We start from the raw sequence: 72,089 nt of genomic DNA on the forward strand, positions 1-72,089 counted from the left end.
TGTGCACTACAAAACAATCCCGTGTATAATGCAAACATTTTTGCCTTTCTCATATAAAGAAGGGCTATGCAATCACTGTAAAAATCGACTTTTTAACCGAGGCCCGGAGGGCCGAGTGTCATACACCATTCGATTCAGTTCGTCGAGATCGACAAATGTCTGTGTGTGTATGTGTGTGTGTGTGTATGTGTGTGTGTATGTGTGTGTCATTTAAACTCACACAATTTTCTCAGAGATGGCTGAACCGATTTTCGCAAACTTAGTTTCATCTGAAAGGTATAACGCTCCCATAAGCTGCTATTGAATTTTCAGTTGATCCGACTTCCGGTTCCGGAGTTACGGGTTGAAGAGTGCGGTCACACAGCAAATTCCCATATAAACTGGTACCACCATGATGTTCAAATGATGTAAAACATATTAAAATTGATGTAACATTACTCTAGTTTGCGGGTCTGGATCACTAATGATCAATCAAAGTAGCTTTGACCACATTGGCCACCTATGACGGTTCATGACGCCCCCGGGGAACCCGCCAAGTTCCTAAGCTAATATCACACCCATTCCCCAACGAATTCTCTACCGATTTTTACAAACTTGATTTCAAATGAAAGATACAGTAATGACATTGACTGCTGCTGAATTTCATATGGCTCTGACTCTGATATTAAACTTCCGGAGTTACAGGGGTGTTAGTAAGGATACACTGGAATTTCCCATATAAATCGGTACAATCGTAATACCTCAGAGGCTAAAAACTATTGAAATGGTCACCAAATAACTTCTAATCGCAGATCTAGATCACTGATTGCCAATCAAACATTCTTTGAATATATTATCCACTATCGACGATTCCAGAAGTCCGGAATTCCGGGCATATTCCGCAATTAAAGTCAAATCGGTTCTACGGTGATGACTGAACCGATTTTCTCAAACCAAGTCTCAAATGGAAGGCAAAATATGCAGTTGAGTATTGCGTCGCCGCCCCCCCCCCCGTCTTGCCCTTACACCTCCCTCCTTCATCACTCCCCTCCCCTTGGACCACCCTCACGCCCGCATTTCCTTCATCCATCCCGTATACCGAAATAAGATTAACGATTTCTGACGCATCCTCCACTCCCACTCTACTAACCCCCCATTCCCTACACTTTTAAACCCATTCCACCAACCTTTCCAAATTATAATCACATGAAGATAACATTGAACTCATGCTTATTAAGCTAATTAAATATTATTCTTTTGCCTTCCTCATATAGAAAGGTTATGCAATTGCTTCAAAAACCGATTTTCTAACCGAGGCCCGGAGGGCCGAGTCTCATATAACATTCGAATCAGTTCGCCGACATCGCAAAATATCTGTGTGTATGTATGTGTGTATGTATATGTGTAAGTATGTATGTATGTATGTATGTATGTATGTATGTATGTATGTATGTATGTATGTATGTATGTATGTATGTATGTATGTATGTATGTATGTATGTATGTTTTTTTTTTTTTTTTTTTTTACAATGGAGAAGACCTTTATGTCCTAGCCCAGTACACATGCTAACGGTAGGGTCCAATCTACCACACGGGGTGCACTGGGGGCGTGTCGGACTCGAATGGTGACCAGCCATTAATACCGACTAAACTCCATTGGGCTCCGCCATCATTCCTCCCAGGAACTACCTCTCGGTATTACTTCTGGGGGGATGGCTGTACTCAATGTACTCATTCACTCTCACTCGCGCGATCATACATCCTGTATGAGGCTTACTTGGGTGCTCTCTCAATCACACTTTGATTCACTCTCAAACACTCCCACATGAGGCTGACTTTTGTGCTCACCTTTTACGTTCCATGCGAGGCTGACTTGTGTGCTCACCTTACTCATTCCTTGCTAGGCTTACTTTTGTGCTCGCCCTACCCATACATGTGAGGCTGACTTGGGTGCTCACCCTATCACCTGATTCACTCTCAATCGTGCCACTCTATTGTACCTTTGTCACTCCCTCTGGCATCCCATGTGGGACATTTTTCTTAGGCCCCACTTCTGACATACCATGCGAGGCTGACTTTTGTGCTCACCTTTTTCATTCCTTGCTTGCTACCAACCTGTGAGGCTGACTTTTATGCTCACCCTTAACATGCAGTGTGAGACTGACTTGGATGCTCACCCTTTCACTCCTCTGCCACGCCATGAGGCATCGATAGCTTAGTTCCAACATACTACGCTACGACCCTCCCGTCTTGGCATGAGGCAGTCCACTTATACGCCTATACACTCACTCTTCTGTCTTGCTTCGGGGTGGCTGGGTTTACCCCTTACGCGGTTGCCATTCGCTGCGCCAACCTACCTCGGCATGAACAGACCATTCACTCTCTTATTTTGCGCTTGGCCTTTTTCGCTCCAACTAACCAATCACTAGTTAGCCGTGCCCGCCGTCTGTTGCTCGGTTCGCCAGATTACCTGTAGCCTACTGGCAATCTGGATGGTAGCAGCCGAGACTGCGTTCCACTTCTCCACCGTTTGACACATCCGCTGAATAAGGGTATCCGGGGTTGTGTCCCAGCCACAGACGTCAAGCATTGCTCTTCTTTCGACGTCGAACCGATGACATACGAACAGTATGTGTTCGGCAGTTTCGTCTACACCTGGGCAGTCCGGGCAGACTGGGACCTCCGCGTGTCCGAACCTGTGGAGGTACTGACGGAAACAGCCATGGCCTGACAGGAATTGTGTCAGGTGGAAGTGAACTTCCCCATGGGGTCTTCCCACCCAGCTCGATATGCTAGGTATCAGCCGGTGGGTCCACCTACCTTTCGAGGAGTTGTCCCACTCACGCTGCCATCTGGCGACCGAGGTCACCCTGGTGCGCTCGCGGGCTCCCCTATTTCCACGTAGCTCAAAGCACTCCTCATCTTCCCGAATGACCAGCCCGACTGGCATCATGCTCGCTATCACGCAGGATGCATCGTGTGATACCGTGCGGTAGGCAGATATCACTCTGAGGCACATCACGCGGTAGGTGCTCTCCAGTTTCTGTAGGTAACTGGTTACCCTCAGTGCTCTTGACCATGACGGGCCGCCGTACCTGAGGATAGATACGGCAACGCCTGCCAGTAACCTACGTCTACTGGCGCACACCTTTGAGCTGTTGGACATCATTCTCGATAGTGCCGCAACAGCAGTCGACGCTCTCTTGCACGTATAGTCGACATGGCTGCCGAAGGTCAGCTTGTCGTCTATAATGACTCCGAGAGACTTCAGACTTCGCTGTGAAGTGATCGCGACTTCTCCCACATGGATAACTGCATGTTGTGCCGACTTGCGGTTGTTGACGATAACTACCTCCGTCTTATGATGAGCGAGCTCCAGGCCTCTCGCGCTCATCCATTCCTCCACCGTCCTAATCGCGTGTTCTGCGGTTAGTTCTACCTCAGGAATTGACTCCCCGTAGACCTCCAAGGTTACGTCGTCGGCAAAGCCGACGATCTTGACCCCAGGAGGGAACTTCAGTCTCAGAACCCCGTCATACATGAGGTTCCATAGCACCGGGCCTAGGATCGAGCCCTGCGGGACTCCGGCGGTAATCGGAACCCTTTTCTGACCGGCATCGGTCTCGTATAGCAGTACGCGGTTTTGGAAGTAACTTTCCAGGATCCGGTACAGACCCACCGGTAGGCTAAGCCGGTGTAACGAGAGCGCGATGGCATCCCAGCTTGCGCTGTTGAATGCATTCTTCACGTCAAGTGTCACTAACGCACAGTATCGAATACCTCGCCTTTTTCGTTGGATCGCTATCTCGGCAGTATTTATCACTGAGTTGAGAGCGTCCACTGTGGACTTACCCTTCCGAAAGCCAAACTGGTTGCTTGACAGACCGTCCGTACCTTCCGCGTACGGGGTGAGCCTGTTGAGGATGATCCTCTCAAGCAGTTTGCCAGTCGTGTCTATCAGACAGATTGGTCTGTACGCCGATGGGTCGCCTGGCGGCTTCCCGGGCTTCGGCAACAGCACCAGTTTCTGCCTTTTCCATCTATCGGGGAAACGGCACTCGTCAAGGCATCTCTGCATAGCTAGCCTGAACATGTTCGGGTTCGCTATGATCGCTGCCTTGAGAGCGTTGTTCGGGACTCCATCCGGCCCTGGAGCTTTGTTCATTGCTAGGGATTTAGCCACTGCGAGTAGTTCTTCGTTCGTCACTGGAGCCACCATTTCGACCGTGCCCGCACTGTCTCGTAGTGCAGGTGGCCAGGGGCTTGTGGCTCGAGACGGGAAGAGTACTTCGATAATCGTTGCCAACCGGTCCGGAGACCGTTCAGGGGGTGAGGAGCCCCCTTTGGTCTTGGCCATCACAATCCGGTAGGCGTCACCCCACGGATTCGCGTTGGCACTCTCACACAGGTTGTCGAAACACGCTCTCTTGCTGCTTTTAATAGCCTTGTTAAGGGCTAATTTCGCAGCTCGAAACGCTTCACGGCTCTTTGCATCCTACGTCTAGCTCTGAGACAGGCTGACCGTAGAGCTGCAATCTCGGCACTCCACCAGTATACCGGGCATCTACCGTTTCTTGGCAGTGTTTTTCTCGGCATAGTGGCGTCGCACGCGCGTGATAGAACAGCTACCAGCGCATCCCCGCTTAGACTGTCGGTGTTGGCCTCCAGTCCCAGGGCCGCGGTGAAAGCTTCGCTGTCGAAGTGATTGGACTTCCACCCGCGTACCTGACAGGGATCTCCCGCCCTCGGATGCTGCACACCATAGTTGATCTTAAAGCGGATTGCTAAATGATCGCTATGGGTGTAGCCTTCGTCTACCCTCCATTCCATGCCTGGAGCCAGACTCGGGCTGGCAAAGGTCAAATCAATCCACGCCTCCACTCCGTTTCTACGGAATGTACTAGCGGAGCCATCATTAGCTAGCACAGTATCGAGTTTCGCAAACGCTTCCATTAGCGCTTGACCCCTGCTATTTGTACAGCGGCTGCCCCACTCCACTGCCCAAGCGTTGAAGTCTCCCGCTATTACTACCGGTTTCCGGCCCACGAGGTCCGACGAGAGCCTGTCGATCATCTGGTAGAACTGTTCTATTGGCCACCTTGGTGGGGCGTAGCAGCTGCAATAGAACACACCATTGATCTTGGCAATCGCCACACCCTCGGCGGAGGGGTGTATTACCTCTTGAACCGGGAACCTTCCCGTTGTACAGATTGCCACCATTCCAGACCCGTCCGACACCCAATTGCCGTTGCCGGCAGGGATGCTGTACGGGTCTGATAAGAGGGCGACATCTGTCCTCGACTCCGAGACCGACTGCCACAGCAGCTGTTGGGCTGCTGCACAATGGTTAAGATTTAGCTGTGTGACTCTCACGGCTTCTTCTTATTTAACTCGCCGAAGGGACACGAAGGTCCGCCCATAGCATGTTTATGGGCTTGCTTCTTAGAGGTGCAGATAAGGCACTTATATGCCTTAGTGCACCCCCACTCTTTATGCCCCTCCTCGCCGCATCGACGACATAGCTTACTCCTGTCTAAGCCTTTGCATTCATAAGCTTTATGGCCGGATTCTAGGCACCGATAGCACCTGTCCACTGAAGGCGGCTGGGGTATACTAATAGGGCATACCGACCAGCCGATCTTCAGCTTCCCTTTCTCGGTTACCTTTTTGGCATCCGCATTCAGTAGCCTGAGGTAGGCTACTTGGGTGCCAGAGGGTCCGTCCCTCAATCGCACAGAGGCCCGCTCGATTGTGACGCCGCATTGCTCCTTGACGGCTGCGACGACGTCTTCTGCGGTCGTGAACTCGTCCAAGTGCTTGCACTGGAGAGTTGATTCCGCACCTAGCGACCTGATTTGGGCGCCCTCGCCAAGGACCTCTTGAGCCAAGGCCTTATATATTGCACTTGATTGTGCGCCTCGCTTCAGCACCAGGAGCATCTCTCCCGTGTTGGTGCGTCTTACGCTACGCACATCCTGCCCAAGGGCCGAGAGGCTTTCGGCCGCCTTCATCGATTTAAGGACATCGGCGTATTTGTCCTTGTCGGTTTTTAACCACAAGGCTTCGCCTCTGTCCTTGGCCTTCCTCGCAGGCCGCGGTACCTCCGGTTTCGGTGCCGGCTTCTTCTTGGTAACCAGCGTCCAGGGGTTTGAGCCCCCCTGCCCCGGTCGTGTCGGGTTGCTGGTACCATCGCTCTCTACAGCGAGGTCACTCTCGCCCTCGCTTACCTCACCCAGGCGGCGTTTGACCTTGACGGTTGCACGCCGAGTGGTGTCGGTTTTGGCACCCTCTCCTGGCGACTTCCTAGGGCGCTTCGCATTCGATGCCGTCTTGCGATTGCCCTTTCCCTTTCCCTTCGAGGGGAACTCGGTCGCCGCTCCGATCGACGTGGCTGCTCCATAGAAGGTAAAGGCCACTGTCTGTGAACCTCTATTAACCTTCTCTCTTTCCTCCCTATTGGAGGCCACTGTCTGGGTTTCTCTGTCGGGCCTCTCCCGACATTCCACCCTCTCAACATATGCCTGCTGTTCCTGTCTTGCGACACGAACAGCTTTCCGGAGCTCCAGAAGGCTCAACTTCAACTCCTTGGCTATGTTCTGCTTTGCGCTAGCGAAGTCGATTATAGCATCGAGTTGCTTCGCTACTTTGCGCATCGCAGCTATTGGCCCCTCCGATGCATTGGTAGGGGTATTGCCTACCGCTGCTGGGGGGTCACTGGTGCTTTCGAGTACAGCACTCATCGTTCCACTACTCTCCCCACGGGGGGGAGACCTCGCCAAACCACCTCTTGCGAAGGGGTTTGGCACCTCCGTCTGTTTATTTTTATTATTTTTATTTTGCTCCATGAAAATTCCCACGAGTAGCGCGAGAAATATATGTCCGCCACGCCAGAGCTCCGCATTAGCGTGGTAAGGGACGCTTACTGTGGGGGTTGCCCAGGTACCCCACAGGCTCCGTTAACGATCGAGCATCTTTTTCACCCCCTCGATCACTCATCCCTCGGCACGGGTCGCTTCACGCCTTGGAATTGGGGTTATGCCCTACCTTGCTTTACGTGGTGATCTCGGCCCGGATCATCACAACCATCCTCCTTTACCAGGGCTTTGGACCTGTAGCTCTGGATCTCAATAGTTCCATGTACGTATGTTATTACAGACATGCTACTATTGGGATCCGTCATTCGCTAGCGGAGTTATGTATGTATGTATGTATGTATGTATGTATGTATGTATGTATGTATGTATGTATGTATGTATGTATGTATGTATGTATCTATGTATGTATGTATGTATGTATGTATGTATGTATGTATGTATGTATGTATGTATGTATGAATGTATGTATGTATGTATGTATGTATGTATGTATGTATGTATGTATGTATGTATGTATGTATGTATGTATGTATGTATGTATGTATGTATGTATGTATGTATGTATGTATGTATGTATGTATGTATGTATGTATGTATGTATGTATGTATGTATGTATGTATGTATGTATGTATGTATGTATGTATGTATGTATGTATGTATGTATGTATGTATGTATGTATGTATGTATGTATGTATGTATGTATGTTTTTTTTTTTTTTTTTTTTTTTGAGAGCAGTAAAAAAATTTTCAGAAAAACCCTGAGTGAGGAAAAATGTACAAAAACCCCATTGTCAGGGAACGGGTTTGGGCTGCCATCACCCGACCCGCTAAAAACCACTGCTCTTGCCCAGAACCTGATTCCTCCCCGGCACTACCTTACGGCATTACTTCGGGGAGGGGTTTTTATGTGCATAGCACGCACTCTAATTCAACTACTTCCTAGTTCGTTTCTTCCGTAGGGTGACAGCCCCACTCCTCTACACACCACCAATTCTCTACCATCCACACAGACTGGCAAGCTCTGCATGGCAGTCGGAAAGCTGGCTGTGAGTCGAGGCTTAGTACTCCTCCCCTACGAGTACAGTCTGAGCGGCAAACTTCTGACTGTCTCACCGAGCCCTGCGGCTCGCTTGTGCCGGTTAGCACCGCAACTCCCTTCTCGCACCATTCAACGCCGTTTACTCTTTGAGCACCAGACTTGTTCGCGAACTACTCGGTCTAGTCCCCGACGATGGACCTAGCCTACTCCGACGGAGAATTCCCCGGCGAGAGAAGTTCTCCCGAAACCGAGCCAACCAACCAGATGTCGAGGTCAGTTCGGCGATTCCGGTGGAGCAGAGCGTCCGGTTCGCTGATGCCCCGACGACCTGCGACTGGTGGTATTTCGTCGCGGTCTACTCAGTCTAGTCCCCGGCGGTGGATCTAGCTTACGCCGACGGAGAGTTCCCCGGCGAAGGAGGCTCCCCCGGTACCGATTCTTCTTTTGTTTTAGCACCACAATTTCATGAGCTCTTTGGCTTCCTCTCGTTCCGTTTCGCCCGATCTACTCGATCTAGTCCCCGGCGGTGGATCTAGCCTACTCAACGGGCCATACAGTAGTGTATGTATGTATGTATGTATGTATGTATGTATGTATGTATATATGTATGTATGTATGTATGTATGAATGTATGTATGTATGTATGTATGTATGTATGTATGTATGTATGTATGTATGTATGTATGTATGTATGTATGTATGTATGTATGTATGTATGTATGTATGTATGTATGTATGTATGTATGTATGTATGTATGTATGTATGTATGTATGTATGTATGTATGTATGTATGTATGTATGTATGTATGTATGTATGTATGCATGTATGTATGTATGTATGTATGTATGTATATATGTATGTATGTATGTATGTATGTATGTATGTATGTATGTATGTATGTATGTATGTATGTATGTATGTATGTATGTATGTATGTATGTATGTATGTATGTATGTATGTATGTATGTATGTATGTATGTATGTATGTATGTATGTATGTATGTATGTATGCATGTATGTATGTATGTATGCATGTATTTATGTATGTATGTATGTATGTATGTATGTATGTATGTATGTATGTATGTATGTATGTATGTATGTATGTATGTATGTATGTATGTATGTATGTATGTATGTATGTATGTATGTATGTATGTATGTATGTATGTATGTTTTTTTTTTTTTTTGAGAGCAGTACAAAAATTTTCAGAAAAACCCTGAGTGAGGAAAAATGTACAAAAACCCCATTGTCAGGGAACGGGTTTGGGCTGCCATCACCCGACCCGCTAAAAACCACTGCTCTTGCCCAGAACCTGATTCCTCCTCGGCACTACCTTACGGCATTACTTCGGGGGGGGGGGGGTTTATGTGCATAGCACGCACTCTAATTCAACTACTTACTAGTTCGCTTCTTCCGTAGGGTGACAGCCCCACTCCTCTACACACCACCAATTCTCTACCATCCACACAGACTGGCAAGCTCTGCATGGCAGTCGGAAAGCTGGCTGTGAGTCGAGGCTTAGTACTCCTCCCCTACGAGTACAGTCTGAGCGGCAAACTTCTGACTGTCTAATTCACCGAGCCCTGCGGCTCGCTTGTGCCGGTTAGCACCGCAACTCCCTTCTCGCACCATTCAACGCCGTTTACTCTTTGAGCACCAGACTTGTTCGCGAACTACTCGGTCTAGTCCCCGACGATGGACCAAGCCTACTCCGACGGAGAATTCCCCGGCGAGAAGAGTTCTCCCGAAACCGAGCCAACCAACCAGATGTCGAGGTCAGTTCGGCGATTCCGGTGGAGCAGAGCGTCCGGTTCGCTGGTGCCCCGACGACCTGCGACTGGTGGTATTTCGTCGCGGTCTACTCAGTCTAGTCCCCGGCGGTGGATCTAGCTTACGCCGACGGAGAGTTCCCCGGCGAAGGAGGCTCCCCCGGTACCGATTCTTCTTTTGTTTTAGCACCACAATTTCATGAGCTCTTTGGCTTCCTCTCGTTCCGTTTCGCCCGATCTACTCGATCTAGTCCCCGGCGGTGGATCTAGCCTACTCAACGGGCCATACAGTAGGTGCTGAGGTCTATCCGGCGATTCCGGTTGGAGCGTAACTTCCGGTTCACCGGCGCCCCAACGACCCACTGCTAGCTCTGCGACGCGGTCTACTCGGTCCAATCCCCGGCGGTGGATATAGCCTACTCACGAGCTACCCGGAAGGATGTCGAGGTCGGTTCAGCGATTCCGGTGAAGCTTGACGTCCGGTTCCCAGGCGCCCCGACGACCCAACTCGGTGCTACATCACGCACTACTCAACTGGTCCCCGGCGGTGGACCTAGTGTACACAGTTGGAGAGTTCCCCGGCGGCGGAATTTCTCTCGAAACCCGATTTGCGGTTTCTTGTTGGTCTCTACGCCACTTCCTCTGCAACTCGGAGAGTATGCTCGAGACCACTCTGTTGACAGCGTCCCAGGTATGTTCGTCACGGCACATCTCTTCGACGATATTGTCCGCTGTCATACCAGGTATACCCCTACGAACTTCTTCGAATCTAGGGCATTCGAAGACCACGTGTTCCGGTGTCTCCTGCACGGTCGCACAACCCGGGCAAAGGGGTGACGAAGCATGTCCAAACCGATGCAAGTACTTCCGGAAGCATCCGTGCCCGGACAAAAACTGCGTCAAATGGAAGTTCACCTCTCCATGCTTCCTATGTACCCAGACCGATACATTTGGGATGAGTCGGTGGGTCCACCTTCCTTTCTCCGCGTTGTCCCACTCCTGTTGCCATTTAGCCAACGAGTCCGCTCGAACCTGTCTCCTAGCGTTACGTGCATTTCTCCGCTGATAGCATTCCACGTCCTCCGCCAGGGTAATGCAGATGGGGATCATCCCGGCGATAACGCATACTGCCTCCGACGATATTGTTCTGTAGGCACTCGCGACTCGTACGGCCATCAGTCGGAATGTCCTGTTTAGCTTTTCACGGTTCCGCTTGGTTTTCAGCGCAGCACTCCAGGCAGGAACCCCATATCGGAGTATCGATGACGAAACAGTAGATAGCAGACGTCTCGTGCTGCTTCTCGGACCGCCGACGTTTGGCATGATTCTCGCTATTGCGTTCGTTGCCTTCGCCGACTTTTCACAGGCGTAATCAACGTGGTTGTTGAAGCTCAACCGGTCGTCGATTATAACTCCCAATTGCTTCAATGCACGTTTCGATGCAATCACGTGCCCTCCGACGTCGATCTGCATCCGTTGGATCGATCTGCAGTTACTGACCAACAACACCTCCGTCTTGTGGTGAGCTATTTGCAGCTTGACCCCGTTCATCCAGCTCTCGATCGCGTCTATTGTCTCCGTCACCGACACCTCCACTTCTTCAAGTGTCTCACCCATCACCGTTAGTGACACGTCGTCCGCGAAACCTACGATTTTCACTTTCCTAGGCATCTGCAGCGTTAACACCCCATCGTACATCCCGTTCCAAAGGGTTGGACCGAGAATGGAGCCCTGAGGAACGCCCGCTGTGACACGCAATGACTTCTGTCCTTCGCTCGTCTCGTACAGTAGCACTCTGCTTTGAAAGTAGCTCTTCAGGATCTGGCACAGATAGTCGGGAACCCTCATTCTATGCAGCGATGCAGCGATGGCTTCCCAGCTGGCACTGTTGAACGCGTTCTTCACATCTATCGTGACCACAGCGCAGTATCGATCTCCTCTTCGCTTCTGTTTAGATGACTTCTCGGCACTCTCGAGCACTATCCGAATTGCATCCACTGTCGATGCTCCTTTGCGGAGACCAAACTGCATCTTGGACAGTCCGCGCTCACCTTCCGTGAATTTCGTCAACCTGTTAAGAATGATCCTTTCCAGGAGTTTTCCGAGTGTATCCAGCAGGCATATGGGTCTGTACGAGGTCGGGTCGCCAGGTGGCTTCCCTGGCTTCGGCAGCAACACCAGCTTCTGGACCTTCCACATTTCGGGGAAGTTGCCTTCGTTTAGGCACTTCTGCATCACTATCCTGAACATGTCCGGATATGCCAGGATCGCAGCTTTCAGTACCACGTTTGGTATTCCATCCGGACCAGGGGCTTTCTTTGGTTTTAGGCGCTTCGATGCTTCTACTAGCTCGTCGTTAGTCACTCGCCGATCCATGTTTGTTCCTTCTTCCTCGCCGTGCGGTGACGGTGGCCATATAGTTGGATCGTGCTTCGGGAAAAGACCCTCGACGATTATCTTCAGCTTGCTCGGACACATTTCGGCTGGCGTCGTCGGACCCTTCATTTTCGCCATCACGACTCGGTATGCGTCACCCCAGGGATTGGCGTCTACTTCTCGGCATAGCTCCTTGTGGCACTCTGACTTGCTAAGTCTGATCTCCCGTTTTAGAGCGGCCCTAGCTTCCCGAAACGATGCCTTATGCTCTTCTCTATCTGGTTCCGACCTTGCTCTTTGGGCCCGCCTTCTGGCTCTGAGACAAGCAGCGCGTAACGTACTAAGCGTCTCGTTCCACCAGTAAGCTGGACGCCGTTTGTTGCGTGGTTCCAGTTTTCGCGGCATTGTGGCGTCACAAGCCGCCACAATCCTTCTTGTTAGGTCAGCCGCATCCACGTTCTCGGTCCCGCCGTTCGGCCGAAGTGCCTCAACAAAGAGGTCTTTGTTGAAGGCTTTCGTCTTCCACTTTCGTTCGCCGGTCACCCTTCTCTGTACTGCCGCGGGGTTCCGTTGGCCGATACGGTAGCGAATCTCCTGGTGGTCACTATGCGTATACGTTTCGCATACTCTCCAATCCATGTTCGCCGTCAATGAGGGACTACAGAATGTGACGTCTATGATGGACTCCCTCCCGTCTCTCCGAAATGTACTAACAGAGCCTTCATTGCACAATCGTACGTCTAACTTCGCTAGAGCTTCCTGCAGGATACACCCTCTTGTGTTGGTTACTCTGCTGCCCCATTCCACAGCCCAGGCGTTGAAGCCACCACCAATGACTACCGGCTTCCGATCGATCAACTGCTCCGTTAACTGCTCCAGCATTAGGCTGAACTGCTCTACTGTCCACCTTGGGGGAGCGTAACAGCTACATACGAAGATGCCGTTGATTTTGGCTATCCCGAAACCCTCATAGGAACGTTCTACCACTTCTTGGATAGGGAATCTTCCCATTACTTGTATCGCTGCGGTTCCTGATCTATCCGCCACCCAGTTACCGTTATTAGGGGGGACTTGATAAGGCTCTGCGATCAAAGCGACATCGCACATAGTTTCTGTCGTAGACTGCCACAACAGTTGCTGTGCGGTATCACAGTGATTCAGGTTTATCTGGGTTATCTCTATCACCGTTGGCCTGCAGTCGCCTTCTTGTACGCTGGGCATTTAAAGCCACCCGTCTGATGGTCGTTTCCTTCCGCTGGGGTGCAAAGCAAGCACTTCGGCCTCTGCGTGCAGTCTCTCGCAAGATGGCCCGTCTCTCCGCATTTCCAGCACATCCCGGATCTGTCCGGGCCTTTGCAAGCCCCTGCTAAATGTCCAAAGCCTAAACATTTGAAGCATTTCTCTGCTTGTTTGTTTACTCGTGGGGCGGCTCTCAATAGGCATCTCGACCATCCAACTGTAACCTTACCTACCTCCAGTGCCTTGTCTGCAGCGGTTACCGGTAAACGTATCATCGCTATCTGCGTTCCTCCGTATCCCTTCCTTAACCGGATCGTCATGTGTACCTCGCCCAGTTTGCACTGCTGCTTCATAGCACCTCTCAGCTCGTCTTCCGTCGTTATTTCGTCGAGGTCTTTGCACACGATTACCATCTCCGGGCTTAAGGCTTTAACTTCTGCCTTTCCACCCATTGATTTAGTTATAGACTCCTGCAAGGCAGAGCTACTAGTCGTAGTATTCTTCTTAAGCTCGAGGAGCATCTCATTTTTTTGGGTACGCCTGACTCTTAACACGTTTTCCCCCAAATCTTTCAGCTCCGGGTCCTCTCTGACCTTTTTGAGCAGTGCTGCGTACGTAGTCTCGTCATTTGCTTTGACGAGCACGGCTTCTCCCTTAGGCGCCTTCTGACGAGCCGAGGGTTCTGATTTCCTCTTCTGCTCCCCTTTTCGCTCCTCCTTCTTTTTTTGCTGTTTCCCGCGTTTCTCCTTCCGACCTACAACGGTGCTCCAGCTTTCACCCTGTAAGGTGGCGTCCTTTTCTTCGGCAGCAACAGCATCCTCGAGCGTCTGCCTCTTTGACCCGCCTGGTCTTTCTTCTCCTGGTGAGGATCTTGTCCTCTTTGGAGTTATGGGAACTGGCGTGTTCTCCACTCCAATCTGCCTCTCCTTACCCTGTTTCGGAGGGGCTAGGAGGATAGTGGCCTTAGCCGACGCGGATGCTCGCTCAGCTGAATCAGCCCTCTGCGTTGCCGTATCGTACTCTTTCACGGCAGACAGTAGCGCCTTCCGGATTTTGATGACCTTAATGTCTTTGTGGACATTGTTTCTCATGTCCACGAACTTGTGGAGCTCCTCCACCAAGTGCCTCGCTACCACTATCTTTGGCGTTTGTGGGGTGTATGTATGTATGTATGTATGTATGTATGTATGTATGTATGTATGTATGTATGTATGTATGTATGTATGTATGTATGTATGTATGTATGTATGTATGTATGTATGTTTTTTTTTTTTTTTTTTTTTTTTTGAGAGCAGTAAAAAAAATTTCAGAAAAACCCTGAGTGAGGAAAAATGTACAAAAACCCCATTGTCAGGGAACGGGTTTGGGCTGCCATCACCCGACCCGCTAAAAACCACTGCTCTTGCCCAGAACCTGATTCCTCCCCGGCACTACCTTACGGCATTACTTCGGGGGGGGGGGGGGGTTTATGTGCATAGCACGCACTCTAATTCAACTACTTCCTAGTTCGTTTCTTCCGTAGGGTTACAGCCCCACTCCTCTACACACCACCAATTCTCTACCATCCACACAGACTGGCAAGCTCTGCATGGCAGTCGGAAAGCTGGCTGTGAGTCGAGGCTTAGTACTCCTCCCCTACGAGTACAGTCTGAGCGGCAAACTTCTGACTGTCTAATTCACTGAGCCCTGCGGCTCGCTTGTGCCGGTTAGCACCGCAACTCCCTTCTCGCACCATTCAACGCCGTTTACTCTTTGAGCACCAGACTTGTTCGCGAACTACTCGGTCTAGTCCCCGACGATGGACCTAGCCTACTCCGACGGAGAATTCCCCGGCGAGAGAAGTTCTCCCGAAACCGAGCCAACCAACCAGATGTCGAGGTCAGTTCGGCGATTCCGGTGGAGCAGAGCGTCCGGTTCGCTGGTGCCCCGACGACCTGCGACTGGTGGTATTTCGTCGCGGTCTACTCAGTCTAGTCCCCGGCGGTGGATCTAGCTTACGCCGACGGAGAGTTCCCCGGCGAAGGAGGCTCCCCCGGTACCGATTCTTCTTTTGTTTTAGCACCACAATTTCATGAGCTCTTTGGCTTCCTCTCGTTCCGTTTCGCCCGATCTACTCGATCTAGTCCCCGGCGGTGGATCTAGCCTACTCAACGGGCCATACAGTAGGTGCTGAGGTCTATCCGGCGATTCCGGTTGGAGCGTAACTTCCGGTTCACCGGCGCCCCAACGACCCACTGCTAGCTCTGCGACGCGGTCTACTCGGTCCAATCCCCGGCGGTGGATATAGCCTACTCACGAGCTACCCGGAAGGATGTCGAGGTCGGTTCAGCGATTCCGGTGAAGCTTGACGTCCGGTTCCCAGGCGCCCCGACGACCCAACTCGGTGCTACATCACGCACTACTCAACTGGTCCCCGGCGGTGGACCTAGTCTACACAGTTGGAGAGTTCCCCGGCGGCGGAATTTCTCTCGAAACCCGATTTGCGGTTTCTTGTTGGTCTCTACGCCACTTCCTCTGCAACTCGGAGAGTATGCTCGAGACCACTCTGTTGACAGCGTCCCAGGTATGTTCGTCACGGCACATCTCTTCGACGATATTGTCCGCTGTCATACCAGGTATACCCCTACGAACTTCTTCGAATCTAGGGCATTCGAAGACCACGTGTTCCGGTGTCTCCTGCACGGTCGCACAACCCGGGCAAAGGGGTGACGAAGCATGTCCAAACCGATGCAAGTACTTCCGGAAGCATCCGTGCCCGGACAAAAACTGCGTCAAATGGAAGTTCACCTCTCCATGCTTCCTATGTACCCAGGCCGATACATTTGGGATGAGTCGGTGGGTCCACCTTCCTTTCTCCGCGTTGTCCCACTCCTGTTGCCATTTAGCCAACGAGTCCGCTCGAACCTGTCTCCTAGCGTTACGTGCATTTCTCCGCTGATAGCATTCCACGTCCTCCGCCAGGGTAATGCAGATGGGGATCATCCCGGCGATAACGCATACTGCCTCCGACGATATTGTTCTGTAGGCACTCGCGACTCGTACGGCCATCAGTCGGAATGTCCTGTTTAGCTTTTCACGGTTCCGCTTGGTTTTCAGCGCAGCACTCCAGGCAGGAACCCCATATCGGAGTATCGATGACGAAACAGTAGATAGCAGACGTCTCGTGCTGCTTCTCGGACTGCCGACGTTTGGCATGATTCTCGCTATTGCGTTCGTTGCCTTCGCCGACTTTCCACAGGCGTAATCAACGTGGTTGTTGAAGCTCAACCGGTCGTCGATTATAACTCCCAATTGCTTCAATGCACGTTTCGATGCAATCACGTGCCCTCCGACGTCGATCTGCATCCGTTGGACCGATCTGCAGTTACTGACCAACAACACCTCCGTCTTGTGGCGAGCTATTTGCAGCTTAACCCCGTTCATCCAGCTCTCGATCGCGTCTATTGTCTCCGTCACCGACACCTCCACTTCTTCAAGTGTCTCACCCATCACCGTTAGTGACACATCGTCCGCGAAACCTACGATTTTCACTTTCCTAGGCAGCTGCAGCGTTAACACCCCATCGTACATCCCGTTCCAAAGGGTTGGACCGAGAATGGAGCCCTGAGGAACGCCCGCTGTGACACGCAATGACTTCTGTCCTTCGCTCGTCTCGTACAGTAGCACTCTGCTCTGAAAGTAGCTCTTCAGGATCTGGCACAGATAGTCGGGAACCCTCATTCTATGCAGCGCTGCAGCGATGGCTTCCCAGCTGGCACTGTTGAACGCGTTCTTCACATCTATCGTGACCACAGCGCAGTATCGATCTCCTCTTCGCTTCTGTTTAGATGACTTCTCGGCACTCTCGAGCACTATCCGAATTGCATCCACTGTCGATGCTCCTTTGCGGAAACCAAACTGCATCTTGGACAGTCCGCGCTCACCTTCCGTGAATTTCGTCAACCTGTTAAGAATGATCCTTTCCAGGAGTTTTCCGAGTGTATCCAGCAGGCATATGGGTCTGTACGAGGTCGGGTCGCCAGGTGGCTTCCCTGGCTTCGGCAGCAACACCAGCTTCTGGACCTTCCACATTTCGGGGAAGTTGCCTTCATTTAGGCACTTCTGCATCACTATCCTGAACATGTCCGGATATGCCAGGATCGCAGCTTTCAGTACCACGTTTGGTATTCCATCCGGACCAGGGGCTTTCTTTGGTTTTAGGCGCTTCGATGCTTCTACTAGCTCGTCGTTAGTCACTTGCCGATCCATGTTTGTTCCTTCTTCCTCGCCGTGCGGTGACGGTGGCCATATAGTTGGATCGTGCTTCGGGAAAAGACCCTCGACGATTATCTTCAGCTTGCTCGGACACATTTCGACTGGCGTCGTTGGACCCTTCATTTTCGCCATCACGACTCGGTATGCGTCACCCCAGGGATTGGCGTCTACTTCTCGGCATAGCTCCTTGTGGCACTCTGACTTGCTAAGTCTGATCTCCCGTTTTAGAGCGGCCCTAGCTTCCCGAAACGATGCCTTATGCTCTTCTCTATCTGGTTCCGACCTTGCTCTTTGGGCCCGCCTTCTGGCTCTGAGACAAGCAGCGCGTAACGTACTAAGCGTCTCGTTCCACCAGTAAGCTGGACGCCGTTTGTTGCGTGGTTCCAGTTTTCGCGGCATTGTGGCGTCACAAGCCGCCACAATCCTTCTTGTTAGGTCAGCCGCATCCACGTTCTCGGTCCCGCCGTTCGGCCGAAGTGCCTCAACAAAGAGGTCTTTGTTGAAGGCTTTCGTCTTCCACTTTCGTTCGCCGGTCACCCTTCTCTGTACTGCCGCGGGGTTCCGTTGGCCGATACGGTAGCGAATCTCCTGGTGGTCACTATGCGTATACGTTTCGCATACTCTCCAATTCATGTTCGCCGTCAATGAGGGACTACAGAATGTGACGTCTATGATGGACTCCCTCCCGTCTCTCCGAAATGTACTAACAGAGCCTTCATTGCACAATCGTACGTCTAACTTCGCTAGAGCTTCCTGCAGGATACACCCTCTTGTGTTGGTTACTCTACTGCCCCATTCCACAGCCCAGGCGTTGAAGTCACCACCAATGACTACCGGCTTCCGATCGATCAACTGCTCGGTTAACTGCTCCAGCATTAGGCTGAACTGCTCTACTGTCCACCTTGGGGGAGCGTAACAGCTACATACGAAGATGCCGTTGATTTTGGCTATCACGAAACCCTCATAGGAACGTTCTACCACTTCTTGGATAGGGAATCTTCCCATTACTTGTATCGCTGCGGTTCCTGATCTATCCGCCACCCAGTTACCGTTATTAGGGGGGACTTGATAAGGCTCTGCGATCAAAGCGACATCGCACATAGTTTCTGTCGTAGACTGCCACAACAGTTGCTGTGCGGTATCACAGTGATTCAGGTTTATCTGGGTCATCTCCATCACCGTTGGCCTGCAGTCGCCTTCTTGTACGCTGGGCATTTAAAGCCACCCGTCTGATGGTCGTTCCCTTCCGCTGGGGTGCAAAGCAAGCACTTCGGCCTCTGCGTGCAGTCTCTCGCAAGATGGCCCGTCTCTCCGCATTTCCAGCACATCCCGGATCTGTCCGGGCCTTTGCAAGCCCCTGCTAAATGTCCAAAGCCTAAACATTTGAAGCATTTCTCTGCTTGTTTGTTTACTCGTGGGGCGGCTCTCAGTAGGCATCTCGACCATCCAACTGTAACCTTACCTACCTCCAGTGCCTTGTCTGCAGCGGTTACCGGTAAACGTATCATCGCTATCTGCGTTCCTCCGTATCCCTTCCTTAACCGGATCGTCATGTGCACCTCGCCCAGTTTGCACTGCTGCTTCATAGCACCTCTCAGCTCGTCTTCCGTCGTTATTTCGTCGAGGTCTTTGCACACGATTACCATCTCCGGGCTTAAAGCTTTAACTTCTGCCTTTCCGCCCATTGATTTAGTTATAGTCTCCTGCAAGGCAGAGCTACTAGTCGTAGTATTCTTCTTAAGCTCGAGGAGCATCTCATTTTTTTGGGTACGCCTGACTCTTAACACGTTTTCCCCCAAATCTTTCAGCTCCGGGTCCTCTCTGACCTTTTTGAGCAGTGCTGCGTACGTAGTCTCGTCATTTGCTTTGACGAGCACGGCTTCTCCCTTAGGCGCCTTCTGACGAGCCGAGGGTTCTGATTTCCTCTTCTGCTCCCCTTTTCGCTCCTCCTTCTTTTTTTGCTGTTTCCCGCGTTTCTCCTTCCGACCTACAACGGTGCTCCAGCTTTCACCCTGTAAGGTGGCGTCCTTTTCTTCGGCAGCAACAGCATCCTCGAGCGTCTGCCTCTTTGACCCGCCTGGTCTTTCTTCTCCTGGTGAGGATCTTGTCCTCTTTGGAGTTATGGGAACTGGCGTGTTCTCCACTCCAATCTGCCTCTCCTTACCCTGTTTCGGAGGGGCTAGGAGGATAGTAGCCTTAGCCGACGCGGATGCTCGCTCAGCTGAATCTGCCCTCTGCGTTGCCGTATCGTACTCTTTCACGGCAGACAGTAGCGCCTTCCGGATTTTGATGACCATCTCCTTAATGTCTTTGTGGACATTGTTTCTCATGTCCACGAACTTGTGGAGCTCCTCCACCAAGTGCCTCGCTACCACTACCTTTGGCGTTTGTGGGGTGTAGCTCCTTCCGCTCTGCTCCGGCTGTTTTTGTTGCTGCTGTTGCTGTTGCTTCGGCTTCCCCTCCTCCTGCTCTTGCTGGGTGACTTCAGCTACTATTGGTGGTGGTGACCTCACCAACCCACCTCTGGCAAACGGATTTGCCGTGCCTGCTCCATTTATATCGGTTGCTTGTTGTTTCTCCATTTTATTTTATTGGGTCCCAACTCCGGGCCGCTATCTCCACTCGCTGCACATAGTCGCCTCTCGTGATCCCATGATTATCTATGCTGCCGAAAAGCAGCAGTGAGGTCATGCAAGGGTTGACACCATCTCTCATGGGGAGTAGTGTTCAGAGCCGGATCGGCGTAAATCGGGAATGCTTCAACCGAACCTAGTACCACCAACCAAATGATGGCGAGATTCGAACGTACCCGGAGACCTGCCAGGGTTTTGTTGGAACGGAGGCAGCCATGCTGTTAGCCCACTCGCCATTTCAAGTCGGTGTCATCCTTCCTTACTCAGGGAGTAGAACAGCACGTCTGTCAGCCCTAAGTCGCCATCCTTTTCGTCATCCGTGTCCTGTCCGTTGCCGTTCGCCATGGCCAGTATACCATAATCAAGATGTTACTGGCGTCGATCCTGATGTGCCGGTTGGCACTCCGGTTGGGCTAGAGTGCTTTTATTGCCCAGATCTTAGATTATTGGAATCTTAGGATCTTAGCAGAAGCGGCACAGACTCGCTTCGTCGGAGCTGCTTTCGGAGTTATGGCATTTTTTAGAGGTTCAGAAGAGCCCAATCTTAGCCCCACCATATCCTAGCAAAACTCCCCAACTCGCAGTAGGGCTGTGGGGGGGGGGGGTTCGTTAGGCCCCTAGACTCCTGTCCTTCCTGTCCCTGCTGCCCCCTTGTATGTATGTATGTATGTATGTATGTATGTATGTATATATGTATGTATATATGTATGTATGTATGTATGTATGTATGTATGTGTGTATGTGCGGATTTGTTAACAAAATGTCCACATCCGTTTCTTGGAGATGGCTGAACCGATTTTTACAAACTAAGATTCAAATGAAAGGTATAATATTCCCATAGGTTGCTATTGAATTTCATTTTCAACCGACATCTTGTTCCGGATTACGAGTTGAAGAGTATGGTTACAAAACAAAATTTGTTGATTTGTCCACATCGGTTTCTCGGAATTTTCTGAACCGATTTTGACAAACTTGATTTTAAATGAAAGGTCCATCAGCTGCTGTTGAATTTTGTGTGGATCCGAGTTCTGGTTCCTGAATTACAGGGTGATACGTACGATCACGCAGTAAATCCCGATTCTAACGAATTCTGCGATGAATTGGTGAGGTGATTTTTTTCCAAAATATAAACACAACTGTTGAATTTATAGATCTAGGTCACCAACAGTCATTCAAAGTCTCTTTGGCCACACTGGCCACCATCGACGGATCCGGAAGCATCCAAATTCAGAATAACGGTTATATTGGTTTTTCGAAAATGGCTAGAATGATTTGATCAACTTAGTCTCAAATGAAAGGTGTTGCGTCCCCGGAAACTGATATTAAATTCCATCTCCATCCGACTTCCAGCTCCGGAGTTACGGGTTGTGGAGTGCGATCACATAGAAAACTCCGATTCAAACCGATATCTCGATGAATGCAAAAAGGTGCTCTTATATATACTTACCAAGTGTAATAAGAATGAAAGACATTTCCATAATGTTATATTGTACGAACCAGTTATAAAATCATAGTTTGAAGAAATGAGAAAGGCACAATTGCACCTATAGGTGGATTAAAACAGGTTTTTAAACATTGATATACACACATATACACATACACACACACACACACACCAAACTCCGCTAGCGAATGACGGATCCTAATAGTAGCATGTCTGTGATAACATACGTACATGGAACTATTGAGATCCAGAGCTACAGGTCCAAAGCCCTGGTAAAGGAGGATGGTTGTGATGATCCGGGCCGAGATCACCACGTAAAGCAAGGTAGGGCATAACCCCAATTCCAAGGCGTGAAGCGACCCGTGCCGAGGGATGAGTGATCGAGGGGGTGAAAAAGATGCTCGATCGTTAACGGAGCCTGTGGGGTACCTGGGCAACCCCCACAGTAAGCGTCCCTTACCACGCTAATGCGGAGCTCTGGCGTGGCGGACATATATTTCTCGCGCTACTCGTGGGACTATACATGGAGGCAAATAAAAATAAAAATAAACAGACGGAGGTGCCAAACCCCTTCGCAAGAGGTGGTTTGGCGAGGTCTCCCCCCCGTGGGGAGAGTAGTGGAGCGATGAGTGCTGCACCCGAAAGCACCAGTGACCCCCCAGCAGCGGTAGGCAATACCCCTACCAATGCATCGGAGGGGCCAATAGCTGCGATGCGCAAAGTAGCGAAGCAACTCGATGCTATAATCGACTTCGCTAGCGCAAAGCAGAACATAGCCAAGGAGTTGAAGTTGAGCCTTCTGGAGCTCCAGAAAGCTGTTCGTGTCGCAAGACAGGAACAGCAGGCATATGTTGAGAGGGTGGAATGTCGGGAGAGGCCCGACAGAGAAACCCAGACAGTGGCCTCCAATAGGGAGGAAAGAGAGAAGGTCAATAGAGGTTCACAGACAGTGGCCTTTACCTTCTACGGAGCAGCCACGTCGATCGGAGCGGCGACCGAGTTCCCCTCGAAGGGAAAAGGAAAGGGCAATCGCAAGACGGCATCGAATGCGAAGCGCCCTAGGAAGTCGCCAGGAGAGGGTGCAAAAACCGACACCACTCGGCGTGCAACCGTCAAGGTCAAACGCCGCCTGGGTGAGGTAAGCGAGGGCGAGAGTGACCTCGCTGTGGAGAGCGATGGTACCAGCAACCCGACACGACCGGGGCAGGGGGGCTCAAACCCCTGGACGCTGGTTACCAAGAAAAAGCCGGCACCGAAACCGGAGGTACCGCGGCCTGCGAGGAAGGCCAAGGACAGAGGCGAAGCCTTGTGGTTAAAAACCGACAAGGACAAATACGCCGATGTTCTTAAATCGATGAAGGCGGCCGAAAGTCTCTCGGCCCTTGGGCAGGATGTGCGTAGCGTAAGACGCACCAATACGGGAGAGATGCTCCTGGTGCTGAAGCGAGGCGCACAATCAAGTGCAGTATATAAGGCCTTGGCCCAAGAGGTCCTTGGTGAGGGCGCCCAAATCAGGTCGCTAGGTGCGGAAACAACTCTCCAGTGCAAGCACTTGAACGAGTTCGCGACCGCAGAAGACGTCGTCGCAGCCGTCAAGGAGCAATGCGGCGTCACAATCGAGCGGGCCTCTGTGCGATTGAGGGACGGACCCTCTGGCACCCAAGTAGCCTACCTCAGGCTACTGAATGCGGATGCCAAAAAGGTAACCGAGAAAGGGAAGCTGAAGATCGGCTGGTCGGTATGCCCTATTAGTATACCCCAGCCGCCTTCAGTGGACAGGTGCTATCGGTGCCTAGAATCCGGCCATAAAGCTTACGAATGCAAAGGCTTAGACAGGAGCAAGCTATGTCGTCGATGCGGCGAGGAGGGGCATAAAGAGCGGGGGTGCACTAAGGCATATAAGTGCCTTATCTGCACCGCTAAGAAGCAAGCCCATAAACATGCTATGGGCGGACCTTCGTGTCCCTTCGGCGAGTTAAATAAGAAGAAGCCGTGAGAGTCACACAGCTAAATCTTAACCATTGTGCAGCAGCCCAACAGCTGCTGTGGCAGTCGGTCTCGGAGTCGAGGACAGATGTCGCCCTCTTATCAGACCCGTACAGCATCCCTGCCGGCAACGGCAATTGGGTGTCGGACGGGTCTGGAATGGTGGCAATCTGTACAACGGGAAGGTTCCCGGTTCAAGAGGTAATACACCCCTCCGCCGAGGGTGTGGCGATTGCCAAGATCAATGGTGTGTTCTATTGCAGCTGCTACGCCCCACCAAGGTGGCCAATAGAACAGTTCTACCAGATGATCGACAGGCTCTCGTCGGACCTCGTGGGCCGGAAACCGGTAGTAATAGCGGGAGACATCAACGCTTGGGCAGTGGAGTGGGGCAGCCGCTGTACAAATAGCAGGGGTCAAGCGCTAATGGAAGCGTTTGCGAAACTCGATACTGTGCTAGCTAATGATGGCTCCGCTAGTACATTCCGTAGAAACGGAGTGGAGGCGTGGATTGATTTGACCTTTGCCAGCCCGAGTCTGGCTCCAGGCATGGAATGGAGGGTAGACGAAGGCTACACCCATAGCGATCATTTAGCAATCCGCTTTAAGATCAACTATGGTGTGCAGCATCCGAGGGCGGGAGATCCCTGTCAGGTACGCGGGTGGAAGTCCAATCACTTCGACAGCGAAGCTTTCACCGCGGCCCTGGGACTGGAGGCCAACACCGACAGTCTAAGCGGGGATGCGCTGGTAGCTGTTCTATCACGCGCGTGCGACGCCACTATGCCGAGAAAAACACTGCCAAGAAACGGTAGATGCCCGGTATACTGGTGGAGTGCCGAGATTGCAGCTCTACGGTCAGCCTGTCTCAGAGCTAGACGTAGGATGCAAAGAGCTCGCACCGAGGATGCAAGAGAGAACCGCCGTGAAGTGTTTCGAGCTGCGAAATTAGCCCTTAACAAGGCTATTAAAAGCAGCAAGAGAGCGTGTTTCGACAACCTGTGTGAGAGTGCCAACGCGAATCCGTGGGGTGACGCCTACCGGATTGTGATGGCCAAGACCAAAGGGGGCTCCTCACCCCCAGAACGGTCTCCGGACCGGTTGGCAACGATTATCGAAGTACTCTTCCCGTCTCGAGCCACAAGCCCCTGGCCACCTGCACTACGAGACAGTGCGGGCACGGTCGAAATGGTGGCTCCAGTGACGAATGAAGAACTACTCGCAGTGGCTAAATTCCATAGCAATGAACAAAGCTCCAGGGCCGGATGGAGTTCCAAACAAAGCTCTCAAGGCAGCGATCATAGCGAACCCGTACATGCTCAGGCTAGCTATGCAGAGATGCCTTGACGAGTGCCGTTTCCCCGATAGATGGAAAAGGCAGAAACTGGTGCTGTTGCCGAAGCCCGGGAAGCCGCCAGGCGACCCATCGGCGTACAGACCAATCTGTCTGATAGACACGACTGGCAAACTGCTTGAGAGGATCATCCTCAACAGGCTCACCCCGTACGCGGAAGGTACGGACGGTCTGTCAAGCAACCAGTTTGGCTTTCGGAAGGGTAAGTCCACAGTGGACGCTCTCAACTCAGTGATAAATACTGCCGAGATAGCGATCCAACGAAAAAGGCGAGGTATTCGATACTGTGCGTTAGTGACACTTGACGTGAAGAACGCATTCAACAGCGCAAGCTGGGATGCCATCGCGCTCTCGTTACACCGGCTTAGCCTACCGGTGGGTCTGTACCGGATCCTGGAAAGTTACTTCCAAAACCGCGTACTGCTATACGAGACCGATGCCGGTCAGAAAAGGGTTCCGATTACCGCCGGAGTCCCGCAGGGCTCGATCCTAGGCCCGGTGCTATGGAACCTCATGTATGACGGGGTTCTGAGACTGAAGTTCCCTCCTGGGGTCAAGATCGTCGGCTTTGCCGACGACGTAACCTTGGAGGTCTACGGGGAGTCAATTCCTGAGGTAGAACTAACCGCAGAACACGCGATTAGCACGGTGGAGGAATGGATGAGCGCGAGAGGCCTGGAGCTCGCTCATCATAAGACGGAGGTAGTTATCGTCAACAACCGCAAGTCGGCACAACATGCAGTTATCCATGTGGGAGAAGTCGCGATCACTTCACAGCGAAGTCTGAAGTCTCTCGGAGTCATTATAGACGACAAGCATGTCGCCAGCCATGTCGACTATACGTGCAAGAGAGCGTCGACTGCTGTTGCGGCACTATCGAGAATGATGTCCAACAGCTCAAAGGTGTGCGCCAGTAGACGTAGGTTACTGGCAGGCGTTGCCGTATCTATCCTCAGGTACGGCGGCCCGTCATGGTCAAGAGCACTGAGGGTAACCAGTTACCTACAGAAACTGGAGAGCACCTACCGCGTGATGTGCCTCAGAGTGATATCTGCCTACCGCACGGTATCACACGATGCATCCTGCGTGATAGCGAGCATGATGCCAGTCGGGCTGGTCATTCGGGAAGATGAGGAGTGCTTTGAGCTACGTGGAAATAGGGGAGCCCGCGAGCGCACCAGGGTGACCTCGGTCGCCAGATGGCAGCGTGAGTGGGACAACTCCTCGAAAGGTAGGTGGACCCACCGGCTGATACCTAGCATATCGAGCTGGGTGGGAAGACCCCATGGGGAAGTTCACTTCCACCTGACACAATTCCTGTCAGGCCATGGCTGTTTCCGTCAGTACCTCCACAGGTTCGGGCACGCGGAGGTCCCAGTCTGCCCGGACTGCCCAGGTGTAGATGAAACTGCCGAACACATACTGTTCGTATGTCATCGGTTCGACGTCGAAAGAAGAGCAATGCTTGACGTCTGTGGCTGGGACACAACCCCGGATACCCTTATTCAGCGGATGTGTCAAACGGTGGAGAAGTGGAACGCAGTCTCGGCTGCTACCATCCAGATTGCCAGTAGGCTACAGGTAATCTGGCGAACCGAGCAACAGACGGCGGGCACGGCTAACTAGTGATTGGTTAGCTGGAGCGAAAAAGGCCAAGCGCAAAAAAGGGAGTGAATGGTCTGTTCATGCCGAGGTAGGTTGGCGCAGCGAATGGCAACCGCGTAAGGGGTAAACCCAGCCACCCCGAAGCAAGACAGAAGAGTGAGTGTATAGGCGTATAAGTGGACTGCCTCATGCCAAGACGGGAGGGTCGTAGCGTAGTATGTTGGAACTAAGCTATCGATGCCTCATGGCGTGGCAGAGGAGTGAAAGGGTGAGCATCCAAGTCAGTCTCACATTGCATGTTAAGGGTGAGCATAAAAGTCAGCCTCACAGGTTGGTAGAGGCTAGCACAAAAGTCAGCCTAGCAAGGAATGAAAAAGGTGAGCACAAAAGTCAGCCTCGCATGGTATGTCAGAAGTTGGGCCTAAGGAAAATGTCCCACATGGGATGCCAGAGGGAGTGACAAAGGTACAATAGAGTGGCACGATTGAGAGTGAATCAGGTGATAGGGTGAGCACCCAAGTCAGCCTCACATGGATGGGTAGGGCGAGCACAAAAGTAAGCCTAGCAAGGAATGAGTAAGGTGAGCACACAAGTCAGCCTCGCATGGAACGTAAAAGGTGAGCACAAAAGTCAGCCTCATGTGGGAGTGTTTGAGAGTGAATCAAAGTGTAATTGAGAGAGCACCCAAGTAAGCCTCATACAGGATGTATGATCGCGCGAGTGAGAGTGAATGAGTACATTCAGTACAGCCATCCCCCCAGAAGTAATACCGAGAGGTAGTTCCTGGGAGGAATGATGGCGGAGCCCAATGGAGTTTAGTCGGTATTAATGGCTGGTCACCATTCAAGTCCGACACGCCCCCAGTGCACCCCGTGTGGTAGATTGGACCCTACCGTTAGCACGTGTACTGGGCTAGGACATAAAGGTCTTCTCCATTGTAAAAAAAAAAAAAAACACACACACACCAAAAATAATAAAATTTAAACGACATTCAAATCAACGCGAATGTAAACATACAAGGCTTGAATCAAAAATTTTATTGACAATTAAGTTGAATTCGATGCACTCAATGGGAGCAAAGCATACGACCTTACACCTTCGCTCGTATAATATTACATGTTATTTATTTTGCAACAATTTTTTTTTCGAGAGTTGTCCTACTGGAGCTGTAGAGCTAGGTTCTCGGAAGGGCTCCCGGTCAGAGTCACATACTACAATTTGCAGACGAGACAGGCAATGTCGCCCACTAAAACACTGCATTAGGCCAATTGTAGCGAGCCGTGATTCTGAATGTGATATTCATTGTACGGTTCAGGTATGTGCGGACGTAGGGACTCGCGATCGCATGTATCATCGCGAAGGGTTCGAGCATTTGTACGTTAGCGTGTTCGATCGACTGTGCGTTTGTATGTCGCATGTGCTAACGTGTATGTAACTTCGCGTGTATAAAATCTATTTTATAACCGTGTGCATTTCGCATATTCGCGTGTGTTCTTTGGATAATCGTGCGCGGACCGTGAATCTAATACTTCATATTTGGTGTACGGCTCAGATGCTAAATGAAAGTGAGATCTTCCATATCACGAGTTCCCGGCGATGTCGCCGTGTGCGTGTGGTCTAGTGGATATGAGCTTTATTTTTCTGATTGGTCCAACTGAATGTATGGACCTAAATTACTAGAATGAAGGCTAAAGATTTCCGGACGTGACCGATTTACGAACGCGCGCGTTTGCGGGTTCGCGTTCGTAACTTCGTAAGTACTAAAACGTTCACATAATTACCGGATTGTTATCAAGTTTGCGCGATCGCGGGCATAGGTGTGCGTAGATGATCGCGAAGGGCTTAAGCGTTCGTATGTTGACGTGTTTGTCGCGTGTGCTCGCGATTTCGAAACCCTGTGGCCATTGATATATTCGCGGACCGTCATTCTGATATTTAGTTCAGTATACGGATCACATTCTGACAGGGAGTGAGTTATCCCATATCACTATAGTTCCCGGTCTTGTCGCCATGGAACGTTTTGTCTAGTGGATATAGGAGCGATTTTTTTATAATTTTTCAATTTTTTTTTTTTTTTTTAATTAACATGGACCTAGACTGTTGGTACCGGGGATAGAGACTTCCGGACGATCCCGATTCATGATGGCGCGAACGCGGGAGTTTGTAGATTAACGCTTCAGATCACGTTGGTAAGTTTATGAGCGCTGAGACGTTAACCTTATCACCGGGGTATAACCATGCTTGCGAGTTGGTGGGCGTAGGTTGTTTGGAAAATCGCGAGGGGTTCTAACGTTTGTACGCTGACGTGATTTTGTAACATATTTGCGTGTGTTGTGTGTTCTTGAATGGTCGCGCGAACCGTGAGTTAAATTTTCGGTGTGCGGCCAGAAGGCAGAGAGTGGGATCCCTTATATCGATAAGGTTCCCGGTCATGTCGCCATGAGACGTGCCGCCCAATAGGTATGAGCGTATTTGCCCAATTGGTCCAGTTGAAGGCATGGACTCAGGCTTCTGGGATCAAGGGTAGATCTCCGGAAGTGACCGATTCGTAATCGCACGCGAGGGCATTTTTGTAGGTTCCGGCTTGAGACCGCGTTTGAGAATGTGTGAGTGTTAAGACGTTCACTATCACAATCTTTGCTGACCCAGCTGAAGGCGGGAGTAGAATGGCAGTATAAGATTCGAAAAGAAGAGGTAAAAGACTATATATGAGGGACGCAATAGATTATACAGATACAAGATACTTCAAACACTACTAATACTTGAATAGCCAACCACCACACATAGCACATCCTTTCTCAATTATCTATTTGTTACTAGTTGATTGTTGTTTATGAGCGGGTGAATAGAAGAAAGGCAAAGAACAGAAAAAAGGCTCCTTTCAGCCCTCCCGGCCTCATCGATACACCACTATCGAGGCGTACTGTAATCAACATCTTGAAGCGGGCTTCTTATATGAATAAAATCTTGCGTCATAATGATTGGTGGATTATTAACATAAGAACAAATTAACCTCTAGTAGTAGCACTTGGTGCAAATAGAAACCAAAAAGAGCGAAGGGTCCTTATATTTAGATAATTATATTGAGTCTATTGTGGCTTGATGATGTTTACAATACCGTCAATCCTTCTGCGAGAGGGATAAAGAAATAGATATTAATAGATAATAGAATAGATAAGATAATAGATAACACCGAATTAGACATTACATGCATCTAAACTACTTTTAGGTGTTTGGTGATGTGGTTCACGTGGATTGGATTTATTCAAAAACTACGTGTTTCAGTTTATTAAGTTGATATAGTTGAGCATTAACTAGTGGCTGAACAGTATGTTTAAGAGAAGGTTCCATCCGTAAGAGATTGTCATCTCTGTTTCTGAAAACAACGAATCCGATTCGTTATAAACGAGTGTTACTCGCCGTCTTCACGAGCCAGAGCGACAGAGCGATTTAAGAGATAAAAACACCCACCTTCAGTCTGATAATCTCTTATAGATGACAGTCCATCGATCCGAATCTAATGACTCGATCACTATGCTCAAGATCAAATGAGTCCCCAAACAACCGAACCAGCATGTTCCCCCATTTGAAAGTAGAAACATCCATATCAGCCGTCCGCCAAAACACTCGATCGAATGATTATTAGTCATGAGATTCAGAGATCAATGAACCAGCACTCGCTCGGATCTCCCACTCTTATCGATCAAGCAAGAGTACGCGCCCATTAGGCTCATCACCCAAGCCCAGGGAAATGTTTCGGTATCATCTCGTTTCTGAAAATGATTTTTTATAGATTTTGTATCAATGAACGGCAAACCAAACATATTAAATTTTGAATTTAAATTTTTGGATTAATTTCGAATTCTTTTGGTATATCAAGAGTTTTTGATGACTCATTTGACATTGATCTCTCAAATAGAGGTGGGGTTACCGCCTCTAGTGGTACTTTGGCCAGCGGAATTTTACTGAGCAAGGGATAGAGTTCAAGAGACACATGCGTATGCGTTGAAATCAATTAGAATTTCGAATTAAATTGATCACTCGACAAAATTTTGGAGCGCTTCCATTGCTTTTTATTTTATAAAACGCTTAAAAACAAATATGCACTGTTGTATTTCTTATGTAGCTCGTAGCACTAGGAGGAAAAATATATTATTTTTTTCACATTCACCGTGGAGTGTAATGTTTTGGTAAAGCACTCCACCTTTCTGTGCCGTTCACATTTAGTTGTATGTTTTTGAATTTGTTAAGTTTTGTTGATTTAGTTGGATGTAGTAATTCGCTTTCTCGGATATTCACAAAGAATCCAAAAGCATCAACCATCTCGCTGTGAAGGATAACCCGAGCGAGCTTAGCTCTGCTCCTCAGTAAACAAACATGGGGTGTGAAATCACACTTCAGTTTCTTTCGAGAATCTTTGTGAGGAACATTAATCCATTGACGCGAAGGTTCAATGGGGTAAAGTAAACCCAAATGGCACCTTTAAAATAATATTTGTCAACGCCAAGAGGAGCCCTCCTTAACAATTAGGGCCTGCAACCCGAAGATGATGTTTATGAGGACTGGGTGCTGGGCGATTCCTGTTAAAGAAAAGGTCAACGCAAAATTGCAAAATAATCCAATGGATTCTTCCGGGCGAATTCGGATTTAAATGAACGAAGACATGGAATTCGTCTCCAAAAACCGGTGTGGCAACCCTAAGCAGGGTTTTTCTTCTTTCAATAATTACTTTCGATACTAATCCAGCGCTTTCGAAGATTGTATTCAATTCAATGCAATTCAATAAATCAAAAAAATCGATTTCAAATTGGCGAAATTTGAAGACAACTTCATGACTTCTAATCAAACCATTTAATTGTTTAACCCTGACAAGTCTGATCATATTTTTGTTTCGATTATAGACATTTTAATCTTAAGAAATTTTCCTATAATAAATCTCTATTCCTGTGTGCGGGGTTGGGATTCGAACCCAGGTGAGCTGCTTACATGACATTCAATGTACAAATTCCACTATGCCCGCTCGAGCCTGATCTTGTTTCGATGCGAGAATTAAGTTGGTATAAACACAGTTGATATCAAATATGCAGTAGTTTAGAATTTTCGCTATTCTAGTTATCTCATACACAAGATATTGAATTTTTAATTGTATTCTCAAATAAATTTTTGTCGGAAAAGTATTTGTCAAAATTTTAGTTTCTGTTAAAAATCCGGGCCCCCTTCAAAACTCCGGGCCCGGGGGGAAACACCCCGGTCCCCCCCCCCCTCTCGGCGACCCTGGCTCGAATACGTGTTATCTGAGCTACGGACGGGTAGTTAGCAGTCAGCTCCCGTGATATTTCTAGAATATTGGGCGATTTCGTGTTGGGCCGGAAATACACCACCCAGGGTCCATTTGAACTGGCTGGGTATGTTTTAATACGGGGTGACTGGGGGAATCAGGGGAGGGAGTAATTTCGGGTTTATCCGGTAAATCCAAGGGAATATCATTCCCATCCAATGTTACTTCGCCCTCGGCCATTTAGGCACGAGGATAACACGTGGTGTAAACGAGAGATGAAACTTATATTCAGGGGAAAGGGAAGAAGTAGAGACCGATCGGGGAAAGGGAAATGAAAGAAAAAAAAATACTTAGCTTATATAGCGGAGATTCCGGCTATTCTGGTATTCACTTCACCAGCCTGGGCACAGGCGAACAAAGACTGCCTCAAACAATGGTTGACCTTCACTGACAATATTTATTCAGTACGGTGTTTTGGTGTCAACAAGAGCAAATTATTATGGATATCAATAAAGTAAGGTGTTGTAATCTATTTCCTAGTAAACGGTGTTCATCGAAGCTTCGCAAAGTAACGCAAAAAATTATTGAAATTTTAAAATCCACAGAGTGTAAAATTCAATTGGATGAGTCTGTTTTTATATGTGATAGGGCAGCTGACCCAATAGTTGCGATAGCAGGTATAGTTGTGATAGTGATGAAAATTGGTTGTTTTTGATCATTTAAATAACGTTAAGGGAAAAATATCAGTTTATAAATTTCATATTTCTAATATTACTTAGAATACTATAAGAATTTGTGCTGTAATAGTATCAAATATCTGCATAAAATGCTTTTTCTTTGCGGACTACATAACGACGGCAGCGCGCTAACCATTTCGCCAGCAGGAGTAGTTTTTTTTTCTATGCGTATAACTAAGTGAAAACTAAACCGATCGTGTATATTTTTACATATACTTTCTACTAAGAAGTTAAACCATACTTTTCAATATCAAACGTTATTTTTTTGATTACTCTTTCGCATAAAAACGTGTATTACAACTATTGGGCCATGGTAACCTAACATGTCGGTATAGTTGTAATAGTAGAGCCAGTTGTTTTTCTAAGTCCATAACTAAGTGAAAACATAACCCACCATGCATATTTTTACATATGCATTCTAATACTAAGTTAAACTGTACTTTTGAAACGGAAGCTGCCACTGATTTCGTATGACGCGAGCAGGGTAGTGGATTTCTTTCAGATTTGCCTTACCGGACTCGGTCAAACGTAAGCTATTTCGTTTTCTTTTGCACAAATATCGCCCAAAAAAGGCACTAAGTTTCACTACCTTTATTTACACACACTTACATTCATGTTAATATATAGTCGAATTTTCTTGAGACAACACGACGCACCCGGTTGCGCGTGCTAATAATAATTGTCTGACCACACGAACGCGGCCGCGCGAGAACTACTTAAAAGACTGGCCCACTAACTGACTTATCACGACTGACCCTTTTCGATTTGACACAAAAGACTTTTATCATGTCATCTGTGTCGACTTTACTCTGAGAGAGTCTCAGACCTAAACAAAACATTCTTTCCACGCTCGCGAGAGTAAAGACCCCGGTGGATGAATCAGTAGTTCATTATGACTCATACTCGGAGGCCTTTACTTTCTACAATAGCGTCGCCGTCTGCTGCTAGCAGTAATAAACTGTGTTAAATTAAACAAAGTGTTTATTCGTTTTCCGTAAGCATATGGCTTGGAAAGCGCGAGTGCATCAAAATATCAGCTTAGCTTAAGGCTGTAGCTGGTGATGTAACCCAGGAAATTAGCTTCCATGATGCACCACTTGTAGAAATTTCGAGAAGGTAGACACGAGCACTGTGTATGTTGCTTCGACATCTCCCCCTATCCAATTGAGGTTGACCCAGGAGGGTACCTGTAAATAAAGACTTAAATTCCCGAAAAGATATATGGTATTGGTAACCATGCGGTTATGAAAGAAAAGTACTCTGAAATCTTACTTACCATAATCAACTACATCCATCCTAGAGAGTACCTGAAAATTACAAGGTGGACTGATGCGCAACTTGTGAAACCAAATCGAAATTCTCCTAATAATATTTAGAAAGATAAAAAAATAACGCACTTTGGCTCATTTGCGACTCTTATGAAATTTAAAATGACATTCTTCTTCAGTGTCTGTCTCTACTGCAACTTGTTGATAACTTTCTTGTTTTGGCATGTTTGCCCTTTTCAAAAAATATTTCCCATCTGGGCGTTTTTTCGCCATTTGTTTAACTGCATTTTTTTATATTTTGACCATTACTTGGACGGATTCATGTCACGCCTCTTTGGTAAAATGTAATCTTCTGAGCGTGTTCGCTACACGTCTTTTTACAAATTGTTTAATAAAAATTTTCTATTCCCACTTTCACGTTTTTCGTGACGCTTTCATCACCTATATGTTATAGTGTCCATTAACACTTTTGTTTAATTATGAAACTTTCTCCCTTGTTTTCACCGCTAAGATCTCCGAATGATTATTCCCTTCGACTTTGTCTCGTATTCCTGTTCTTCACCCTTTTCGCCCTTACTTGGTTTGTCCTCGTTTGTCAACCTCTTCGTCCTATCTGAAATTTTAAACACTCGTTCGTACTTCATTCATTTATCATACATGCTGGCGTCTGTTTCCTTGTGTATCACTCACCCTTTTCACTCCAGGGGTCAGACTTCCCCTTGCTCATTCATTCTTGTGTTCCCATCTCGATACTTCGGCATTGTTTACTCCGGAGTTTCAAATCGTAGTATAGCTTACACGATCCGATTTAGAAAATACGTGACCTTAATAATCTTGGCTCTAGCTCTGGTCCTTTGATTCTGGCTTTACTTTTATTTTGGCTCTGGTTCACTGACTCAGGCCTTCTTATATATTCATACTAAAATCTTTTCTTTTATAAAATTGTGCTCAGCTCAGGTCTTTTTACTCTGGCTCTTGACTCTTGACTTTTATTTCGGCTCTGGTTCAATGACTCAGGCCTTCTTATATTTTCCTTTTATAACATTGTATTCGACTCAGGTCCTCTGACTCTGGCCCTCCTGTATTTTTTTCTTAGTTTGGTTCAGGTTTCTCGGACTCTGACCATCTCTTGTATTCGATTTTGTTATCAGTGTTTTGCAACCTTCATTCTGATTGCTCTTTTTCCATCTATTCAATTTATATTACTTTTATTCGCGACCTTCCTCTTTCGATTGCATCTTTTTCATGTATTGCGCTTGCAAATAACCTTGCAAAATTTATTATATCCCATATTTTATACGACAGTCTTCTTGACTCGTTAAAAAAAATTCCCACTTTCTGGCTTTATATTTTCTACCATTTTAAATTGCTTTTTATCGACCGACACTGCTTATTTTATTTTACACTTTTGATTTTTTTCATGCCCTTCATTTTGCATTCCGTTCTTTATTTGTTCTTCGTTGTGTTGTTCGTATACATATTTATTCTTTGTTCCTATTTCTGTATACACAATGCTGACTAGTATATACATATTGATTTAATAGCTACTTGTGTTTATATGTAGAATAGTTTAATAAGGTGAATATGTACATATGTATTTACAACTATGTACATTTTTGCCTTTCTCATATAGAAAGGTTATGCAATCACTCTGAAAAACGTCAACCTAATCCCGGCCCGGAGGGCCGAGTGTCATATCCCATTCGACTCAGTTCGTCGAGATCGGAAAAAGTCTGTATGTGTGTATGTATGTATGTATGTGTGTGTGTATGTGTGTGTGTATGTGTGTGTATGTATGTGCGTATGTGTCAAATAATGTCACTCATTTTTCTCAGAGATGGCTGGACCGATTTGCCCAAACTTAGTCTCAAATGAAAGGTGCAACCTTCCCATCGGCTGCTATTGAATTTTGGATCGATCGGAATTCTGGTTCCGGAATTACGGGTTTCAGAGTGCGGCCACACAGAAATTTCTCATATAAACTATAGGAAAAATTAAAAACTGAATTTTTATTTTTGATGCTAAATGTGTTCAAGGTGCATGAAACGTCGAGATTTGATGCAAACTCGAAAAAAAAAATTTGACTACGATGCACTTTTTTGGATTTTGGCACATTTTTGCCTTTCTCATATAGAAAGGTTATGCAATCACTCTGAAAAACGTCAACCTAATCCCGGCCCGGAGGGCCGAGTGTCATATCCCATTCGACTCAGTTCGTCGAGATCGGAAAAAGTCTGTATGTGTGTGTGTATGTATGTATGTGTGTGTATTTTTTTTTTTTTTTTTTTTTTAACAATGGAGAAGACCTTTATGTCCTAGCCCAGTACACGTGCTAACGGTAGGGTCCAATCTACCACACGGGGTGCACTGGGGGCGTGTCGGACTCAAATGGTGACCAGCCATTAATACCGACTAAACTCCATTGGGCTCCGCCATCCATCCCCAGGAACTACCTTTCGGCATTACTTCTGGGGGGATGGCCGTACTTAGCGTACGCTCTCACTCGTGCCTTACATTATCGCACACTCACTCCCATCTTGGCGTGGGTAGACCATACCTTCGTCTATCATCCGCCAATTCACTCACTCTAACTCCTCGCCTGCTGCTCGGCGCTCCATGCTCTCTGCAGCCGGCAGGCAATCTGAGTGGTGGCAGTCGAAACTGCGTTCCACTTCTCTACCGCTTGGCACATCCCCTGTACAAGGGTATCAGGGGTTGTGTCCAAGCCGCAGACGCCTAGCATAGCGCCTCTTTCGACGTCGAAGCGGGGACATACGAATAGTACGTGCTCCGCAGTTTCGTCGACACCTGGGCAGTCTGGGCAGACTGGGGCCTCAGCGTGCCCAAACCTGTGGAGGTACTGTCGGAAACAGCCATGGCCTGACAGGAATTGTGTCAGATGGAAGTGAACTTCCCCATGGGGTCTTCCCACCCAGCTAGATATGTTGGGTATCAGCCGGTGGGTCCACCTACCTCTCGACGAGTTGTCCCATTCGCGTTGCCATCTGGCGACCGAGGTCACCCTGGCACGCTCACGGACTCCCCTATTGCCACGCAATTCGAAACAATCTTCGTCTTCCCGGATGACCAGCCCGACTGGCATCATACCCGCTATCACGCAGGATGCATCATGTGATACCGTGCGGTAGGCAGATATCACTCTGAGACACATCAAGCGATAGGTGCTCTCCAATTTGCGACGGTAACTGGTTACTCCCAGTGCCCTCGCCCAGGACGGTCCACCGTACCTAAGAATAGATACGGCGACACCGGCCAGTAGCCTGCGTCTACTGGCGCACACCTTGGAGCTGTTGGACATCATCCTCGATAATGCCGCAACAGCTACCGAAGCCTTCTTGCACGCATAGTCGACATGACTGCCGAAGGTCAGCTTGTCGTCTATGATGGCCCCAAGAATCATCAGACTCCGCTTAGAAGTTATCTCAACTTCTCCCGCTTGGATAACTGCTTGTTGTGCCGACTTGCGGTTATTGACAACAACCACCTCCGTCTTGTGATGGGCGAGCTCTAGGCCTCTCGCGCTCATCCATTCCGCTACTATGCTTATCGCGTGTGTCGCCGTTAGTTCTACCTCTGAGATTGACTCCCCGTAGACCACCAGGGTGACATCGTCGGCGAAACCGACGATTTTCACACCCGGAGGGAACTTTAGTCTCAGAACCCCGTCATACATAAGGTTCCATAGTACCGGGCCCAGGATTGAACCTTGCGGAACTCCTGCGGTAATAAGAACACTTTGCTGACCGGCATCGGTCTCGTATAATAGTACACGGTTCTGGAAGTAGCTTTCCAAGATCCGGTACAGGCCCACCGGCAGGCCAAGCCGGTGTAACGAGAGCGCGATGGCATCCCAGCTTGCGCTGTTGAATGCGTTCTTCACGTCAAGTGTCACTAACGCGCAATATCGAATGCCCCGCCTCTTCCGTTGGATCGCTATCTCGGCAGTCCTTACCACTGAGTTGATAGCGTCCACCGTGGACTTTCCCTTTCGAAAACCGAACTGATTACTTGACAGGCCGTCCATACCTTCTGCGTATGGAGTTAGCCTGTTGAGGATAATCCTCTCAAGCAATTTGCCCGTCGTGTCAATCAGACAGATTGGTCTGTACGCCGATGGGTCGCCAGGTGGCTTCCCGGCCTTCGGCAACAGTACCAGCTTCTGCCTTTTCCATCTATCCGGAAAACGGCACTCGTCAAGGCATCTCTGCATAGCCAACCTGAACATGTTCGGGTTCGCCATGATTGCTGACTTGAGAGCGCTGTTTGGAACTCCATCAGGCCCTGGAGCTTTATTCACCGCTAGAGAATTAGCAACTGCAAGTAGCTCTTCGTTCGTCACCGGGGCCACCATGTCGTCCGTACCCGCCGTGCCTTGCGGCGCTGGGGGCCAGGGACTTATGGTTCGGGACGGGAAGAGTACTTCGATAATTCTCGCCAACCGTTCTGGCGACCGTTCAGGAGGTGAGGAGCCCCCTTTGGTCTTTGCCATCACGATCCTGTAGGCATCGCCCCACGGATTCACGTTGGCCTCCTCGCACAATTTGTCAAAACACGCTCTCTTGCTGCGCTTGATGGCCTTGTTAAGGGCCGATTTCGCAGCACGAAACACTTCACGTCGTTCCACTCTACCCTCCTCAGTGCGGGCTCGCTGCATCCTACGTCTAGCTTGTAGGCAAGCTGACCGTAGGGCTGCGATCTCAGCACTCCACCAATATACCGAGCGTCTGCCATTTCTTGGCAGGGTCTTCCTCGGCATAGTGGCGTCGCACGCGCGTGATAGAACAGCTACCAGCGCATCCCCGCTTAGACTGTCGGTGTTGACCTCCAGTCCCAGGGCCGCGGTGAAAACTTCGCTGTCGAAGTGATTGGTCTTCCACCCGCGTACCTGACAGGGATTACCCGCCCTAGAATGCTGCACACCAAAGTTGATCTTGAAGCGTATTGCTAGGTGATCACTATGGGTGTAGCCTTCGTCTACCCTCCAGTCCATGTCTGGGACCAAACTTGGACTGGCAAACGTTACGTCAATCCACGACTCGACCCCATTCCTACGGAATGTGCTAGCGGAACCATCATTGACTAGCACTGCGTCGAGTTTCGCAAGCGCCTCCAGAAGCGCTTGGCCCCTACCATTTGTATAGCGGCTGCCCCACTCCACCGCCCAAGCGTTGAAGTCACCCGCTATGACAAACGGCTTTCGTCCCACCATGTCAGACGAGAGCCTATCGATCATCTGGTTGAACTGTTCTATTGGCCACATAGGTGGGGCATAGCAGCTACAATAGAACACACCATTGATCTTGGCAATCGCGACACCCTCCGCAGAGGACTGTACTACCTCCTGGACCGGGAACCGACCCGTTGCACAGATTGCCGCCATTCCAGACCCGTCCGCCACCCAGTTGCCGTTGTCGGCAGGGACGTTGTACGGGTCGGATAGGAGGACGACATCTGTCCCCGACTCCAGTACCGACTGCCACAGTAACTGCTGAGCAGGTGCGCAGTGGTTAAGATTCAGCTGTGTGACGATTGCCATTACTTCCTCTTTCCCGCCTCCCCGAAGGGACAAGCAGGTCCGCCCATAACATGGTTGCGGCCCTGCTTCTTGCTAGCGCAGATGAGACACTTGGGTGCCCTCTCGCATTTCAGCGCCTTGTGTCCCTCCTCGCCGCAGCGACGACACAACTTGCTCCTGTCTGGGCCCTTACAGTCGTATGACTTGTGGCCTGGCTCCAGACATTTAAAACATCGGTCCACTGAAGGCGGCTGGAGTATGCTAACTGGGCATACTGACCATCCGATCTTCAACTTCCCTTTGTCGGTTACTTTCTTGGCTTCCGCGGCCGGTAACTTGAAGTAAGCTACCTGCGTGCCAAGCAACCGCTCCCTGATACGTACAGAGTTCTGATCGATCTCGACGCCGCACTGCTGCTTAACGGCCGAGACGACGTCCTCTGCGTTTGTGATCTCGTCCAGTTGCTTACACTGGAGAGTCACTTCCGCTCCCAACGACCTCACCTGAGCGCCGTTTCCCAAGACCTCTTGGGCCAACCTCCTATACGTTACTCCATTGGATTGTGATCCACGCTTCAACACCAAGATCATTTCGCCATCTTTGGTGCGTCTGACGCTTCGCACATCCTGTCCTAAATTCGAGAGGCTTTCAGCCGCCCGCATCGATTTTAGGACATCCGCATAGCTGCCCCCGTTGGTTTTCACCAACAGGGCCTCTCCTCTATCCCTCGCCTTCTTCTTAGCGGGTCGAGGTGCGTTGGACTTCCGCTCCCTGCTAACCACCTGCCATTCGCCATCTTGTACCGATGGCGCCGGCAGGCTGGTGCCAGGTCGCTCCGCAGTGCGCGCCCGATTGGCGGCTTTCGCCTTTTTTGGCTGGGAGGTCGCCTTCTCGGGACGCCGCCCTGCGGGATCCTTCGCACCCGGATCCGCACCACCCAAGCGACGTTTGGCCTTGTTGGTTGCCCGTCGTTTGGCATTGCTGCGCGTGCCTACATTAGGCCTAGGCCGCTTCGCAGTCTCCCCCTCCATTAAGCGTTTGGTGGCCGATAAGGCGAAATCTATCGCCTCCTGCGCCATCGTCGCTCCGCCATGGAAGGAGAAGGCCTCGGTTTGGATACCGCGGTCGGCCTTCTCTCTTTCCGTCCACCTCTTCATGTAGGCTACTTGTTCTTGTCTTGCGACTCGAACAGCCTGACGAAGCACCAGCAGGTTCTGTTTTAGATCCTTACTGATGTTACTCCTCCCGCTCGTGAATTCGATGATGCTATCCAGCTGCTTGGCAACTTCCTGCATCGCAGGTAGTGGTCCGCCAAGCGTGCTGGTAGTATCATCTCCTACCACCTCCATTTCACCATTGGTGCCGTTATTTGCGGCCACCTTCACTCCGCTGTCAGCCCCTGTTGGGGGAGACCTCGCCAGACCCCCTTTGGCAAAGGGGTTCAGCGCCGTAAACACTTCCGCCTCCTTATCGCATACTTTTTTATTGTTATTGCAAAGACTCATATTAAGACCCACGAGTTGCGCGAGAAAATAGGTCCGCCACGCCAGAGCTCCGCATTAACGTGGTAAGAGACACTTACTGTGGGGGGTGCCCAGGTACCCCACAGGCTCCGTTAACGATCGGGCATCATTTTCACCCCCCCGATCATTCATCCCTCGGCACGGATCGCTTCACGCCTTGGAATTGGGGTTACCCCGTTTGGTGGGCCCATATCACCGGAACGGGTGGTCCGTAGCGCTATTGTATGCCGGCAACTACACGGCCCCCCTTCCCTGTCAGCATACGACCATAGTCCCAACGAGTTGGCTACCCGAACATTCCTATGGCTACTCGTATCCCAGCCGGTTCCGCGGGGAGGTAGAGATAGGAGTTCCTGGGCAAGAGGCTAAGGACCACTGTGGCTAACCACCGGGTCTGTATTGCGCATTGCCCAGGCATTTGCCGGCCAATGTGTTCAAGGTGCATGAAACGTCGAGATTTGATGCAAACTCGAAAAAAAAAATTTGACTACGATGCACTTTTTTGGATTTTGGCACATTTTTGCCTTTCTCATATAGAAAGGTTATGCAATCACTCTGAAAAACGTCAACCTAATCCCGGCCCGGAGGGCCGAGTGTCATATCCCATTCGACTCAGTTCGTCGAGATCGGAAAAAGTCTGTATGTGTGTGTGTATGTATGTATGTGTGTGTATGTGTGTGTGTATGTGTGTGTATGTGTGTGTGTATGTATGTGCGTATGTGTCAAATAATGTCACTCATTTTTCTCAGAGATGGCTGGACCGATTTGCCCAAACTTAGTCTCAAATGAAAGGTGCAACCTTCCCATCGGCTGCTATTGAATTTTGGATCGATCGGAATTCTGGTTCCGGAATTACGGGTTTCAGAGTGCGGCCACACAGAAATTTCTCATATAAACTATAGGAAAAATTAAAAACTGAATTTTTATTTTTGATGCTAAATGTGTTCAAGGTACATGAAACATCGAGATTTGATGCAAACTCGAAAAAAAAAATTTGACTACGATGCACTTTTTTGGATTTTGGCACATTTTTGCCTTTCTCATATAGAAAGGTTATGCAATCACTCTGAAAAACGTCAACCTAATCCCGGCCCGGAGGGCCGAGTGTCATATCCCATTCGACTCAGTTCGTCGAGATCGGAAAAAGTCTGTATGTGTTTGTGTATGTATGTATGTGTGTGTGTATGTGTGTGTGTATGTGTGTGTATGTGTGTGTGTATGTATGTGCGTATGTGTCAAATAATGTCACTCATTTTTCTCAGAGATGGCTGGACCGACTTGCCCAAACTTAGTCTCAAATGAAAGGTGCAACCTTCCCATCGGCTGCTATTGAATTTTGGATCGATCGGAATTCTGGTTCCGGAAGTACGGGTTTCAGAGTGCGGCCACACAGAAATTTCTCATATAAACTATAGGAAAAATTAAAAACTGAATTTTTATTTTTGATGCTAAATGTGTTCAAGGTGCATGAAACGTCGAGATTTGATGCAAACTCGAAAAAACAAATTTGACTACGATGCACTTTTTTGGATTTTGGCACATTTTTGCCTTTCTCATATAGAAAGGTTATGCAATCACTCTGAAAAACGTCAACCTAATCCCGGCCCGGAGGGCCGAGTGTCATATCCCATTCGACTCAGTTCGTCGAGATCGGAAAAATTCTGTATGTGTGTGTGTATGTATGTGTGTGTATGTGTGTGTGTATGTGTGTGTGTATGTGTGTGTGTATGTGTGTGTGTGTATGTATGTGCGTATGTGTCAAATAATGTCACTCATTTTTCTCAGAGATGGCTGGACCGATTTGCCCAAACTTAGTCTCAAATGAAAGGTGCAACCTTCCCATCGGCTGCTATTGAATTTTGGATCGATCGGAATTCTGGTTCCGGAATTACGGGTTTCAGAGTGCGGCCACACAGAAATTTCTCATATAAACTATAGGAAAAATTAAAAACTGAATTTTTATTTTTGATGCTAAATGTGTTCAAGGTGCATGAAACGTCGAGATTTGATGCAAACTCGAAAAAAAAAATTTGACTACGATGCACTTTTTTGGATTTTGGCACATTTTTGCCTTTCTCATATAGAAAGGTTATGCAATCACTCTGAAAAACGTCAACCTAATCCCGGCCCGGAGGGCCGAGTGTCATATCCCATTCGACTCAGTTCGTCGAGATCGGAAAAATTCTGTATGTGTGTGTGTGTATGTATGTGTGTGTGTATGTGTGTGTGTATGTGTGTGTATGTGTGTGTGTGTGTGTGTATGTATGTGCGTATGTGTCAAATAATGTAACTCATTTTTCTCAGAGATGGCTGGACCGATTTGCCCAAACTTAGTCTCAAATGAAAGGTGCAACCTTCCCATCGGCTGCTATTGAATTTTGGATCGATCGGAATTCTGGTTCCGGAATTACGGGTTTCAGAGTGCGGCCACACAGAAATTTCTCATATAAACTATAGGAAAAATTAAAAACTGAATTTTTATTTTTGATGCTAAATGTGTTCAAGGTGCATGAAACGTCGAGATTTGATGCAAACTCGAAAAAAAAAAATTTGACTACGATGCACTTTTTTGGATTTTGGCACATTTTTGCCTTTCTCATATAGAAAGGTTATGCAATCACTCTGAAAAACGTCAACCTAATCCCGGCTTTTTTCGACTCGTTTAGGGTTTCTGGATTTTAACAGGGGCGTAGTTGATGGTTTACGGAGAGGGGTTACACCCCCCCCCTCTACTGTTCGCGCCCCTCCTTTAAAAATCTCCTTAAATCACCCCTCAGACCACCACCCCAACCAGCCCTCATACCCCTCCCTTTCAACCCCATCATCTTTAAACCACCACTACATTACAAAGCATACCAATTTAAGCTGGGGAGTCGTTCGTTCATGGGACTTTCGCCCTCCTCACATACCCACCCCCGCATGACAAAATGAGTTAGCAAGCAGATAACATTGATCTAATGCTGATTAGGCTAATGAAGTATGATATTTTTTTGTTTCAAGTGTTTCACCGTCGACACGTAGCTCATCAAGTTCGTGGCTGGCATGCCATTGTGTATAAGTGCAAAGTGTACTAAGAATGTAATGGACATTTCCACGATTATGTTGAACATAAAAAGTCTCCGTGCCATAGTTTAGAGAAATGAGAAAGGCACAATTGCACCGCTAGGTGGATTAAAACAGGTTTTTTTATTAGAACTCAGTCCATATACCTTTTTAATCGGTTGACATGTACTTTCTCAAGTCTATTTCCGTTTTTAATTGCGGCTGTTTGCTCACTTGGCAGTTCGACCACTTCGTATGGTCCTCTCCATAGATTTTGCAATTTCTGTCCTACACCCATAAGGGTTGCGTGTACTAGTACTAAATCCCCCCACATAGGTGTCCATTCATTCGTTGATTTGTCATAGTGTTCTTTTCTTTTTTGCTTTGGTGCTACGATTAGGTATCTGGTGAGGTCATCCTGTATCACCAACCAATATTTGTTTCCCCAGTTTGATTCGGGTAGGACAACTATATCCATATATAATTTTTCCAACGGTTCCGTTGCCGTTGTAGTAATTTTCGTTGGAATCCTATTCCTCTTGTGGATCTTGTTTTTCTGGCATGACTCGCATTGTCGTACGAAATTTTCTACGTCTCTGCGCATGTTATTCCACTGGAATAGATTCTTAATTCTGCGAAGCATGCGTTTCGCTCCCACGTGTCTTCCTAGAGGGGCATCGTGGAATTCCAGTAAGATTGTTTCTACTTCCTCTCTTTTTACTGCAATGCGTTCGCAATCCGCATTGTACAGCGTACATTGCTCTCTGCCTTTCCATGCCGCGAATTGCAGCATTTGGATCGCCTCATATTGTCTAATTTTTCTAAATGAAACAACCTGTATGTTACTTGCGTTGGGCATTTTGCTGATCAATGTGGCAAAGCCCCGCATGAATATGTCAAAAAAGTCTTTGCTGTCTAACAGCGTATTGCCATTTCCTGGCATTATGATGCCAAATAGTTTTTTCTCTGGGACAGAAAGGATACTGTCCTGTACATAATCCTTCAGTCCATGCGGTAAGTCGCAAATTTTAGAAATTTCAGCGTACGATGTTTTACTATTCAAAATAACAAAATTGGCGTCATATGTTCCTTCGGTGTCAATCACCGATGCAAAACTAAGGATTTCGGTGGGGATTGAATTGGATGCTATTGCTTCCTCGAATTCCTCATATTTTTCACTTATATTGCTATTTTTTTCCGAATCTCTTGAGCTTTCATTGTTACTCATATCAATGACGTCAAAATCGTCGATTATTTCTCGATGTTTCGGCGTCTTTTCTTTGCTTTTGCGCTCGCGTCAATACTAACACCGGGACAGTGGATTCTTTGTTTTTGTCATCCATTTCATTGTTTTGTGGTAGGCGAGATAGAAGATCCGCAACCACATTCTCTCTTCCTTGCTTATATCGGATGTCGCACTCAAGGCCTTGTAGTTTGAGCCGTAATCTCGTAAGTGTTGAAGAAGTTTCTTTTAAATGCCATATTGAAATTAGTGGACGATGTTCCGTATATATTATGAATCGTTGTCCAAATATGTAGTGCTTAAAGTATTCTACTGCCCATACAATAGCGAGTAATTCTTTCTCAATCGTGTGGTAGCGCCTCTCGGCACCGACCAGTCCTCTACTTGCATATGCAATTGGGCGATCTGTTGACTTTTCGTTGGAGAGCACAGCGCCTATTGCAAAGTCGCTTGCATCCGTAGTAATTACAAACGTGTCTTCGTAATTTGGTCTTACTAATATTGGGTCTGAAGTTAAGTGTAATCTTAATTCGTTGAATGCGTTTTCACATTCCGGACTCCACACAAACTTTGCTTCCTTCTTAAGTAAATCATTTAGAGGTTTCCTCTTTGCGGCAATATCTCGAATGAATTTGCCATAAAAATTTACGGTTCCAAGAAAGGATCTAACTTCCTTTACCGTTTTTGGTCTATTCATGTTCTTGATTGCCTCCACATTGTCTGCATTGGGGCGGATTCCGTCCAAGATACTGCAATCTCTCCATGAGAAGATGACACATCCCAGGCTCCAATTTGAGGTTGTGTTCCCTCAGAGCTTTCAAAATTCTCTCCAAGTTTTCGTTGTGTTCCTTTACTGTTCGACCGAACACAATGACATCGTTCAAATATACGAAGGCTTTGATACCCTTTAAACCATATAAAATTGTGTTCATTAGTTTTTGGAATGTTGCTGGGCTATTCTTAAGTCCCATTGGCATTCTAGTGAATTCAAAATGACCTCTGTGGGTTGAGAATGCCGTCTTAGCGGCATCCCGTGGGTGAATTGGCACCTGATAAAATCCGGATTTTAAATCCAAAGAGGAGAAATAACAACTATCTCCTATGTTGTCCAGTATTTCGTCAATTAGTGGTATCGGGTATACAAATTGTTTTGTAATCGTGTTTAGGGCACGAAATTCTACTACGATTCGATACTTTTTATTACCATTAGCGTCTGGTTTCTTTGGCACACAAAGGACCGGGGCATTCCAGGGACTTCTACTAGGTTTGATGATGCCTTGTTTCTCCATTTCTTCGATTTGTTCATCGATTTGAGTCTTTGTTGACTCCGGAAATCGGTATTGTCTCTTGTTGATGGGGATATTAGTTGACGTTTCTATTTCGTGGATAGCGATATTAGTGTGCGTTAGTTTATCGCCGTTTAAAAAGAACACGTCATTATAGTTTTCAACCATGTTTCTGACTGGTTGAAACATTTCTTCTGTTAGATGGCTAAGGTCTAACTCGCTAGCTAAACCTTTCACTCTATCCTGTCCGAGTAAAGGTCTGAACTTAACATTTTCCATGAAATCGAAATCCTTGCGTAATTCGAGATCAATTTCATTATAGTTTGAATATTCCTCGGTTGTCTTTTTAAACCCATTTTTGTTGTGGGTCCTTTCCGCGGTATTATTGTTTTTAATTGGTGGAATCGTAGCAACAACGTTATGTTGTTTGGTGTAGATCATATATCGTTGTGTGCCAGATGTACTTTCCTCTGCGAATACATCTTCCGCGAAGAAAGTCCCATTTTTACCTGGGCCTTCACTCGGAAAAAAACTGTCCAGCGAGTATAGCTCGAACTTTGGACTAAATTTTATTGGGTCTTGCTGGATTGTTATAGTACCAGCGGCATTATTTATCATAACCACATATTGCTTTATGAAGTCCGCCCCCAAAATCCCTTCTAACATTAAGTCTTCCACCACATCAAATTTGGCTGGAAAGGCTCTTCCTGCTATCCAGAAAGTAATCTCTACCGTACCGTAACTAGTTTTGGGTACATTTGCCACTCCTGTATATCTGATCGTTTCCGATCTATCAATGTTGAATGCACCTATACTTTCCGCTATGTCCTTTCGGATCATGCTACCTCCTGCTCCTGTGTCCAACAGGAAATTTACATCTCCTAGCGGCTCGTTCCCGTTATCCTAGCGGCTCGTTCCCGTTATCTAGCTTAAGTCGCGGTAAATTAGTAATGTCCCGCTTCATTCGTAGTTCTATTCTTTCCGGTATTTTGCCGTGTGCTTTAATTATTCTTGCATACTCGTTGTTGTTTCTTTTGTAATTATTTTTGAAGTAAGTTTTCTGATCAGTTTCGTTATCATTGAAGTGGTGGTCCACCATCATATTTTCTGATCCGCATTCCGGAATCATGCTAGTCATAAACTTTCTTCTATGAGGTGTATCAATTTGATATTTTCGTTCTTCCATATTGCACTGAGATCCAGCATCAGTATATTTTATAATTTCCTCTCTCTGGCTTACCTTTTCGGCTAGAATTTCGCGTTTTCGCGACATATTTGAAGACATTTCATTAATTTTGGTTATTTTATTTTGATTTTTTCTTATTTATCGCATCCCTTCTTGGGGTCTTGTTACGTACTTCTTCAACATATTTAGTTGAATTCATTCCATCCGTATTGTACGGATAATTTGCCTTTCTTGACGTAATATTATCAGAACTTTGTATCTTATCTCCATTTGAATTTTTGTCGAACTCATTCGATTTACTGAGGGCAATGTAAATGTCCAAATGCTGAGAGATAAAAACTGAGCGTTCTTTTAAAAATTCTGCTCCAATAATTCCTGGAACGCATAGATCCTTTACGACATAAAACTTTATTTTATATTTGGAATTCCCAATCATGAAAGTGGTTTTTACTGACCCAATAGTTTCTGTTTGTGTCAGATTAAAACCGGTAATATTTACTTTATCTTGGTAATGGATGAGTCTGGCTCCAATTTTCGGGAGAGTGTCCAATCTTATTACATTAAGGAATGCTCCGGCATCAAGCATATACTTAATTTTAACATCTGGCCTTGCACTTGAGGCGATATTTACTAGCAACTGATTATTTACAGTACATTCTATGTTCAACTTTTCATATTGCGAAGTGTCTCCTCCCAATGTAATTGCCGTTATCTGGCATTGTTTTGGGCCTTTCGTGGCCATTGCATTTTTCAGCGGGCAACTGCCTCTTAGTATTTGCACCCTGTCTGGTTGCATAGTAATTTTGTAAATTTTTATTTATGCTTCTTCCATTCGTGAAGCAATTTACGCCCAATTGCCTATTTTGGTCTTGGTAATGATCTATATTAGAATCATAATCTTGCCTTCGGGGCTTCTGATTCTGTTTAAAATTTTTAGTTTTTGTATTTTGATCAATATATGACCAGTAAGTTCCCGCATAATTCTGCGTTGAACATTTGAAATTACTTTCGTCTATTTCTGGCCGATAATTTCTTTCAAGTAGCTCATAATCTCTACCTTCATCTATATATTCAATTGGATTTCCGATATATCTCCTCGGTGCCCAACGTTGTCGCGTAACAGTACGTGTACGCGATATTTCTAACAATTCCAGCCTGATTTCTATATCTTTCAGACACTGGTTTTCAATATCTACTTTCTCTAAGTAGTCCAGTAATTGCACTAGTGCCATCCCTCTGTGTCCACGCGCAAATAATTTTAACTCTTCATTTCGCAGACCCGCGATAAAATGTAATCTAAGGCTAATAATCATTGGCATATCCATGATGCCTGTCCCTTCATTATAAACATCAATTTGGTCTTTTATTATTTCAGCCCGTATTTTATATTCTTTAAACGATTCGTTCGGACTTTGTCGAAGGGTCTCAATTTTTGAAATTACCTCTTCTATCCGTTCTCGTTTACCAAATTTCTTTATTAAATTTTGTTTTAATTCTGGCCAAGTATCGGCTTTAATTTTCAATATTTGGGCTGCTCCATTCTTTCTTAGTTTTAAGAGTACCACGTAGATCAACACATCTCGTGACACTCCCTGGGGTATTTGCTTTTCAAAGTGTTCTATATGATAGATGAATGCATCTAGCTCATCGGTAGATCCATCAAATTCTGGAATGCATTGAATTGCTTCCGTCTTCGGATACTCGTAATCCATCTTTTCAAAATAGAATAAATATTTAATATGGTTGCTAGCTATTACTAAGTATAATTGGAATATTAACTGGATTAAATCCTTTTATTATTATAGTTTTATATTTATTGAACTATTTTCGTTCCACAGCACACTCTGCTGCCATGCGATTTTTTTATAAATTTTTCAATATTATTAATTTATCCATTTTACAATAATCGTGTATTCTTTTATTATTAATTTTAATTGCCCCTAATTAATAAATTATAGTGGTATCAAAACTTTATTGACTTCTAACAATCAATGAAAAACGAACCACCCTACTCTTGCTCACAGCGATATATTTCCAACGCATTATAGTCGATTCAATTATATTTTAAATTTCCCCTGCAGTGTTTTCTAACAAAACCGTATAACAAATATTTTGCTAATCATAATTAAGCCACCCTGATGTTCTTACGTAAGCTTGACCATGATCAAGGCTGGCTAAATAAACTACATCATAGCTGCACGTGATTCATAAAGTGATTAATTAGTCATTTTGCGCAAAGCAACGGGTGACATAATATAGTCTTGACCGTGGTCAAGACAGCATATAACAGTGTTTTTACCCACAGGTAAACACCGTATTCTACTGGCCTGCACGATTTTAAGTTATTATTTTCGCAGTCAAGTTATTGAAACCTGACCTTCAATTTTCGACGCTTGCATTTGCTCGAACCTGACATTTAATTCATTCTTCCAACTGTTTTGCGCTATGTAGTTCGTTCTGCGTTGTTTATTCAAACAGCTGTGCTGCATAACGGAGCGAAGAAAAAAATGCTGATCAAAAATTTTGTTCATGTGCGGGTCAATTGTGTTTGTTTTAAATTTTTTTGTTTCTTTTTATGGCAACCTATAGCATGCCACTAATGGCTTCTCGCAGTCGTGCTTTTTATGAAGCTTGCTCCCCTGGTAGGAGACTGGTAAGAACCGCTCGAAAGTGTTAAAAAAACAGCTGCAATGCAACTTTGGAATGTGAACTGTACTTAGCAGTACCTAGATTGGGACCAAATCTATATTGATAATGTGAAACTCAGTCGAAGACGTAGGTCGTACGCTTCTGTTTATTTATTAATTTGTTAAAAGCAAACACAAACACATATAGTGCCGTGTGCTTTCCCATTTTTTTAAATTGATTCGCCAGAGCGATACTAACAATGTATGTTTCCCTGGTATTGGGTGATGATTAATTCTTATTAATTTTCGAACTTTCTGTCATGTTTATACTGGCGGTGACCTTCGATCACAAGTCTACTGCGTATCTCGTACGCTTTTATTTGCTTATTAATTCGTTAAAAGCAAACACAAACACATATAGTGCTGTGTGCATCATATACTCGGCATCAAACCTCTGACCGTTTGTTTAGAAAACAACTGCATTGCTTGCGATGGTTTTCATCGTCGCAATGGACAAATTAAGTTGGATAGCTACTTTTTGCGTGTCACCTATAATGTGCTGCTCCGGGTCATGATACCCTGGTAGCGCTTTCAGTGGATCTTTAATCAGTGATCCTTATATCCTTAAGGATGGTTGGTATTAATAAAAAAAATTGACCTGATAGCTTGGACTCGCCATTTCTATCGGTCTGTTAGTATTAGTATAACAAATTTGTCATCGAGTTAGTTTTGTCATCAATCTGAAAGTGTTTATTTGCTTAAATAATTATTTAACCCCGTATATAGCATTACCAAATGGGCTTAAAGCGAAATAAGGACATTTTGAATTTTGACCGAGACTAACAAATTTTACTAATCTTTGACTAAATGTGTTTGGTTGAGTGGTGTTAAGAAAAGATTTCCAATATTTTTTTGGAACAGCGCTTTTTTGTTCTTCTGGGGTCCTAAGAAACTATGCAGAATATTAGGTCGTGGCATACCGTGTTACATTTGAAATTTGTATGGATATTATTGCGAGAAATCATGAAAAGTATTAGTTTTTAACTTTTCTTCAGGCAATAAAATTTTTGGCTGAACTAAACTTTTTGAATCATTAATATGAACATAACAAATCAAAAGACTCTAAGGAAGTGAACAACTAACAAGGCGAGTAAAATGTTTCATTCGCTTAAGTGAATTTAATCTAATTGATTTTAAATATAACATTGATAAAAAAAAGTAGAAATGGTTCACTTACCCTGTGCCGTTTCTCCTGCTGGGGTGCAATTCTGCTGCTTCCTCCTTTCCGTGGAGCCCTGGAATGTATTTTATTCGCAGGTTTCTTCGCTTTTCACTCGGCTGGTATTCAGCAGAACTTTTTTTTCCTTTTGTATCTATTTTTTTCTGCTTTTTCTACACCAGAAACTACAGGTGTAAAGCAATCACACAGAGATGTAAAACCTTACACACGTTTGCCTACTCGTCGCGTTTTGCTTTCCTTATTACTTACAGCCACGACTGGCTTTCGAACTAGTTAAAACGGCGCTAGGTGTAAACGATGTTGGTCAATAGCGTAATACGACAATATACACCCGCGTCACTAAATAAAATCCTGGAGATATGCAGAGCGATTCACTAAACCGACGTTAATTGCGTTCACACTAACTTTAGAATAAACTGTTTCGTTGTTTCTCATCTACGGAAGTCACTACTTGGGCACGGCTTCTTCCAGTAGTCAGTCACACAAGCTGAGTTAATGATAAGTCACTGTTTCGTATCTCACACCACTACTATATATCCCGGGCTGCTGGTTGTAGGTTACCAGTCAGAAATGCGTCCAACAATCGCTCGGGATTGCTTTAGCACTGTCACCAAATGAAACGGAAGCTGCCACTGATTTCGTATGACGCGAGCAGGGTAGTGGATTTCTTTCAGATTTGCCTTACCGGACTCGGTCAAACGTAAGCTATTTCGTTTTCTAAATATTTAATATGGTTGCTAGCTATTACTAAGTATAATTGGAATATTAACTGGATTAAATCCTTTTATTATTATAGTTTTATATTTATTGAACTATTTTCGTTCCACAGCACACTCTGCTGCCATGCGATTTTTTTATAAATTTTTCAATATTATTAATTTATCCATTTTACAATAATCGTGTATTCTTTTATTATTAATTTTAATTGCCCCTAATTAATAAATTATAGTGGTATCAAAACTTTATTGACTTCTAACAATCAATGAAAAACGAACCACCCTACTCTTGCTCACAGCGATATATTTCCAACGCATTATAGTCGATTCAATTATATTTTAAATTTCCCCTGCAGTGTTTTCTAACAAAACCGTATAACAAATATTTTGCTAATCATAATTAAGCCACCCTGATGTTCTTACGTAAGCTTGACCATGATCAAGGCTGGCTAAATAAACTACATCATAGCTGCACGTGATTCATAAAGTGATTAATTAGTCATTTTGCGCAAAGCAACGGGTGACATAATATAGTCTTGACCGTGGTCAAGACAGCATATAACAGTGTTTTTACCCACAGGTAAACACCGTATTCTACTGGCCTGTACGATTTTAAGTTATTATTTTCGCAGTCAAGTTATTGAAACCTGACCTTCAATTTTCGACGCTTGCATTTGCTCGAACCTGACATTTAATTCATTCTTCCAACTGTTTTGCGCTATGTAGTTCGTTCTGCATTGTTTATTCAAACAGCTGTGCTGCATAACGGAGCGAAGAAAAAAATGCTGATCAAAAATTTTGTTCATGTGCGGGTCAATTGTGTTTGTTTTAAATTTTTTTGTTTCTTTTTATGGCAACCTATAGCATGCCACTAATGGCTTCTCGCAGTCGTGCTTTTTATGAAGCTTGCTCCCCTGGTAGGAGACTGGTAAGAACCGCTCGAAAGTGTTAAAAAAACAGCTGCAATGCAACTTTGGAATGTGAACTGTACTTAGCAGTACCTAGATTGGGACCAAATCTATATTGATAATGTGAAACTCAGTCGAAGACGTAGGTCGTACGCTTCTGTTTATTTATTAATTTGTTAAAAGCAAACACAAACACATATAGTGCCGTGTGCTTTCCCATTTTTTTAAATTGATTCGCCAGAGCGATACTAACAATGTATGTTTCCCTGGTATTGGGTGATGATTAATTCTTATTAATTTTCGAACTTTCTGTCATGTTTATACTGGCGGTGACCTTCGATCACAAGTCTACTGCGTATCTCGTACGCTTTTATTTGCTTATTAATTCGTTAAAAGCAAACACAAACACATATAGTGCTGTGTGCATCATATACTCGGCATCAAACCTCTGACCGTTTGTTTAGAAAACAACTGCATTGCTTGCGATGGTTTTCATCGTCGCAATGGACAAATTAAGTTGGATAGCTACTTTTTGCGTGTCACCTATAATGTGCTGCTCCGGGTCATGATACCCTGGTAGCGCTTTCAGTCGATCTTTAATCAGTGATCCTTATATCCTTAAAGATGGTTGGTATTAATAAAAAAAATTGACCTGATAGCTTGGACTCGTCATTTCTATCGGTCTGTTAGTATTAGTATAACAAATTTGTCATCGAGTTAGTTTTGTCATCAATCTGAAAGTGTTTATTTGCTTAAATAATTATTTAACCCCGTATATAGCATTACCAAATGGGCTTAAAGCGAAATAAGGACATTTTGAATTTTGACCGAGACTAACAAATTTTACTAATCTGTGACTAAATGTGTTTGGTTGAGTGGTGTTAAGAAAAGATTTCCAATATTTTTTTGGAACAGCGCTTTTTTGTTCTTCTGGGGTCCTAAGAAACTATGCAGAATATTACAATAGGTCGTGGCATACCGTGTTACATTTGAAATTTGTATGGATATTATTGCGAGAAATCATGAAAAGTATTAGTTTTTAACTTTTCTTCAGGCAATAAAATTTTTGGCTGAACTAAACTGTTTGAATCATTAATATGAACATAACAAATCAAAAGACTCTAAGGAAGTGAACAACTAACAAGGCGAGTAAAATGTTTCATTCGCTTAAGTGAATTTAATCTAATTGATTTTAAATATAACATTGATAAAAAAAAGTAGAAATGGTTCACTTACCCTGTGCCGTTTCTCCTGCTGGGGTGCAATTCTGCTGCTTCCTCCTTTCCGTGGAGCCCTGGAATGTATTTTATTCGCAGGTTTCTTCGCTTTTCACTCGGCTGGTATTCAGCAGAACTTTTTTTTTCCTTTTGTATCTATTTTTTTCTGCTTTTTCTACACCAGAAACTACAGGTGTAAAGCAATCACACAGAGATGTAAAACCTTACACACGTTTGCCTACTCGTCGCGTTTTGCTTTCCTTATTACTTACAGCCACGACTGGCTTTCGAACTAGTTAAAACGGCGCTAGGTGTAAACGATGTTGGTCAATAGCGTAATACGACAATATACACCCGCGTCACTAAATAAAATCCTGGAGATATGCAGAGCGATTCACTAAACCGACGTTAATTGCGTTCACACTAACTTTAGAATAAACTGTTTCGTTGTTTCTCATCTACGGAAGTCACTACTTGGGCACGGCTTCTTCCAGTAGTCAGTCACACAAGCTGAGTTAATGATAAGTCACTGTTTCGTATCTCACACCACTACTATATATCCCGGGCTGCTGGTTGTAGGTTACCAGTCAGAAATGCGTCCAACAATCGCTCGGGATTGCTTTAGCACTGTCACCAAATGAAACGGAAGCTGCCACTGATTTCGTATGACGCGAGCAGGGTAGTGGATTTCTTTCAGATTTGCCTTACCGGACTCGGTCAAACGTAAGCTATTTCGTTTTCTTTTGCACAAATATCGCCCAAAAAAGGCACTAAGTTTCACTACCTTTATTTACACACACTTACATTCATGTTAATATATAGTCGAATTTTCTTGAGACAACACGACGCACCCGGTTGCGCGTGCTAATAATAATTGTTTGACCACACGGACGCGGCCGCGCGAGAACTACTTAAAAGACTGGCCCACTAACTGACTTATCACGACTGACCCTTTTCGATTTGACACAAAATACTTTTATCATGTCATCTGTGTAGACTTTACTCTGAGAGAGTCTCAGACCTAAACAAAACATTCTTTCCATGCTCGCGAGAGTAAAGACCCCGGTGGATGAATCAGTAGTTCATTATGACTCATACTCGGAGGCCTTTACTTTCTACAATAGCGTCGCCGTCTGCTGCTAGCAGCAACAAACTGTGTTAAATTAAACAAAGTGTTTATTCGTTTTCCGTAATCATATGGCTTGGAAAGCGCGAGTGCATCAAAATATCAGCTTAAGGCTGTAGCTGGTGATGTAACCCAGGAAATTAGCTTCCATGATGCACCACTTGGAGAAATTTTCCAGGGTTGATGCTGGCCGAAAACTATGGGCGCTGCATTTTTCAATATCAAAAGGTATAGTTTTGGCTATTTTTTTCGCATAAAACGTGTATTACAACTATTGGGCCAGTACGGTCTGCTATGTCGGTATAGTTGTAATAAGTTGAATGGTATCACTGCTAGTATCGCCCTTTTCAAGAAAAAGCATTGATTTCTTAGTTCTCAGTCGCATTGGAAATTTGAGTAAAGTATAAACTCCAAATCGATTCAAAAAAAAAATTTCGATTTTTTTGGTTCAGTACAATATATAACCCCTTTAGGAAAATTCAGTTTTCCCACCACAATATAGATATTTTATTAACAGAGCATTAACAATAATTCGTTGGTATGTCTATTTTATGGGCCATTTTTTCGCTTTCCCATTGATTTGGTTTGAGATTTCTAGCACTGATGTTGTCCTATGCTGATTTGAGCGATTCTCTGAGTCCTGCCACTATCCCATGTAGTATGTGTTATCAAAAATATCGCGAAGCCTCAAGTTCTAAATGTTCTCAAACCATATAATATCCGAAGAGTGATAAGAGTTATAAGAAATGTCTCATCACACTGTTAGGTGGATTAAAAGCGTTTTTCACATACTACTTGAAGGTATATTGTAATTTATGTAATTTGTCAATATGCGGGTTCCCCTATAAATAATAGCCTACATTTGTAAAGACCAGTGCCATAGAAGATTGACTAACTGTTCTGGATGATACTATTCAAAATTATTACCACATCGTGGTTGTATAAGTTTTTGTTTTCAATTACTATGATTCATTAAATAACAATTATGTGCATTCATTTAAAGATTTTGCTGTTATAATGGCTGCTATAAAAACCATCGTCCAGTTCAATTGTTACTATGTAACGGCTTTGATCATACGGAAGCTGATTTTGTGTCATTTTCGGCGACGAGTGCTACATGAAACAATACCAAAAACTGGGGCAGAAAATAAATTTGCGTAATGATTGAGTATTCTGGTGTCAAATGAGAGCTTTCGATGGATTAATATTACCACTCGCGAGATTTTAATATTTAGATACAATCAACAGTTTTTGGAAATAGGCTTCACGGTATGATTGTTAATTCTAATCGAATTTAAATTATGTTATGCCTATCAAAAAACAAGCTCGCAATTTCCACAATGAACTGAACTACTTCCCATGTCATCTCACCACCCAATAATTGTTCCGCCCGGATCTGCTTCATCATTTCATGGATACTTCACCAGTTGAGCCTATTTTTTCGCTGATGTACAATGTATAGCTAATATATTTAAGTTATTTGAACAATTGTTCACCTCTTGGTAATTTTTTCGCCACCGACTGATATGGAAAGGGCCATTCTGTTGTTTACTCAGTAAAGTTTAGTCAGCAAATGAGCTGGCTCCAGTGACATAACCGCTTATTTTCTGTCTGGACTTACTGGGTACCTGGTAACGATTACGCCTTTGCCATGAAAGGTATACTTATCCTTATAAGGATATGAAAAATCTGTTTTTGATGAATGTGTGGTGTCACACCTGTATGATGAATGACTTTGCGACTAAAACGATAAAAAGGCAGCGAAGTGAAAACGATAAATATAATTGCGTATCAGAGATATAAAAGTACAGTACGAGTAAATGATTGAATCCGATTGGACGCGTTTTTATTTCAGCTCGATTGTTCCGTCCCCAAACTGGTGACCCGCGTGACACCGGAAAATTCGATATTTTTTAAAATGTAAACCAACGAAAATAAAAGTTTTTCTCAACGTTATCATAAAATAAAATGGAGCACAGTAACGCAAATCTGTCAGCCGCAGGTGCTGCTGCTGTTGCGGTGAAACTTCCCAAATTTTGGAAATCGGGTCCTCTGATGTAGTTCGCCCAAGCCGAGGTCCAATTCGCCTTCGCTGGGATTCAGAACGATCAGACAAAGAATGCCACCGAGTTTCAAAGCTGTGCTCTCCATCAGCGACGGTAGTCTAGCTAAACTTGCCGATAAAATGGGAGATTCATTTGGTCCACATCTGGTAGCTGCCGTATCGCACCCAGCGACTCCAGGAAGTCTCCAGGATCTCGAAGCTTAGATCGCCGCGCTCTTGGCAGAAGTTCGCCGGTTGAAAACCTACCCGGTCGGAAACCGAAACCGAAGCCGTTCATCTTCTCACCAGCAAGATGTCATCTGCCAGTACCACAGAAAGTTCGGTGATGATGCTCAGCAATGCCGCTTGCCGTGTCGTTTTTCAAATACAAAAAACTAGACACACTCTCACCTCAGACGACAGAGGTAGGAGCCCTTGCATCAAGCAGCTGTCTAATAGTTTTCGATAGGTTTGCAAATAGGCGTTTCCTGGTCGACATCGGCTCAGATATCTCGATTATTCATGCTACATCGAAGGAAAAAATTCAGTCGACTGTACCCTGGACACTTCATGCTGCAAACGGAAGTACCATCTAAACATATGGCAACCGTTTTATAACCACCGATCTAGGACTTCGTCGAAAGTTCACCTGGAATTTTATTATTGCTGATGTTACTACGCCCATCATCGGGGCCGACTTCCTGGCCACCTTCGGAGTTATTGTCGACCTTAAGCATAATCGGTTGATCGACTCGAAGACTAATATGGATTCGCTTGGGGGACTAACAACTACTGCTGTGCATATTGTGACGACAATTAACATCGATCATCCTTTTCGCGAAATGCTAGCGGATTTCCGAGAAATTACACTACCCAACACTATGCACTCCGGATTCAAAAAAAGGACCTCCACAATCATGTAAAAGTCGACGATTAGCTCCGGACAAGTTGCAAGCCGCTAAGAAGGAGTTCGAATTGATGTGCGAATCTGCCGCCGCTCTAGTAGTTGTTGGGCAAGCCCTTTGCTTTACGTCCCTAAAAAAAACTGTCAACGGAGGTTCGTGGGCGACTATAGGAAACTAAATGCCGTAACCATTCCTGATCGGTATCCGGTACCGCATATTCACGACTTGTTGAACACCCTGGATGGTTAGTCGATCTTTACTACTCTAGATCTCGGGCGCGCATACCACCAAATTCCGGTAGAGGAATGTGATATACCGAAAACGACGGTAATAACCCCTTTCGGGTTATTTGAATTTAGGATGATGCAATTTGGTTTGTGCAACGCTTTGCAAACATTTCATCGTTTTATGCACAAAATATTTAGCGACTTGGATTTTGTTGTAGTTTTTGTGAATGACATCTGCATCGCCTCAACGTCCCCAGATGAACATCAAAGTCACGTGCGAGCAGTTCAGGAGAGGATTCGGAAAAACGGACTGGTTATCAATCTTGCAAAAAGTTGTTTTGCAAAGGAAGAAGCCGAGTTTCTGGGCTGAACCGTAAATAGAGATGGTATTCGACCCCTGCCGGAGCGAGTTGCCGCATTGCAAAATTTCAAGCTACCAACGACAGTCAAGGAGCTACGTCGTTTTCTAGCGTTGATCAACGGATACAAGCGTTTTCTTCCGCATGCCACGGACCAGCAATCTGCCCTGCGAGATTTGATACCTGGGAATCGAAAAAATGACACAAGAAAACTGAAATAGAATGAGCTAGCTTTGTCGGCATTCGAGACCTGTAAAAGAAGCATAGCAAACGCAACGCTACTGCACTACACAAATCCGATCAAGCGATTAGGAATGATGGCAGATGCTTCAAATACATCGGCCGGAGCAGTGCTACAGCAGTATGCAAACGGATTTTGGCAGCCGTTAGGTTTTTTCTCAGCAAAGTTCTCTCCAGCACAAATGAAATACTCCACGTTTGGGAGAGAGCAAATATTGTATATTTACAATTAAGTCCACTCCTGTAAATCCCATACGAATCACAAAGGACATAAATGTAACGCCATCTGTGGACGAAAAAGGTTTTTAATCTTAACGAATAATCATTCTGCGATTAGCGTGCGTCGTAGATTGAAATGACAAACGCGCCCAAGAAGTATAGAAGAGAAAGGTGGGCAAATTGCACGGCTCACAGAAACGAGGCTTGCTACTCCGTGAATTGACAGTTTTCAGAGAAATCGTCATATTCACGTGGAATTTGTGTAAATTTAATTTGAAACACCACATGAAATGCTTTTTAATGGATTTTCATGTGAAATTTAAAGGGAAATCATTTTTTTGCTTTTTAACATGAGAACGCACATGAAAGTGATGTTTAATTGCAAATGGTTTTATCATTTCGATTATTTTCGGTGTCCCTAATATAGAAATGTCGCCACCTCTACTATAATGTATTGTGTTGAACTGAGAATTGTCATTACGTACTGCAAAATTTACAGTGTACTAGTAACCTTTTGTGCCATGGTGGCGCCAGTGTGGTGTCTTTTAAGAAATGCAGAAGTGAGCCATATTGTTATTTTATAATATTTGGTTCTAATAAATCTTCGGTGTCATGTGAAAAGGCATTCACTAGAAACACTAAGGAAAATAACAATAACAAGTATCAGGATAGTTACTTCAAAATTAGCATTAAAAAGAATTAATTAAATTCCTTTTCGTGGGCATATAACTAAAAACTATAATAGCAATTTATTGACAGTAAAAATTGTATATGTGTAAATCCCAAGAAATGATATTATTTGATTAACGTGTACAGTGTACTACGCTGAATCTACTTGCGTGTATTTGTCATATATGAAATATTTCTGAAGGGAAAAAACGAGCAAGGGAAACGCAACATAAAACGCAAAGTTCTAGCCGGAAGTCGGGTAGCTTGGTAAAGGAGGGATATTGCATCATTCAATGAACGATTTTCGAGAGCGACGGTTGCTAAAGTTTTGCGTTTGTTTGTGAATTCAAGGTTTAGGAGTTCAAACATCAGATTTTTTTTGACATTCGAAGTAAACCTACGAAATGATCTACCAAATTCTAAATCAATATCATTTAAACAAACATGTTCTAAGTATTATTTTACTCTTTGAATCCATAACTCCAAAAATATGTAGTTCAAAAATCTCGGCCCGTAGGGTGGTGTATCATATTCCATTCGACTCACTTCGTCAAGGTCGGAAAAGTTCTGTGTATGTATATATGTATGCTTGCGCATGTACGTGTGTACATGGTGTAGAAACTGCAGTCGCTGTGATATCAAAGTGATGCTAAACTTATTGAAATGGGTTTCAAATTACTTGAATTTAGCACTCTAAATCGCTAATGACTAACAAAATTCGCTTCGGCCACTTTTGACTGCCGGTTTGTTGGAATTTGTTGGACTTATTTGATGTGGGTTATTTTTGCCTTTTTTTGTTTTTATGTTATATTTGCCGTTTTCATACAGAAAGATTATACCAACACACTGAAAATTGTCAACTTTATCCTAATTTTTTGTATAAAGTCTGTTTTACATTTCTTATAAAAGAAATGTATAGAATTCGCTCAAACTTTCAACAATTTTTCCGAGGCCCGGAGGGCCGAGTCTTATATACCAATCGACTCAGCTCGACGATTTGGGACAATGTCTGTGTGTGTGTGTCTGTGTGTGTATGTAACGGACAAATACTCATTCGTGTTTCTCAGCAATGGCTGAACCGATCTTATCCAAACCAATTTTAAATGAAAGAACTAAAAAATAGTATGAACGCTATTAATTTGTTTTTGATTCTGATGTTTAGTTTCCAAGATATGAATGTTTGAATGTGTAAAAATGGCGTTTTTTGCAGTTTTTTTAAATTATCTGCCGAAATTGACAACATAGATTAACTATGTTTTTAGACAGCTTAAACGAATACCTTTCGAACGAGCTATAGATTGTTGAAATCGGACTATTATCAAAAGAGATATTTAACATTAAATGCAGACGAAAGATTTTTATCATTTCCCATTGCCAGAAATATGACCAAAAACATGTAATCTATTATTAACGCCAAAACGGCTTATTTTAGGTCAACAGTATCTTCGGAGAATTTAATGGAGGTAATATGCCCTTTCTTTTGATATTGTGCTTTTGCTGATTAATCCCCCTATGAGTGAGATATTTTCACAAATTTTCTTGGAAGTGATTATATCGAAATGATGTCTTCAGCAAATTTGTAGCTCTTACTTTTGCGAATAACTTTACTGAAGACTTTAAATATCTATTTTGAATACTTTAAAAGTTATGGCTTGTTGTTTGTTGATTACTCTTTGTCTATTTATTGTTCAATATAGTAATAATCCATTGAAATAAGCTAAACATTATTTTGATAAAACGAATTTTGTATTTCATTTTACTATCGACAACCGCTAGAAATAATCACCGAACACTTTCAAGTTGTCTGGAAGGAACTTGATAACTTATCAATACAAAAATGTTGATTTGTGCGAACCTTCTGACTGCAATTTTTCTAACTTATAACCATCGGATCGATCTGAAACATATCGGAAAAAGAAAAGCGAAAAAAATAACTCCAAGCAACGGCGTAGCCAAGAGAAGGTTTTGGGGTTTAACACCATGCACCCCCCCCCCTCCCCACCACAACAAAAAAAATAACGGATTGAAGTTGAAAGTTTATTGATGCTGACTGATTTAATTCAATATTACAATAACAATTATCTGATCCGTAGATTGATAACCTGTTGTTGTAAACATCATGAGGAATTTTGATAAATTGTAGGAAATGGGTCCTGATATGTAACTGATCCATTGGTCTTGATTTCACAGTTGTCTAATAGCATCAATATCAAATTCCTGCCAGAAAACATTCCAATAGTAAATTGCAGAATTCTGTAATCAATCATAATCCTCAGATTTCTTTTCAAATTGAGCTCGCTTTTGTAGATATGTACTGTAATAAGGGTCTTTATTTAATAGGAAGCGAAGTTAAAATTGATTTAATGTCTATGAAACATACAACAGCTCACCAAGAAAAATGCATAACTTTCAACATTTGCTAAAAATGTTTTTGACTTTCTCATTCACTCTAAAATTTGTCAATCTAATCCCGACCCGGAGGGCCGAGTGTCATATTGTATGCCAATCGACTGAGTTCGTCGAGATCGAATGTCTGTGTGTGTATGTATGTGTGTGTATGTGTGTATGTAGAAAAAAATGTGACCTCTGTTTCTCAGAGATGGCTGGACCGATTTGCACAAAGTTAGTCTCAAATGAAAGGTACAACCTTCTTATCGGCTGCTATTGAATTTTGACATTAAAAATGTCTTACTCCACTATCTGGGGCTAGGTGTCATTCTAAAATCTAAACTATCTCCCATGTAACGAAACTATGTAAGGTTTGCACGCTTATAACTCCGATATTACTAGATGGATTTCAATCATTCATACACCAACCGATTCAGAAACACCTAACTTAAATATTGGTAATAATTTAATATCTCCCCAATAAAAGTAGAATTTGGAAATTGATAAAATTAAAAAGTTCACGAAAAACGGGAAAATTACCATTCGTGAGGCAGATTTCTCAGACACAGCCGTCAAAAGAGGGCAGGTTAGTTGCTCAATGAAACACGAAAGTCATAAATAGAAGCAACGCATTTCCGTTTAAATCAGTTGTTGCTCTTATCCCACACGAGCAACATCGTCTCCGGGCGATGCAATAAGCGGTATCGATTTTCGGTAACGTTGGCATTCGCACACACGCGCACCTAAGTGACTAAACCATATACGGTTAGTTTATAAATAGAGGTGACGCGTACCCGTTTGAATCAGTTTTTGTTTTTATGTCGAACGGGTGAGATCATGGCTGCAGCGTCTTGGCACTACAATAAGCGGTAGACGCTATGCATTTTCGGCAGCGGTGGCCGTGTGCGGATTTTTCGGGTACCAGCACGGTGTCACAGAATGATTTGCAAAGTGGGTGGGTGCAGAGGTGTGCGCCGATGCATTTTTAATCGGCGGCGGCGTAAGCGACATATTTGGCCGGCGGCGGCGGCGTTGGCGGCGTCACGCCGTTGGACCCTATCGGCGGCGGCGCGCCGGCGTGTGTCGGCGTAACAAATATTGACACCTATGTAACTAAAAAAAAATCTTGGCAGTACAATTCCTTTCCCAAATTTTCGGGTTCTATTGTATGAGGCACATACAAACAGACGTTACAGCTTGAAGAAAATTCTAAAAAAATCATCGCCCACAATGTACTAGCGACATCTGTTGAACACATTGCACAAAATGTAATTCTCGCAACCACATCAAATTTTTTTAACTGATGCTCTAATAGTGCCCACCCTGCTTGCGAAATGCAAGATAATAAATGAAAGGTGGAACTATTTTTACAGTAGTAAAATTTGAAGAACGAAATAGAAAAATTGTCGATGTCGCATACTACGACTTCGCATGAAATAATGATTGCAATTGACAAATTTAAAGAATGCAGAGTAACGACTGTATTTCAATGATCCATAATAATTATTTATTGTTCTATATTTGGGAAATTAAGCAACGGTAAAACAGTTTTTGTTTTGTTTGAGGAAATTAATTCTTGTTGTCGTTTCATTGTTTTTTGTTTCAATTTAGTCTTCTTTACCGTCGCTCCCGCAGATACCAGGTACCCTAACAGGAGGCGTTATTAATGGCATTACTGCGCAGAAATATCACTTTTAATTATCGTGTAAGGACACCTTTCAAGGTAGACACATCCCAGTTAAGCTCAGCCGGAAATGAACTGGAATCCTGGCTGGTTCCAGTTTGTATTCCTGCTACAGTAACACATCCGATTCTAGTTAGAATCGGTTGTGCCACTGGATCCCGTGTACGAACTGGAACAAGCCAGATTTCCAGTTCAATTCCGGCTGAACTTTGCTGGGATTACTTCATTTTACAGGCTGGCGTTTACTTTTACTTCTTGTAAGTACCAAATGTTCGCGATGATAAGGCATATTCGATTCCATGGCACTACATGGAATGGCATCTTTCAACGTAAGATTTGCTTATATCTTGAATGCAAAGTATGCTCGATGTGCTGGAATCATACAGATCTGCACCCTGACGAAACCTAAATATACAGTTATTATCATTCATAATAATTCCACGACTTGATGTTTTAGCTCCTGTTGGGTTGAAGCTGATCATTAAACAAGTCTGATTGAAAATGGTCTGAGCGTATCTCTAGTTTTCGTTGCACCTGCACACCGCCAATTTCTCCAGCAGTTCCGGGGATCTTCAAATTCTAATCCATTGCATACATCTATTCAGATTCGATACACCGAATCAATTAATTTACCAACATCCTATTATGTGCTTACTCACAGATCGGCATCGTGTTGTAACTTAAGAAATGGTTGTGAACCACTCCCGCCTTGCTCACTTCGACAAGAATAAGTTTCACATTTTCAGCCAATTTTTTTTGTTTGCATGAGATTAAAAAGACGGTAACGTTTTCGGATGGGTGCAGAAACTAAGTAACGCATTTAGCTCTGTGTCAAAATCTTTTCACTACCGCCACGCTCGCTGATATTGCGCATTTTTGTAATTTAAATCGACCGTTTTACCTACGAGTGATGAAAATTCATCTCGTGTTACGTCCTCTTTGTCTGTGATACCGGGCTGATGCAACTGCCACTGAAAATCTTTCTTGAGTGGGGCTAGATGACACGATTAATAATTTATGCGACCAGAAATCTTACCCTCTGCATCGCCACATCAGTGCACCAACGTCGCTAAAAGTCAAGATCACTCTGCCCAACTATTCTTCAAGAAAAAAAATTCAAAATAGGTCACGATTCAATCAATGATAAATAAACCTCGTATTGAAAATAATTTTTGTGTTTTTACAAAACTAGTTCACGCAAAAAAAAAAGATTCCATTATACTCAAATGTTTAGTAGGTGGTTGTACCTGAATATGTTTAATATTTTTATGATTCTAGTTCATAACTTGATGATACATTGATTTATATTAGCTTTATTGACTGAAAAAGTAAAGAATTGAACGATTGTGCAAAGATTTTCGTAAATTCTCGTCGTGTTATCGTGATATTTTAGTCTTGAGCTTACCGTCGGATTTTTTACACAGAGTCACGTGTCTTATAGTTTTCTTAATTACGGACATGAATTGTGGCTAGGTAATGTATTTTTGGTGCTCAGCGCAGTTTCATTTAATTTCGAAAATTACACTGAATCTTAACAAAAGAATAACAGGGTTACAGGCAGGGATGTCATTATGCCAGATTTATCTGGCACAGCCAGAGGTTTTGGCAGCTTCCAGGCAAAAAGACAAATCTCTCATTCTGTCAGATTTTTAAGTTTTGGAAGCGGCTACATACACATTTTGGAAATTTGGGTAAACATGTCCCAAATTTTACAAAAATCGATTGATGCACATTCTACGAAAACTAAAATATATGCCAAATTTCGATGACTATGAGGTCGCTGTCAAGTGCCAGATTTTGCCAGATATTTTTAATTGAACTGCCAGATTTTCTTTGAAAAATAGTGGCAATCCTGATTACAGGTCCTAGTAGTTTCCTTGTAATACTCGCGCCTATGAGACTGGTTGCTAGCAATTGTACACAATAGCTCACATAGAAATTTCAAAACCAAAGAGTAGAGCGAATAATCCATGAATAATAGTCTAAATTCTTTGTAATTGTTTACGTAAGTATATTAAGATTATGTGAAAGATTTATTACTTTATGAACTATATCATGAACAGTTTCACGAGCTCGACTGGTGAATCGTGTCTAACATATAAGGAATCAACTATATCTTGAAAGTGGATGTGTTTTTTTTTGAATGTGTGGACCATTTCATGAATGGTGAATTGTAACTTATATGCTCGCAATCATAACCAGTTGACAAAGCAAGAATGGATCTATGAATTATATGCCGAGTGTCGTGTAATGATTTTCGAGAAAATATCAAGACTTTGTTAACTTAGTGATCTAATTCACAACCACTAATACCAAATAAAGATCAATATGTGATAAATCATGAATCAGTTAACGTCGTATATTCGGACCATAGACAATGTTCATAGATTTGTGGATAAAATTATGAGCTAATGATTTTCGAGTTCGCGGATTGTCGGCGTGAGAAAAAAGCGTCGGCGGCGCGCCGCCGGTCTACATTTCGGCGTCGGCGTTTGTTGAAATTTACCGGCGGCGGCGGCGTGGCGCGGCGGCGCACAGGTCTAGGTGGGTGGGGTGGTTTGGATTTAATTCAATACGGTGTGTGCTGCTTAAGAGTGTTGCGTTTGAAAAAAATATATTTATTTTTATGCATGCGTGTGCGTTGTAACTTGTTAATCCATGTTTACGGCGCTTTGTAGCTGCGTAGGGTAAAGAGCCTATTGGTTTTCATGTTTCATATTTCGGTTATATGTTTTTTATGAGTAAGGCATCTGACAACGTGCTTCTGTAGTTATTGCACTGTTCAGCAGCGTAGTATTTTACACTCAGGTTTTTTTACGCGGATTTTGAAATTTACGCGGTTTTCATTAACGCGTTTTTTTAAATTTACGCGGTTTTCATTTACACGGCCTGTATCCCCTGCGTGAAAAATCTGAGTGTAATTGCATAGGAAACAATCACATTCCCAGCAGAACTTTTTGTTTTCTAATTTCAAACACTTTTGTTTCGTACTGCACACAACGGAAAATTTTAAAACAGAACTTACCGTCCCAGCAGCAGTTTAAGCGGGTGTTCTTTTTCGATTCAAATTCAAGCCATGTCGTAAGCGTTACTGGACTTAAAATTGTTTTCCCAGTTTATCCAGTCAGAATATCTGTCCTACCCTATGTATATAAAACACAGTTCTAATTGCGTTTTAAAGTAAACAACAAATAGAACGGTTGGGTATACTAATTTAAATTTTAAAATAAATCTGTTTTAAATTATGAAACAAACCGCTGTACTGAAGATATAATTATGTCAGTCCTATTACCACATAAAACACCTATATAACGTAAAACGCTGTAGAATTGGTTTAATAATACAATGTTTATACTACAGAGTTATAACACGTTTTAATAATTAGCAACAAGAAAAATGTCACCAAGATAGCATAAAAACCCGTTTTAACTGGTAGTGCGAACGTTGCATAACAATGTAATTTATCAAATAATTTCATTTTTTCCACCACTAATCGATCAAGAAATACTTAAACTTAAGATTGTTTACTTAAGTTCATTAGTACCTTATTGAAAATTTAAATGGAAAATGAAATTTCATATTTCATGGAGAATCTGTATATTTCCGTTGGCGGGCGTGGGCTTCCTCATCACAGCTCTCAATATGGAACCTTTCTTTTGAATATATTTTTGGACAGACCAGCCTATTTTTACTAGATGGATCAGCCAAATAATGCCAATCACCTAGTGAGATACTTGATTAATTAATAGGTTACCGTTAAAAGACCTCCAATAAATTATGTTTTGATGGGGAGGGTATATAGCAAATTGTAACATATGAAAACAGGCGAGTGAACAAGAACGTGAGTCGATATGTGTGATAGATAAAATTCATTTGCACGCTCTTGAAAAAAGCTACATTTTTAATGTCACCGTGGTCGTGTCCTGTACACAACCCTTTAATTTTTTGCATTTTTTTATTGATTGGACTTCCGGTTCCGGAGTTACGAGTGTAGGAATACTTCTTCAGAGTTACCTTTTTCAACACAGTTTTATTACAATCACCTCGAATAGTATGAATAGTTTTAATTCTCCACAGTTTACTTTAAATGCCCACTTGTTACAATATTCTTCAATTCCGAATTATGAGTACCGTGATCACTATATTTGCTTTACGGTAATGTGAGTACTTGTTACAATATTCTTTACTTCCGAATTATGAGTACCGTGATCACTATATTTGCTTTACGGTAATGTGACCTGCGACTGGCTGACTTCCGCACGCGCGCGCCTGCTACGCGCGAACACTAACTAACTTATTACGACTGACCTCTTCCAATCTGACGCAAAAGATTTTTATCATTTCGTCTGTGTAGACTCCTCTCTGAGAGAGTCTCAGACCTAAACAAAACATTCTTTCCACGCTCGCGAGAGTAAAGACCCTGGTGGATGAATCAGTAGTTCATTATGACTCATACTCGGAAGCCTTTACTTTCTACAAAAGCGTCGCCGTCTGTTGCTAGCAGCAACAAACTGTGTTTAATTAAACAAAGTGTGTATTCGTTTTCCGTAAGCATATGGCTTGGAAAGCGCGAGTGCATCAAAATATCAGCTTAGCTTAAGGCTGTAGCTGGTGATGTAACCCAGGAAATTAGCTTCCATGGTGCACCACTTGGAGAAATTTTCCAGGGTTGATGCTGGCCGAAAACTATGGGCGCTGCATGCCCCCTTACTTACTGAGCTTGATGTTGCCTCGGAGAGACGCATCATCAAGACGATTGCGCGGGTCATTAGAAAAATTTGTGTCAAAAAGTCTTTTGTGTCCTAACTCCTAAGATTGCCATTACAAAAATAATATTTGTTATTACTTTTGTCAAAACCAAATATTAACAATTTTCTATCATTATTTGACATTTTCTTAACATCCTAACTTTACGATGGTCCTAGCGGCTCGTCCAATGCTTATACCGGTGTTTTCACCAGTGTGCTGCCTGGCTGCTTCCTCTCGGGTCGATAAGGGTTTTCGGGACTTTGATCTCGGGGCACCTCCTCTGGTCCTACACCCTCCTAGTGGTATACTGTCTTCATGTTTCGTTTATATTCGCACCAGTCAGAGTTTGGTGTTTCTGACTGTGCCTTCCATTCGCCTTGCTTCGGGATGTCCAACCACCAGTGTCTAACATGATGGTGGCTGTCTTTCGACGCAAAGTCGGTTTTGGTAATTCCGACTGCGTATAGTGCCTCATTATTGGAGCGGCTGACTGGGCTTTTGATTTTCTCCAGTCGTGTCTTCGTTCGGTAATTCACCGCAGTCGGACGTTATGGTAGTTCCGACTGGGGCTATATATATGTGTTGGCCAAGCATCAGTCGAATTGTAGTGTGTCGACTGTGCGGCATACTTCTTGTTCTTGTATCATCGGTCAGAGTGTAATGTTCCGACCGAAGTACTTTGTAGTTAATTATATGACCGTAGTCGGGTTGTGATGTCCCGGCTGTGGCCTTTTTGCTCGTGTTTTGGAGTGAGCCGGGTATTGGCTGTACCGATTTCACTCCCTACGTCTTCTTCTTACTTCCAGTAGCGTATACTCATTTCATGCCGGTTTGGCTTTCCGTTTCTTGTTCTTGTTGTCTTCTGTGGCGCCCCTCAATCGTTCCCGTCACCACCTTCGACTGGTTCCATCCTTGTCGAACGCGGTGGGTAGTGCTCGTGACTACCTTCTCTACAGGGCACACACTTCTCTGGACTTCTGCTTCCACTTTATACAAAATCTCCTATGTTTAATAGTTATTATTATTTTTGTCAATATACGTTATTTGCTTATTTGTTGTACGGTTTTGATAATTTGACTGCTATAGATTATTATTGTATTAAAAATATGAACAAACTAAATTTTGTGTTATCTTCATTCTCAACCTGTTATTTACTATATCTATTTAATTATTTCACTTTATGTTTGTTTTCAATCATTTGCTTTAATCTTTAAAATTTGTCATATGTGAAATTACTTTTGTTTATAGTTTATTTTAAAATGAAAACCGACTCGATTGGCTCCTTCCTAATCTTCGATCTTCCTAATCTTCTAATTTTTTTTTGTCGGTGATTCTTTGCAAAAAAAGGAGTGTTAGTGGTTAGTATGATTGACCAATTCCTTCTTTTTCCCCAGATGTGTTTTTTTTGTTTTTTTTTGGTTCGAGATCTTTTGCTACTTTGCTCGTTTTAATAATTTCGAGTTCTTTTGCCTGTTGTGCTCGGTTTTTAGTATTTTTTTGTAATATTGTTTTAGGCTCGAGATGGATAATATATTTTTTGTGTGTTCCTCGAGTTGTGTCTTTTTTTTAATTGTGTTTTATGTTTTTTCATAATAAAATTTTTTTTCATAATAAAATATTTTTTTCTTTAATTTTTTTTTCAAAATGGTATTCCGACAACATTTGTCGAAGCGAGGTAAGTATTTTTTTGTGGGAATACTTGATTGTCTTCCTTCCTGTCTATTGTGGCTATTGTGTATGTTGCTTCGACATCTCCCCCTATCCAATTGAGGTTGACCCAGGAGGGTACCTGTAAATAAAGCCTTAAATTCCCGAAAAAATACATGGTATTTGTAACCATGCGGTTATGAAAGAAAAGTATACTGAAATCTTACTTACCATAATCAACTACATCCATCCTAGAGAGTACCTGAAAATTACAATTGCCAAGGTGGACTGATGCGCAACTTGTGAAACCAAATCGAAATTCTCCTATTAACATTTAGAAAGATAGAAAAAAATATAACGCCCTTTGGCTGATTTGCGATTCTTGTGAAATGAAAAATGAAATTCTTCTGCAGTGTCTGTCTCTACTGCAACTTGTTGATAACTTTCTTGTTTTGGCATGTTTGCCCTTTTCATAAAATATTTCCCATCTGGGCGTTTTCTCGCCATTTGTTTAACTTCTGATCCCACGTCCATAATTTTCCTTTTCTGACGTTTTCGTCACATATATTATAGTGTCCATTAACACTTTTCTTTAATTATGAAACTTTTTGCCTTGTTTTCACTGCTACGATCTCCTAATGATTATTCCCTTCGTATTTTCTCGTATTCCTGTTCTTCACCCCTTTTGCCCTTACTTGGTTAGTCCTTGTTTATCAACTTTTTCGTCCTATCTGAAATGTTAGCACTCGCTCATACCTCATTCGTTTATCATGCATACCGACGTCGGTTTCCTTGTGTATCATTCACCCATGTCATTCTAGGGGTCCGACCCCCCCCCCCCCCCCCCCTTGCTCATTCATTCATGTGTTCCCATTTCGATGCTTCGGTCTTGTCAATTCCAGAGTTTCTAATCGCAGTATAGCTTACGCGATCAGATTTAGAAACTACGCGAGACCCCTTTTGATTTCGGCTCTAGTTCTGGTCCGTTGGCTCTGGCCTTTTGGCTCTGGCTTTTATTTTGGCTCTGGTTCACTGACTCAGGCCTTCTTATATTTTCCCTTTTGTAACATTGTGATCGGCTCAGGTTCTTTGACTCTGGCCCTTCCGTTTTTTTCCTTAGTTTGGTTCAGGTTTCTCTGAATCTGACCATCTCTTGTATTCGATTTTATTATCACTGTTTTGCAACCTTCCTTCTGATTGCACTTTTTCCGTGTATTCAATTTTATACTTGTATTTGACGTTTTGCCTTTCTCAATAGAAAGGTATTGCAATTGCTCTGAAAACCGACATTTTAACGGAGGCCCGGAGGGCCGAGTGACATATACCATTCGATTCAGTTCGTCGAGTTCGGCAAATGTCTGTGTGTGTGTATGTATGTGTGTGTGTATGTATGTGTGTGTATGTATGTGTGTGTGTATGTGCGTCTGTGTGTGTGTACGCGAACACAATCTCACTCACTTTTCT

The sequence above is a fragment of the Topomyia yanbarensis genome, chromosome 2, assembly GCF_030247195.1.
Source record: "Topomyia yanbarensis strain Yona2022 chromosome 2, ASM3024719v1, whole genome shotgun sequence".
Classification (NCBI taxonomy): domain Eukaryota; kingdom Metazoa; phylum Arthropoda; class Insecta; order Diptera; family Culicidae; genus Topomyia; species Topomyia yanbarensis.